The 67,251-nt window shown below is 54.4% G+C and overlaps 1 pseudogene; it reads left to right on the top strand.

Moving 5' to 3' along the window:
- Window positions 1-35,299: 35,299 nt before the first annotated feature.
- Window positions 35,300-35,400, top strand: LOC121498327 (annotated as a pseudogene).
- Window positions 35,401-67,251: the final 31,851 nt, after the last annotated feature.

Below are 67,251 nucleotides of genomic sequence, written 5' to 3'. Positions count from 1 at the left end.
TCGTGGTCCTGGGGTCCTGGGATTGAGTCCTGTGTCGGGCTCCCTGGTCAGTGGGGAGTCTCCTTCCCCACCCCTCCATCTGCCCCACTCCCCTGCTCATTCTCTCTCTCTCTCTCTGTCTCAAATAAATAAATAAAATCTTTAAAAATAAATAAAACACCATTTTTAAAACTCGAAATGTGATATGAGAATTTTATAGGCACCTGACATCCTATGGGAGTACGTTGCATAGGACGGGAAGGCCCCCCACCTTCCCCTCCAAAGCCGAGGCCTTGAGATAAAGCAGTAGTTGCATGACCAACCGTGGCAGCCCGGGGGCCTGGTGACAGCGGGCCAGGGAAGGTGGCACCGGCCTCCCCCCCGGGTGCTGGCCCATGACATGGCTCCTGAAACCCAGGGGTTCGTGAATTCGAACCCTTGCTCTTCTCAGCTCCTGCCACCTTCCCAAAATAAAGGCTTAACCCCCAGCTGACCTCACAGGCCTGGGCACAAAGCCTTACAAGATTCAGACACCTCCCAACCCAATGATGACAGAGGTCCCCTTGGCGGGCCAGACAGTCAGGGGCGGGTCGTGGTCATCGGGGCTTCTGAACCACGGAGGCTCTGATTTCTCTTCAAGGAGCTTTCGGTCTAGCAGGACTGGCAAGAAGCAGCAAGTCTGGCATCACAGGCTTGTACGGACTGCTTGAATGCCTCTGGTGATGGGGAGCTCTCTCCCTAGATTTGGGAGTAGGTTCTGATCATTAGGAAGTCCTCCCTCAGGGGGAGCCCGGCACCCCCCTCCACTGCCCCACACACACCCCTTGGGGCCCCAGCTGGGCTCCCCAGGTATGGAAGCATCAGTGGATGCGGGGATTCCCTGCTCCCCACGCCGAACCCAGATGATTCACCACATGAAACGTTCATGTCTGGCCTCAGAGAGGCCTGCCAGCACTGCGAGAGCTCCCTGCCTTCAGGTTGGACGTTGGCTCCTCTACTGGCTAGACCTTCCCTCAGGCACAGCTCGGCCAAGTGTTTCATCTCCTCCCATGTCCTGTTTGCCGACCAGGGGAAGCCGCGGGCTCTGCCGCCAGACAATACATCAAAGGCAGCTTCGTTTCAAAGTGGGGGCTGCCTTGTGACTCTTCCAGAACAAATTCGACCTGGCATCCCAGAAGGAAACCCCAGCCCACGGGCCCCCTCTCGCTCCCTGAGACCTTGTCACTGAACTCGGGGCTGCTCTGCGCACCCGGCCTCTGTCAGATGCTCTTTCGGGACAATCTGGGTACATAGGGCGTCTCTCCCCCTTCCCAGACCTGCAGCTGAACGCAAGCATCCCCTGAGCTGCTCGGCTGAGGGGCCCCCGCAGCCTGGCCCAGCGCCGCCCCTGCAGTGCAGCGTGGGGAGTGGAAGGCTGAGGCGTCTCCTGGCAGGACGGCCAGGGGGTGGGGGGACGAGGACCAGCTAGCATCCGTCCAGCAGCACCTCTGCCTTTGTCGTTCTTGACACGAGCCAAGTGGTTGCTGCAGAAGCGCAGGCTCATCCGGAAAGGGGGAGGTCCTGGGGGCAGGGTGTGCAACCAGAGCAGAGCCCAGGAAGGAGACAAGAAGCTGGCTGGGGCGGGGGGTGGGCACCCACATTGGGGATGCTGCTCTGCTGGAACCCAGAAAGCACACACACACACACACACATGCACACACACACACCCCCCAGGAGGCCTGCGATGGTGCCTGGGGCGAGGAGGGCACTCTGGACCCCACTGCACCTTGCCCGCTGCATGCCTCCTCTTCGTGGGACCCCAGAGAAGCCTGGAGCCGCTAGCGCCAGGGCAGGGGGGTGGCCCGGGAGCCGGGAGGGCAGCTGCAGAGCTGAGCCCCACTCCTACGTGTCTGGTCTGGAAACCTCTGCTCTCCGCACGGTACCTCCCCATGGCCGACGCCCAAGCCTCCTGCGGCGTGGGGAGGGACGCTGCGCGCTCTGGCACCTCCGTGGGAGGGGGCTCTTGGCCAGAAATGAGGGAAGGTGACCGTCTCCATCAGGACGCGGACGGGAGAGCGGCCACCTCCAGCGCTGCCTGTCTGTGCAGGACACTCTCCTTAGGGCTCCTGAGGGCCACGGCCTCCCCGGGGCTGCCCCTCATCTCTGAAGGCCCAGCAGCCGGAGGGGCAGAGTGTGGGCACGAAGCACATGCTCCAAAATCCTTCCTGCACTGGCTCCAAATCGAGGAGCCCCCTGCGCGGGCACAGCTCCAGCACTTTCCGTACCGTGGCATCGTCCTTTAGCAGCGACAAGGGCATCCCGCCTGAAATCCCCATCTTGGAGGCCGGAGAGACACCGGAGAACGTAGACGTTGTTTTGGCCCAAGATGATCGCACGCTTCGGTGTCCCCGGGCCGGAGAAAGAACAGACGAGACGGTCGCCAGTCCCGTCCGGGCGCTCCTTGCAAGGGGGGCGCGTCTTATAGCCGTGACTCGGCCTCATGTGGGTGCCCCCCGTGTTTCTCCAGGCGTCCCGGCATCTCGGGGGGTCTTCCTTCCACAGGCAAATGCCCCAGCGCCTCCTTAACAAATTGAGAATAACGGGTGGGCAACTATTGCCGCTCGTGGACCCTCCACGCAGTGAGGACCGCTGCGGCCTGTGAGCCGCGCCCCGCAGGGGAGGGAGGGTCTGGGCACAGCCCGCCTCTTGCCCCCCTCGGCCAACCTGGACTGTATAAACATCCAACCGAATCGTTCGCGTGGGAATTTCAAGTATGAAAGATGCCATCCCCCTCGGAAGAAAAACCGTATTAGCCTTGATCTCGCACTCACGCCTCTGCCCTGCAGACCCCAGCACGCGGCCTTCCTACACACGCACATACACCCCGTCTGGAGACAGCGCCCCGAGTCCTCCCAGGGCGGAAACCGCGAAGGAATGTGACGTCTAAATAGTGTCAAGTGAACCACAAAAAAATAATAATAAATAAATAGATAGATAGATAGATAGAGTCAAGTGTTGTCTGAGCACCTCTCTAAAGCACACCTTTCCCAGTGGCTGGAGACGGTCCAGGCGGCTCAGCCCAGGCAGGCACACGCGTCCATGGCTATCTTGTCCTTGCACCAGCTTCTGAATTAACTGCAGTCTTGGAGGGGGGAAAAATGCGAGGAATTGCTAACTATAAACAATGACACGTACCCAGAGGTAACGGGCAGGGCTTCACGGCGTTGGCCATGCTTCCTTCTAAAATTGCATCTGGTGTTCTGTGCAGCACTCTGGCTCAGCCACCCCAGGCTCCCGCCTGAAATAGATGTGAGGCTTTGCCTCTTTCTCTTTGTTTTCGGTTTTTTTTTTTTTTAAAGATTTTATTTATTTTTTCATGAGAGAGAGAGAGAGAGAAAGGCAGAGACACAGGCAGAGGGAGAAGCGGGCTCCATGCAGGGAGCCCGATGCGGGACTCGATCTCAGGACCCCGGGGTCACGACCTGGGCCGAAGGCAGGCACTAAACCACTGAGCCCCCCAGGGATCCCCTGCCTCTTTCTCTTGATGCCCCTGGCTCTGTCTCCCGACGGTGCGTGCCACACAGGAAGAGGTCCACGCAGGGGTCGGGGCGTGACCACGGCGTCAGGGAGCTATGGATTGTTCTCGTCCAGAGAATCTTTGAAAGCAAGTCCAAAATGATCCCTCAGGGATTTAGATGCCTTAACACAAAGGTCGTGTATTTGTTTAATTTAAAACGGCCTTGCGGGTCAAGGGATCAGTTGAGGAGGACAATGAAGAGCCGGCTCCTCGTCCCAGGTGGCTCAGGCGGCGGGTCCTACAGGGGAAGGGCCAGTCACCCTGACCTGGGCTCCGCTGGGGGCGAGTTACTGAACACCGAGAGCTCTGGTTCTCTCACCTGTAGAACGGGGAGAGGAGCTCCTGGTCCAGATGGGGAGGTACACCAGGGGCCTGGCCAGGCAAGCTCTGTGAAGGTGTGTGACCACTGTCTTCTGGGGCATCATGCCCCAGGCCACCATGCAGCACAGCAACGCAGGTGGCGCGGTCCTTGAATCCAGGGGAGCGCAGGGCCAGAGACTCTCCTCTGGGCGGGGATCAGGGCAAGATAGACCCAGGAGGAAGGTGCTCACGGAGGAAAACGTGCAGCGGTCACTACTGTTTGAAAGGTCTGCTCAAGAGCCTGGAGATGAACGTCCTAACCCACGACCTCACCCTTCCTGAGGCTCAGTGGATTCCAGTCTGGGCCACATTGGACCGACCACCTTCTTGCCAAGGGCAGGGTTCGGGGCTGTCTGCTTCCATCCTGCCGGCCTGCCAGCCCATCCTGGACACCGCATCCCAGCGGGTGACTCCTGGTGGGAGGGAGGTGCTTGTGGTGCTCCCAGGGTGAGGCCACAGGGTGTCTTCAGGGCCCGAGAGCAAGACGCCTTCCAGCACAGACGACCACCACATTTCCTACCGGGCAAGGGAGACCGGGAAGGGCCGAGCGCGGGCGCGGGGGCCACAGGCCACGTCCTGTGGTCAGAATTCATTGGACACATCCCTCCCTGCCCCCTGGCTGCCCGGCCCGTACCCAGGAGAGAATTCCAGCAGACCCTTCGCAGAGCTCCAACCGCTGTATCAATCCAAAGAAGACTTAGCCGAGGGTCATGGTCCACGGGGGTCTGCAGGGATCAGATGGAGGCTACGTGGGATGACTCCTGAATGTCAGTTGACGCGGACAGTGTGCCCAGGGAAAGGGGTGAGAATCAACGAGGAGCCCAGGCCTCGGGTTCTTGGAGAACATTGCTCACATCTCTTGCAACGAGTCTGATCACCCGGCGGGCGCTGTGGCGGTCGATTCACTGCCTTCTCCGCTGGACATCCAGACCTGGCTGTGTCTCCTTCACTTTGGGTCCCCAGCACCCACCCCGGGCCGGGCACATGGCAGGCCCCTGCTAGCGTTTGTTGAGTTCAAGCATGCCAAGTCCTCGTGTCCGGGGTGCACGGTCCTACACGTGGTCAGCACCGGTCCTCCAAGGCCGTGGGAGCTCAGGACACGGTGAGCTGGCTCCACAGAAAAGCATCCGAAAGAGGATCGGGGCTCCGGTGGGCGGACAGGAGAGTCCCAGGTAAAGGGAAGGGCGTGAGGGGAGCAGGGAGCCTAGTAGACGATGTTTCCTGTCGCCCATCCTCATGCCAACAGTGATGATCACAGTAAAATTAACAGTGACAGCGCCTCCCATCGCCTGCGTGCTGAACAGGTGCAAGGCGCCGTTTGAAGCATTTTGCATGAGGCTTTCAGTCTTCATGCTCCGTGGGGATGTGGACACCGAGGGGTCCATGGGGATGAGGACACTGAGGCGCGGGACAATTAAGGACGTCTCCCAAAAACTCAAAGTGGCAGAGTGAGGATTCAGACCCTGAGAGGTGGCTCCAGAGCCCCCCTCCTGCCTGTCCTGACCTTCCCCTCCCGAGGTCACGGTCACCGGGTGCTCCCCCCACGGCCACGGCTCCAACCTCTGATCTTACCTGCCCCCACCCCCACCCCAAGGTGCATTTCCAGCAGAGCCAGCTCGCAGGGTTGGAAAGCGGCCTGACTGCCGTGACCGCATCTGGAATCTCTCAGCCTAGTGCATCGGTGCCTTTGCAGTCGTGTCCCCAAAGCCCCGGGCTGTCTCTGCTCCCACAGCCTCTCGAGCATCTTCCCACACCGTAGACCGCTGCCGCCCGGCGCTCCCAGAGCCCGAAGCCTGGGGCCCCCACCCTCACTGCGGCCCAGCCCCACACACGCCACTTACACCTCTACCTAAAACACCCGTGGGTCGGGGAGGCAATTTATGGGACCACTTGGAGGGCCGGTTCCCTGTGACCCTCCTTCGCCGCCCTAGGAACCTCATTACTCGTCCACCTGGGGCGAATCCTGCTGTGCGCAGCCTGAGGTCCCTGTGGAGCCTCCCAGAGACCCCTTAGTTACAGGCACGTCTTCAACATGAACTGTGACTATTTCTCCTTTTTTTCTTAATTTTAAAAATTTTTTATTTATTTATTCATGAGAGACACAGAGAGAGAGAGAGGCAGAGACACAGGCAGAAGGAGAAGCAGCCTCCCTGCAAGGAAACCCGAGGTAGGACTTGATCCCAGGACCCCAGGGTCACACCCTGGGCCAGAAGCAGCCGCTCAACCACTGAGCCCCCCAGGGGCCCCTATTTCTCCCCCTTTTTTCTTCTTTTTAAACTCGGCTAGACATAGTAAAAGCAACGTGAACGGCTTCATTTCCTCCCTACCTAGAAATTCTAATAAAGAGATTTGGTTCAGAGTTCCCTACTGAAATTTTTTTAAGAATGGAATAATGGGTTTTTGTCCAGATCTGTTCAAAACTAGCGTGGGGGGCAGGGGGCTATTGGTGACACGCGGCTGGTTTCGAGCTGCTCGTTGAGGAGGAGGATGGTATGTGCAGGCTAGTTACACAATCGTTACTTGCATGTGCATAAAAATCCTGTTCCTGTAACATTCTCCCACAAAAGAGTGGAAGACATATAAAATTCCTCCAAAGTTGGCGGGACAAGCGAGTCCGACTCATGGCACTGACACCGTTTCGAAGTTTCCCTTGTAATTTCATTTGTCCACATAAAATCCGGGTCCCCGTGAGCCAGGGATACGTGGACTTGGCCGGCTGTGTGTTCCTGGCTCAACAAAGCAGACGGAGCTGGACCTGGTGCTGGGGAGGGGGGCGCCCCCCGGGCCCGCGGCCAGGAAGGCCCCGTCTGGGCCCCACAGGCCTGGCGGTAGCGGCTCCCTCATCAAAGCTGCGGCCCTGGTCTAGACACATATCTGCAGTGTCACCGCTCCGGATTCTTCGGAGTCTGCTAAATGCTGACGTCCACAGTGAGCCCTGCAGCCCGTCTCGGAGCAGCGACATCCCGGAGGTGGCCTGCCACGCGCGGACGCTGAAACAGCAGGCCGCCCAGGAGCGCAGGGATGGGACGCTGGGCAAATGGTGTCACCGGGAGTCCCCCGTGGGGCTTAGAAGTGCCCACCTTCGGCCAGAGGAGCCAACGGGCTGTCTAGAGGCTCCATTTAAAGGGATTTCAGGCCTCCGGGGAGGCCATGGCACCTGAACTCCAGGCCTGGCTTCTCATCCCTGAGTCTGGCGGGATGACCCTCCAGAGAGATACCTCGGGGCAACCTTGGGGTGGCCCGGGCGTGTCAGAGGCTGTGGTGGCCCAGCCAGTGTCGCCCGGGCAGCCCACCTGCTGGGAGGCCTCCCCCGCCGTGCCCTGGCCCCAGCCCTGCGCCGTCCAGCAGTTGGGGGCCGGGGGTCTGTGACATCCTGGGGTGCTGTCTGGGACCCTGTCAAGCCCCGCAGCTGTCTCCCCTCTGGCGCTGGGGGAGTTTCAGGGACGTGACCTCCCTTGTGCACCGGCTGCCTCTGGGAGAGCAGGGCCCACGCTGTCCCCTTCCATTTCACGGACGCTGGAAGCGACTTGGAGCACAGACAGGAGCCCAACGGGACCCAAGCCCAGGCTGCACGCAGTGGCGCTTCCCAGCAAGGGCGGTGGCTGCAGCGACTCCAGTGCCCTCCCTCTGGCTCCTGAGTCCAGCCCAAGGGCGGCTGCCGCCGTAAGCAGTCCATGGCATGGGGCAGCCCCATCTGCGCGCAGAGCAGCCTATACCATGCATCTCACTACTGCCCCTCAGTCATTTCCCCCCTTGGGGCCCCGAGCACCCGGATGCCACCCGGCACCTGGCATGCTGGCCCGGGCCCAGGTCCCGCCTGCACCTGCTCTGCCCTCTATGCCCCCCACCCCGACCCCCCATCGGCTCTCCGGGCCTCCCCAAGGCTCAGGGCTCTCACCGCCCCTCCTCAGCGGCACAGCATCCACCACACCAGGTTCTGGCTGCTGGTTTACCTCCTGCCGCTATGGATGCATGTGTGCCCCCCAAACCCTTACGTGGAAACCTCGCCCCTAAGGTGATGGTAAGTGGCGGCATGTCTGGGAAGTGATTAGCTTGCGAGGTGGAACCCTCATGAATGGAGTCGTGTCCTTATAAAAGTGCCTCCAGAGAGCCCCCCGGCCCCTTCGTCCACGTGAGGACACAGCAAGCAGACCCCGTCTGCGAACCAGGAAGCAGGATCTCACTGGACACCGAATCTTCTGGAGCCTTGATCATGGACCTCCAGCCTCTGGAATGTTCCAGAAATAAATGTCTGGGGTTGATAAGCGCCCCAGTCTGTGGTGTTCTGCTACGACAGCCCGCATGGTCCCCCAAACTAAACTTGGGAGGCCAGAACTGTTTAATCCGCCACTGTGTTCAGGAGCACAATGCCTGGCGCCCAGCGAGTACACGGACGCAGAGGGCGGATGATTGCACTGTATAGACCACATGCCCAGTTCCGAGTGCCAGCCCCAAAAAGTCTTCTCAATGATCCTTACTGTCGTTTCTTTACAACCTTGATGCCCTCTGCTCTCCCCATGTCTCTCTTCCTCAGAGATGCATATCCTCCAAACCACCCTCCAGCTTCCACCCCATCTGGAATATTTTGTGAAGGAATGAGGTTGCGTTGAAGAGTTAACGCCCCCAACTCAGCAGCAGAGAGTGGCTGTTATTGCCACCTTGCAGCCCCGACTTCCAAGGCTGAGCCCGCAGACGAAGGCTGGACCCCACGGAGGGTGGGACCACAGACGCTCACTGCGTACGGGCATCTACCCCCCTCCCCCCCGTAAGATGCTGAAATCTCGGGGAAGTGAGCGCGGAAGGCAGTAGCCCAGAGTTCCCGAGGGGTGGGCTTTGAAGGTGGGCGACTTGAGTCTGAGTTGAAGCGCTGTCTCCCACCATTTGCATCCGATGTAAAGTGTGTGCAACACCCACTGCGTTAAGAGTGAGTCCAGCTGCTACAACAAACAGGCCCAAGCCGCAGTCACTACGGCACTTCTCACGCAAAGCCGGGTGCGACTGCGGCTCTCCCACCTGGCACTGCTCCCAAGCTCGGGGTCCATAGGCCTCCCACGCGGGGCTCTGCCCAGTGCTGCAGCCTCGCCGCCCTTGCCCGGACCTGCACTCGGTCACCCAACAGGTGAGGGGAGGGAGCACGGAGGGTTGCTCAGGACGGATAGGCCAGGGTGGAAGTGGCATCCATCCAATGGCCCCGGGGTGTCTAGAAACCGGGGCAGGTGGAGCAGGAAATGTGGAAAATGAAATGTTTTGGAAAACCCTTGGTGTTGCTCCTGCCACGCCTCCCTGACGGAATTGTTGCCTTTAATGGAACAGCACATAAAAGCGCTGAGCAGGGTCGTGGCCCTGTGGTGGAGGCCAAAATGGCAGGTTTCCTTCTTTCTTTGCCTTGGGTGATGGTTCGGACTGGAAGGTTTCTAGAATGATCTCTGGATGTAAATGAGCCTCCGGTCTGTTTGTCTTTTTGAAGCACCTGCTCCAGAGGCTTTTGGAGGCACTAGCCAGGCATCAGAGGCCCAGGGGAGTCTGAGAGGTCACCCCGATTTGTCAGAACATTTGGAAATTTCTGCAGGAAGTACTATGACAGATGTGTGCCCCCACACCCACGTCCACACCCATCATCCACAAATACACTCTCTGTTCTGCTCCAAAAGAAGACCAGTTCAGGATGACTAGGTTCTGAATTTCCTCAACGAATGTTAGAGAGGCTTAAGGAGTCTTTGGGGACAAAGCCACAGAATGGGGTGCCTCTGTCTGAGAAGGTGTGACTCAGGGTGGAGTCAGCTGTTCAGATGGGCTTCTGGAAGCAGGTGGGATGAGACAAATGGGAGGTGAGAGGCAGAGGCTCAGACTCTTCCCATCATCTCCCCATGCTCTCTTCCTGCCCTTCAGAGGCTTGTTGATGTACCAGGGGACGGGAGCGGAAGGAGGGGTGTTGGCCGGTGCCCCTGCATCTCGGGGGCTAGTCAAGCTGCTAGAGAAGATATAAGAATGAGGCTGGCGGGCTTACAGGGATTCAAACCAGCCCCCAGTGATAAAGGAAGCTCGACATCTGCAGACAAATCAGCAGCACAGAAGGAAAGGTGAAGCAGTGCAAGATCACTCTGGGGGGCTCCCACCCCTACCAGTGTGCAAGATCCCTTGGAGGGGCCCCCATCCCTACCACAGTGCAAGATCCCTTGGAGGGGCCCCCACTCCTACCACAGTGTAAGATCCCTTGGAGGGACCCCCACCCCTGCCACAGTGCAAGATCCCTTGGAGGGGCCCCCATCCCTACCCTGGCCAGTGTTTAGTCTTCTCAGAGTTTTCCCTCAAGGACCGATGGACCTTGAGATCATGAGTTGTGAGATCATGAGTTGCTGGTTCTGGTATCCAATAGGAGCCCCAGTACTTTCTCACTTGGTCTGGGAGATCCTGTTGCTAATGTTGCTATTGGTTAAGGCAGCAGCAGATTGTATCTGTTCAGTGGTGATGATCCTTCAGGTTTGAGAAAAATCCCTTCTTCCCCTAGCTTATCAGCGCTCCATTAGGACACACTATCTGCTCATCCCCGGACCTCTGTGCTCAGCAGAACTCCAGATCCCTCAGATACCTTCCCACATCTGCTCCTCTCTTCTCAGGCCCTCCGAGAAGTAGAGGAGCAAGGAAGACAATGCCATGAGAATCTATTCTTCTTTAGAATGATTGCTTTCCCTTTGTCTCTTACGATTTGGAAGGAGAGAAGGTCTGGACAATCTTAAGCCTAAGAAAAGTGGCGGAACAGGATGCCTCTGGTCATGGGAATCCAAGTGTAGGGAGAACTAACTTCCCATGGGCAGTCTTTCCTCTCACATCTCCAGAAAAGCCATAAAATGGAAACACAGACACACACGTTCAAATCCAATCCATACAAAAAGTCAAGGACTCTAATACAGCAGTTGGGGACATGCCAACCCATTTCTCACCTAGCTTCAGGGCACCGTCTTATTTTGACAGTCATAGCAACTGGCTGTGGCTTCTGGCCCATGGCCAGGTATGCTGAAGGCCGAATTTCCAAAACTCTGTGATAAGCACTCATCTCTAGGTTCAAATGCTCCCACTGCATTTCCTTCTCCCTTTCTCCCATATTCACATCTTCTCCTTTTAAGACTCATATTTCATTTGAACCCAAATTTCTCTTTCCTCCTTCATCATGTCATGGCAGCCTCCCTGCCCCAACCTTCTCTGAGGAATTGGCTCACAGGCAGGAGCTTGTACTCGTCATCCTTGATTAGTCAAAGTGGTGATGAGCTCAACTTCCCTCCACAGTCAGCATGAGTACTCCTTCAAGTTGTTTCTTCATAACTAGGACAACTTCATGACTGGTGAGCATTGAGTAGGGCGAGAAAATCATTCCCTGGGGGGCAGGAAATAGCTTATTTGCCTTTAGAGTTAACTCCTCTAGTTATAAAATGGCCAGTTCTCTAGGTCCCTGCACAGCAAAAAAAAAAAAAAAAAAAAACCTATAATGCAAGATAATAAATCATACACTTTTTTAAAAAAAATTACTGTATACTACCTATGACAAAAACTACTCTGAAGCTTTTTCTCACACTCGTGATGACACACTGCTTTGGCGGGTGATGTTGCTCAAAAATAAAGCTAGCCATAAATACGAAACACACAAGCATGAATCAAAGTCCTCTCACAGACCTTGCTATATCTTGTGAGAAACAAACACACAGCACACATTTCACTCCCCCAAAATATCATCACAATATATATAAGCCAAAAATTATTCAGGAGGCACTGTTTTAAACAATTTCGGTTAAAGTAACCATCTAAATATCCACCTGATGATAAGGGAAATACTACCTTGTTCAAAATTTATATCTGTAAGTAATAGTTTTAAAAGAATCAGCTAATTAAAGAACATCAATAGTATTTTTCTCATAAGGTGTGAGGGAAGAACCCTCCTTTTCCAATACATGTGCATGTTTTATTTTGCTTTATGATATGAATCATATCTACATGGGTATAGGAGGTGAAATCTCTCTTGAAAGGTGAGGTCGTTTGTAATGTCATTCACCAGGTATGATGAGGTACGTGGCTCATGATCGGAGAACCATTCTAAACCCGCTGATTTCACAGGTGTACGCCTATGTAAAAACTCAGCAACCTGTATGGCTCTGCATACTTTACCATGTTGTAAAATATATAACATAAAAAATAGGATAAGTGATGGAGCGCCTGGGTGGCTCAGTTGGTTAAGCATCCAACTCTTGATTTGAGCTCAGGTCATGATCTCAGGGTCATGAGATAGAGCCCTGCAATGGGCTCCGGGCTCAGCATGAAGTCGGCTTGAGATTCTCGCTCTACCTCTGCCCGTCTCCCCACTCATGTGTATTCTCTCTCTCTCTCTCTCTCTCTCTCTCTCTCTCTCTCTCTCAAAATAAATAAATAAAATATTTTTTAAAAATAGAATAAGTGATTACAGGGAGTACAAAAGGTGAACTTCAGGTAGCATCTCTGTTTCTCTTGGCTTTGACCATCGAGATGTTAAAATGCCTCCTGGAAGAGTAGGGAGAGCCTGGAAGGGTGAATTTGTGAAATCCGCCAGTGCATAAGGGCTGGGCCATACATAGCTGGGTTAGTAAATCCTCGTTCATCTCAGACTTCACAAACGAATTTGCCTTATGCTTTTTGCATTCCCTTCATTTATTTCCCTTAGTTCTTCCATGGTACTAGACAAGGGACAATCACTGTCATCGACAGTAGCCGTGTTCTTTAAAGTCCCCAGGAACACTAAGTAGCAGGTACTAAACCGCTGTTCCCGGGGACACAGGGTTACTTCCTGCCATCTTCCGGTTGTCACATTCTCATCATCCAGTCAACGCACAACCTTATGTTGTGTGTTTCTGGTTAAAGACCTCTTGCTTGATATATCCTGAGTCATTAACATTGACATCATGGCCATCAACACTCTAACTCCGGCCTGAGTGACGCTTCTCTAACCCACAGATTTGCCCTGGAAGGCACATCACATCTTCCAGGGCTCAGTTACATTACACATGCTTCAGCCCAGCATTTGGGGGCCATTTTAATCAGCGAAATCACCAACAAAAAAATCACAAAAATGAGCAAAATGTGAGCCTATATAGGCTGTGAAAAGGACACTTGGTTACAGTAGAAGAGCTGAACGCAAGAAGGCAGAGCGTCAGCACCTCTGGCCTTAGCTGGGAAGGTGTGCATGGGGCGAGTCAGATGTTTGCAGCTCTGCGCATCTTCATGAATGAGTTTGAAAGAGCTGTCAATGTTGTTTTCAAGGTCACTAATGAATTTCAGCAAATAGGCGAGTTCACAAATATGGAATCTGTGAATCATGAGGATCGACAGTACATTGGGTTAGCCGTGGTAAGTGAGCTAAGGGAAGGAGCTATACCCATGCTTACCAAACTTGACTCCAGGTTAGAACCTTCTGGGGAGATCTTAAAGCCCTCAAGGCCTGGACTGGACTCCCAGACAATAAGAATCTCTGGGGTAGGAAACCAGGCATTTGTTTTGTTTTGTTTTGTTTTGTTTTGTTTTGTTTTTTAACTTCCCCAAGTGGTTGCCAAGGTCAGCCATGTTTGAAAGGCAACAGTCTTTGCTTTGTCCCCGGGCCATGGCCTGTTCATGCAGGCAAATCCATTCATCCCCCACTGAGGGGGATACGACTGTCCTTCTCAGTGTTCTTGGCCAGGACTGCCCACAGGATTGCCCTACAGCAGGGAGATAACCCACTGCTTAACTCTTCTGACATCCATCAAAATTCCTGCCTGTATTCATTTTTTTCATCACCCAGAACTCCTTTAAGCTCCAAAACAAAAAGTCAAGTCCTTGTTACCCAGAGGAGCAGGGTGGTCAGAAAGAAAAGACCCAACACGTAAGCTTTGGAGAGGCCAAGATAATGGCAAAGCCCACCCCAGGCCACCCCCTTGTGTGACCTCTACTGGAGGATTCACCCCTTTGCGTTACAGACACTTCCTGAAGCAACTCTTCAGGCCTCCTGCCCCAGGGCATGTGAGCCTTCCTTCTAGATGACCAACTAACCAGAGACATTATGAAATGGCCAGGGGCTCGGCGACCCAGGCACTACCTGGCCCCACAGCCTCGACCTTCCCTGAGCTCGTTCTTGCTCCATTCCACCCCCAACGGAGAGTGACGCCACTCAGCAAGCTTTCACGCTGCTGACCCCCACCCTGGGAGTATAAACCCTTGGAATCCATGGCCGTAAAATGACAGCCCTGGGAATGTAAGACTATAATTACACTTGGGGAATTCATATGATGCACGTCAAGAGAACCCCCACAGGAGAAAAAGAAGTTGCAAGAAGCAGTTCAATGAGTCTTGCCCTAAAGAATGCCCTGGACAGGTGACCACCAGCATCACAATCTCCCACAAGCGGGGGTAGGTCAGGGGCTGGCAACCAAGGGCTGCTGGAACTGCATTTCTGGTGCATCTGGAAGGGAAAGGCCAGAGCAGGGAGCACCTGAGGGCATCACCAGAGCAGTGAAGGTGTGAGGCCCGCCCCTGGGTGCAGTCTGTGACCAGGACCAGGATTTCACCACCGACAACCATTGCACGAGGGTCTTTGTAGGTGGGGGCCAATCGGTCTGCTTCCATGACGCAAAGGGAGGAACTGGACAAGGCAAAAGTCCCCTCGTCCTGTGGAAAGTCAGGGTGCACAGTTTCTCTCTTTTAATAGTAATTCTAAAATGCCCTTTGCCTTTGATCCCATCATTTCAGGTTTTTTTTTTTTAAGATTTTATTTATTTAGGGGATCCCTGGGTGGCTCAGAGGTTTAGCGCCTGCCTTTGGCAGGGGGCGTGATCCTGGAGTCCCGGGATCAAGTCCCACGTCGGGCTCCCTGCATGGAGCCTGCTTCTCCCCCTCTGCCTGTGTCTCTGCCTCTCTCTCTCTCTCTATGTCTATCATGAATAAATAAAAAATTTAAAAAAAAGATTTTATTTATTTATTCCTGAAAGACACACAGACAGAGGCAGAGACACAGGCAGAGGTAGGAGCAGGCTCCCTGCAGGGATCCCGACACGGAACTCCATCCCAGGACCCCGGGATCACGCCCTGAGCTGAAGGCAGAGGCTCAACCACGGAGCCACCCAGGCGCCCTCCTGCTTCATTTCACTTCTAATAAACTCTTCTTGGGAAATTATCAGAAATAAGGATCAAGTCATGTATCATGATATTCTTCTAGTATTGTTCATCCCAACCACGTGTTGAAAGAATCAAAATTTTCGACAGTGTGCGTAATGGTCAAATAAATTACGACGTACATGGCCAATGAAAACATCTTCAGAAACCATTTTTAATGAACGCTCACAACTCAATGTTTATTTTTTAGGTTTTTTTATTTTTAAAGATTTTATTTATGTGTTTGAGAGACAGAGACACAGAGAGCAAGAGAGAGCACGAGCCAGGGGATGGGGAGGAGCGGCCCAAGATGGAGAAGCAGGGTCCCCGCTGAGCAGCGAGCCCTTCTCGGGACTCGATCCCAGGACCCCGGGATCCTGACCTGGGGGAAGGTAGACACTTAACAGACTGAGCCACTCAGGGGCCCCTAAATGTTTTATTTCTTTTTTAAATGAAGATATCAAACCTTATATACTGCCCATATGTTGTCGAGTATGTTCAGAGTGAAGAGCCTCTGGGAAGTGTATACTGCACCCCTGGGCTGAGATAATGGGTGCCCACTGGGTGCTGATGATTAGTGTTTTCCACATTTTCCACAATGAGCAGCTCTTCTTGTCTTGGCTAAGGTTTGTTCCAGAAAGTAGAGCCTAAGGCAGGGCCTGGGAGCAGGTGGTTTATCTGGGATGAGCTTCTAGGGGGTGGAGGGGGCCCCCCACCAAGCGCCTAGTGTGCAGGGGCTCCCGCTGCAGACGCCCTAGGGGAGAAGGAGACAGGACACAGAAAGGGGGAGGGGAAGACCCAAAGCAAGGAAGAGGGGGTGGGAAGGACAGAGGAAGGTGTTTGCATTTCCCTCCCGCTCACCCCTGCTTTGCTGGCATCACCAAGCCCTGCCCATCGGCTCAGAGCTCTGCTTGCAGAGGGGGCCCACCTTGGGGTGGCTCAGGCCCCCAGCGGCAGAGACCATCCTCCCCCTGGGCTCCCATTTCCCGCTGGCAGGTGGGGCCGGGCTCCTGGGCACCCCTAAAGGTGGGATGATAGGAAGGACTTCCCCAACAGTGACAGACCATCATTTCCATCACCTCGTTTTATTCTTGGGACCCCGTGTCGGGGTTTCTCATCTTTGCCTGGCACCCAAGAAATGAAAGCCCCGAAAGGTGAAGCGATCTGCCGAGGGACACACAGCTCTGAGTGGGCACCCCAGGGCCCGGCCTCAAACCCCAGCTGGTGACCCCGCCATCTGGCTCTCCGGCCTGGCCTTCACAGCGAGGGTGCCCGGGGCCCCCACGTTCTACTGTCATTTGGCAACAAGCTGACGGTAAAAATAGCCTTGTCCCAAAGCCGGCCTCTCCCGGGCATCTGCACTCTCACCCCATTGTCTGGTTCCCCCCGGCCCAGTGCACCCTTGACGGGGAGGAGACGGGGCCCCGGACGGTGAGTGCAGCCCCCCAGCACGCAGGGGGCCCTCCAGACTCCAGCTCCACGCTGGGCTCCAGCCCTCACGTAAGGGGCCCGGGGAGGATGACTTGGGATGGAAGCCAGACGGCTCCAGTCGGGCTGAACCGGCCCCTCCAGGGGGCTGGGCGCCCATCCCCTCGCTCCTGTCCTGAGCTGGGCGGTGGCTCTGCCTCGCTCGTCTCTGCACGCCCGGGGACACTCGCCAACGTCAGGCTGAGGACTGCTGGGTTGCTCGAAGGAATCCCTGCAGTCTGTGCTCTGGAAGGCCCACCTTCCCTGGGTCTCTTCCCTGCCGCTCAAGACCTCACATTTGCCATGTTAAGATCGATCGCCAGCTTAAAAGCTTTTGGGAAAATTGGGCTATTGCAACTGGATCCCGGGAGGATTTGCCAGGGAACCTGCGAACAAGTTGCTGGGCCACCGACGCTCCAGCTCTTCTCCCCTTTGGCCCCAAGGGACACATGCGAGGGACAGGCCTTCGTGGGGATGGAAAAGAGAGAAGTAAGAATAGGTGTGGAGGACGCCTGGGGGGCTCAGGGGTGAGCGGCCACCTTTGGCTCAGGTCATGACCCCAGGGTCCCAGGATCGAGTCCTGAGTTAGGCTCCCTGCAGGGATGGAGCCTGCTTCTCCCTCTGCCTGGGTCTCTGCCTCTCTCTGTGTGTCTCTCATGAATAAATAAATAAAATCTTAAAAAAAAAAAAAAAAAAGATAGGTGTGGAGTAGAACTCCCCACGTGACTTCTAGAAAAACCATTCTGCAAAAACTGCTGTGAATTCCGCTGCTCCTCGATGAGCTCATTTATTCATCTTAAATGAGGGTCATCAACTGCGAAGGCCCCTCGTATCCTTTCAGGTGTTGTTACCTTGATCACAAATCTCCCCCAAAGGAGGGTTTCATAGGAAACATTGCTCAACAGGAGCCCACCCCAGACCCAGGACCGAGCAGAGTGCTCCCTGGAGAAGCTGGCGTGGGGCGTGCATTCTCCAGCGGGTGGCTTCTTCCTGGTCTGTGGCCAGGACAGACTCTTAGAAACACCGTTTCCAGGTCCCACCCTGAACCTCAGGGAACATCCTGGAGGCGGGAGCAGGAAAGGGTGTTTCTTAGATGCCCACCAGGTGATCTGGAGACGACTGTGTGCATCTTGGCCCAGGGCCCGGGAGACGGCATGAAGGCCTAGATGGAAAGAGGCACAGAGGGCGGAGGGGCTCGGCAGGCGGGGCTGGGGCGTCTGGAAGCCCAGAATCAGGGGATACTCACAGGAAGGGCGCTGCCTGTTGGGGTCAGGCTCCACCCGGCTGATAATTTCTCCTGCCCTCTCTGGACCTGGGTGGGGGGTGGTGGCTGTGTGCTGTTAGAAGGGCTAAAGCCGAGGGGGGTGGAGACAGCAGGGTGCACAGCCGTGGCATCCACCCGGCACCCTGCACAGCCAGGCCAGCCTCGGATGGGTGGGGAGCTGGGGGCTGCTGGGGGCACAGCCCGGTGTGGGCTCTGCTGGGCCTCAGGACCCGTCCCGCCTGGGCCGACAGCACCAAGAGGCCCTGTTGAGGGTAAGCCCCAGTGCCCAGGATCTTTGTCAGCCTCTCCACTGCCTCATCGGCCCCCCTGGGGCTGGGCCCTGCCCTGCTTTCTCAGGTGCCCTGAGCCTGGTGTCACCCGGGGCCCACAAACAGCATGAGATCTCCTCTTGGGTTCACAGGGCTGGGGTGTCTGGCTGAGATGGGGGGCATGGTCCAGCCAGCTCCCTGCCCACGGGAGGTGCTCTGTGGGAGCTGGACATATGGAGTTCCGAACCCCTCTCCCCTTTCATGTGGGTCTGCTTTGGTTCCCATGTGTCGGGGTGGGCGTACGTGCCACTGTCGCTATGAGCCAAACCACCTCCCCCCCCACCCCACCCCGCCTCCTCCTGCAAGCTCGGGATTGTCCTTGCCTCCTTTTGACCTGGGGAGCGGGTGCCCATGAGGCGTCCGCCTCTACCAGCTGTGGGATCTTGGACAAACTGTTCAGCCTTTTGGAACTACAGGGCCAGAGGCTCCCGCGGAACCCATGACTCCGGAGATGAAGTTCTGGCCATGCTTCGCACTGTTGCATTTTTGTTCGTGCATTTGCACAAACGCGTGTTTTGTGCCCTGTTTGCTAAGGCGGGCAGTATGTTTGCTGGGTGGGAATGGGCATCCTCCGCATCTGGACGCTCAAACCAATTCCTGCCCGGCCCCAGGTGCTTCTCCGAGGGGACCCTGTGTTCATGAGCCACAGGCTCTGTCCTCACGTGGGTCACGGCAGCTGTCGCTCCTCGGGAGGCAGAGCTGGAGGGAAGGGCTCTTGGGACACATTCGACAGGTGTCGGTGAAGTGCCTACTATGTGTCAGGTGCTGGGTTTAGAGTCTTCTTTAGGTGAACGGGGACAAGGCCAGGGAACCAAAGTCAGTGATACGGCTTTTTAAAAAAATAAATCTGATATTTATTTTCATAATGCAGGGGATGCTTGCTGTGTCTGGGATGTTCCAAGCAGAGGCAGAGGAAATCCAGCTGTGGCCGCGGCTGGGCTCAAGGTCGCGCAAGCCCTGTGGGACGCGGGCCCAAAGGGGGAGAGTGGCTCCTGCCCGCACGCAGGGGTGTGGGCACAGCTGCTCATATCTGGTGCCAGGCTGAGGCCCTGGGTTGCTCTTAACCGTCCAGCGGCTGCATAATTGCAGTCTGAACAGCTGGTCGTGTTCCGGAGCCTGGACGCAGGTCCACTGCACGTCACCCTTCTCCCCTTGGGGCCATGACTTGGTTAAGAAGAGACGCCGGGCTTGTAAGCGGCTTGGAGCACCTGCCCTCCTCATCCGGGTCAGCGGCTCCCCCAGCCCCACCCCGTTCCCTTATCTTTCCAGGAATCGGGTTGGAGCAGGAGAAGAGGTTCCTCAGAGGACAGCCACCCAGCGGGAGCGGGTCAGCTCCTTGCCTGGGGGGAGGCGGGCAGGACAGCAGTGGCCTTGGTGAGAGCAGAGGCCTTCACGGTGGATCCCCTCCCGGGCCGCCGGCCTCCCCGCGGCAGGAGGCACACTCTGAGGGTGTGCGTGGGCCCTTGCGTCCCTGTCATTGTCACCTTCGCATCCCAGGGGGGCTCTGGGCAAGTGCCCAGAGAGTTTGTGGCACTCCTCCCACGGCCCAGGGCCCTGAGGCCACAAGCTCAGCAGCCCTGCCCCAGCCCAGGGGGGACCCGGGAAGGGCCATTCCGGGCCTCCTCGTGGGGAGGATTGCGGGCCTTTACGTGACCCTCGCCCCCGTGGCCCTTCCGCCAGCAAAGTCTGGACCTGATTAGTTTTGCCGGCCCAGCCTGCATGACAGCAGGAAGGATTGAGATTTCAGGACGCTGGACATGCCCCAGAGGACATGCAAATCACAGGCCACTGAGTCATCCGGCTGCCTGGCCTGACCGCCATCACCTGACATCTCCGTTTGAACGAAGAACCCCAGGCCAGGCCGCCGTAGAAATGAGATGCGAGGAAAGAGGAAGCATCCTGCAGACAAGTGAAGCTTCTCGGGAGAATAAATTGAGAGGGGGAGATGTCACCCCAGGCCCCTTCCCGGTGAGGACTAGGAGCCAGGGCGCAGGACTCTCTCCCTGTCACTGCTGCGGCAGTGGGGCGCGTGACAGTGTGCAAGCAGGGGCAGCAGAGGGCTTGCAGGCCAGCGGGATATGGGGTATTTCAGTCCATGCAGTTCCCCGGGGCAGCACGAGGGAATTAGCGGGTCCCACCCAGTGCCCGTGTGTGTCAAGACCTGGGCTCCGGGTTTTCTGGGCTTTATTTCAGCAAGTGTCCACCACGGCCCCGGGAGTTGGGAAGTATCGAGGGGCCGGGCGGTTCCAGCAACCAGCTGTGGGGCCCATGAGTTTGCTCCCGCCAGCAAAGCCAACCTCCGTGGTGCCCCAGAGGCCCCCATCGCCGGCTCGAAATGTGCCCCCCACACCTGGAGCAGCAGCCCACATCCGTGTCCAGGCGCCCCGGCCTTGGTGGCCTTGGTGCCACCCAGGGGCCAGCCTGTGCCCTTCACCACAGAGGAGCCCGCCTGGCCCAGCTCAGAGGGTAAGCCCGAGGAGGCTGGGGACAGCGCGCAGCTGCTCCCTCCGCAGTGGCTGCCACACCGTGTTCCTCGCCCGATGAATATACCAGGAATCTCAGTATCTGAGGCTGCCAATGCCATTGGGGAGTATCGGGGGCTGGACAAGGGAGCCCCCGCAGCTGTCAGGGCAGCGGCAGGCCACTCCGGGCTGTGTGGGCCTCAGTAGCAGGGATCTATTCTGACCTTTGTAACGACAACACCACCCAACGCCGAGAGAGAAGGTTCCAGGGGATCCACAGAGACACTATCCGCTCATCCAATCCCGTTGGCAACCCTGCGAGGCCAGGGAGGCTCCTGGCTCCGGGTCACGCACGTCAAAGTGAGGCCCAGACACCGAGGCCCGGCCACGGTTTCACCAGCTGGTTAGACCTCGCTCCCTCCCCTCGCGCCCCCACGGCTCTTGCCTCAGCCCCTGCAGCCGGGAAGGCCACCGAGTCAATGATTGATGAGTTCTTCAGAACCCAAAGTGCATGGCACGGTGCCTGGCCGCTGGCTCAGCAGCACCTGCTCTTTTATGGGGGGCCATAAACGTCCCATGGCCATAAAAATGCAGGTGAGCAGACTCTCAGAGGCACAGCAAGACACACAGCCAACGTGCATGAATGCCCTGACGCTCCCTCCTCATGTCCAAGCCTCGGCCCCACACGCCTGGGCTGCCGGAAGGGTGGGCACGCTGGCCCCACTGCCCACATGGGCACACCTTCTCCAGAACAGCCCATCCCTGGCCCTCCCTGGGAGCTCCCGTCCGCTCCCTCAGGGCGCTAGTGGGCAGTGGTTAGGAACCGGGCTTGCCTCAAAGCTGATTCACTAGCCACCTGACTTTGGGGTTGAGGGTTCACCTAGGTTCTCTGTGCCTCGGTTTCCCCACTTGTAGAACTTGATGCCATAGGGTCAGATGAGTACATGCATATGAAGCAGGTAGCAAGCCCGGTGTCAGCGTGACCCTCGGTCTCCCTGGGCGCCGGGGCCCCTGGACCTGGCCCCACAGGGCTGGTCTCTGTCCCACCACGGCGGGCCTGGGGCCAGGGAGCCTGGCATCCTCTCCCCAATGCCCCACCACCGAGGACGCGGGACCAGGCTTGACTATCCAGGCTAAGTGAGGGACCAGGCTTGACTATCCCGCTAAGTGAGGGGGGGGAAACGTAAGCCACCCCAAACAGACGGCGGTCCTTCGGCAGGACATGCTCAGGCCACGGCCCGAGAAGCCCTTAGTGCGTTCCCCAGTTAGAGGAGGACTGCCCGGTTTCTCCCGCTCAGCTCGTTTCCACTCCTCTCCCTCGGAAAGGTGGGGGGCACAGGCATCATAGGAGTTGCTCAGGGAAGTTGCTCCTGCTGGGGAAGCCCCTCGGGTCCCAAGCCACTCACCACCTGCAAGCGGCCTCTGCCCAGAGCAGGAGCAGGAGCAGGAGCGCAGGGCCAGGCCCCCGGGGTAGGGCAGGCCAGGCCTGCATATTTGCACCACAGGGCCCTTGGCAGGGAGGCTCCTGGACAGCAAGACAGGACCCCCACCCCCACTCGCCCCCACACAGGCTGCTCTAGCGTTCCCTCTGCTGCCCCACGGGGTGTCCCACACCCGCCGGCTGAGTCCCGCGGCCAGGTGCCTGAGCCAAGTGCACCCATGGGCACCTGCGCCCCTGCCAGCTGCCCACGGCCACCATCACCCAACAGCTGACCCGTTTCCGCCCTGTCAGGTGGGACAGGGTGGTCACTCCCTCAGGGGGCGCAGGAGCAGCTGGGGGCAAAGAGCCAGCCCAGGCCTTGGGGGCTCTGCTGCCCACTGTGACCTCATGCCAGCCCGCCCGCCCCTCTCCTCCCCTGTGATTGCAGCCGCAGGGTGTCTGCCTCCCCTCCCCAACCCCTCCCCCCTCCTCCCCACAGCCCTTCCTCCTCCCCTCCCCCTCCTCCTTCTCTGTCCTCTCCTCCTCCCCCCCCACCTGCTTCTCCTCCCCCCTCCTCCACCTCCTCCTTCCCTGTCCTCTCCTCCCCCTCCCATCCCTCCCCCACCTTCTCCCTCCCCTCTCCCTGTCCCTCTCCCTTTCCCCATCTCCTGCTCCCTCCCCCCACCCCCATCTCTCCCCTTCCTCCTCCCCTCCCACTGTTTTTCTCCTCTGCTGAGGCCACAGCCTCCTCCAGACAGCTTGCTTTGCTCTTGGCCTCTCTCCAGACATTTGTTTCCATTTCCCGTCAGTGGGGACCAGGGGGTGGGCAGGGAGCTGGGAAGGTGGGGAGAGCCGGGCCAGGCCCCCTGGGTTTCTTGGCGTGACTATTTCTGGTGGGGTTTTGCTCCTCCTGGGCCTGCTCCCAGGGCCTGTTTCCTTCTGGCCCAGAGGACGTGGAGCACAGGTGCGGGAGGACAGCCCACCGTGGCTCCTGCAGCTCCACCCCTCCCCGGTGCGAGCATGCTCACGGGCGCACACTCACGCTCACGGGAGCACACTCACGGGCACACACGCTCACCAGTGCACACTCACACTCACAGGCACACACATTCACAAGAGCACACTCACGCTCACGTGAGCACGCTCACGGGCACACATGCTCACAGGCACACATGCTCATGGGCACACACTCACACTCACGGGAGCACACTCACACAGGCACACACTCACGCTCACACACTCAGCTTACAGGCACATGCTCATGTTCACGGGCGCACACTCTCACAGGCACACACACTCACGGGCACACACTCACACTCACAGGAGCACACTCACAGGCACGCACTCACGCTCACACACTCAGCTCACAGGCACACACTCATGCTCACGGGCACACACTCACACTCATAGGCACACACGTTCACGGGAGCACACTCATGCTCACGGGCACACACTCACACATTCATCCATGAATACGCACGATACAGGCACATGCTCCCTGCTTGCACACGCACGCTCCCATATGCACGCATGCTCATACTCACACAAGCACATGCCATTGTGCTCATACACACATGCACATATATACTCGTGGGCTCTGACATGCTTACACACAATCACACACATGCACTCAGAGGAGCACACTGACACTCTCACGCACACACCCTTACACACTCACAAGGCCCTCAGCTGTTCTCTCCTGCACACCCCTCACACATGTGCACACACATGTGTGGAAGGAGAGGCCTCTTCACCCTTGGGGCATAGGCCCCTCTCCCAGTTGGGGTTCACTGAAAACCTGTGTTCCCCCACTTCCAACAAAAACATGAGAGTCTCCTACCCACGTGTGCACACACCCCTCCTGTCTACACGGCCAGCTTCAGCCTCTGCCACCACCTAACCCCCACTGTCCCTCCTCTGATCTCTTCTCCCTCTGCTCTTCTCTGGGTGTCTTTGGTGGTCTGACACACACACACAGCACACACTCATGCATGTGCACACTTGTGCACACTTTGCTCCTCGGCATTTCTATGGAGATAAAGGGTGTGTAGACGAACCAAGCAAGCCAATGAAACAATGCAAAATCTGTACAATAAAACACCCAATTAAACAAAAATGATAGGAAGCCAAAAATTGTCAAGGCCCAAACAACTGCGGGCTCAGGCATCAGGTGCCCAGTGTCACTCCTCTGTGCCTGGGGCCCCTTGTAGCTCACAGCATCCACAATTGTAAAGATTCTGTAACTCGGGTGGGATTTCTGCGTGAACCCACCACGCCCGAGAACCGCTCCACCGCTGCGGCCTCCGGGACGCGCAGAGACCTTCAGAGGGGGTGCTATGCAGACTGAGGAGCCGCCTCAGCAGAGAAGGCATGAGCAGGAAGCAGCAGGGCCATAGACTAAAGCCACCTCCTCTGGGCTAGAAGTCTTGGTCTCAAACCCAAGGACCCCACTGCAGCTGCTGCTACTGCTTCTGCCAAATGACCCGAAAATGAAAATTCAAGAAAAGCAAAATATTCCTTTGGCCCTCCCAGCTAGGGAGGCTTGGTGATGCCCTGGAAACCCACTCAGATGGCATGAGGGAGGAGACACCAGGACCCTTGTTTACTTGGTCTCTGGAATGGAAGCCACCTGTAGGTGAGGGAGGGATGGCCCGAGGTGACCTCCATGTGTCCCTGGAAATTGCTCCAGTATGAGAAACAGAAAACATGGGAGGTTCAGCACGACACGGGGGAGCTGGTGGAGGTCACTCTCTGGCTGGGAGAAGAATCAGAAAGCCCCGAGGACATGACAAAGGGTCTCTATGGGACACCAAGATGGATGGGCTACCCACTGTGGTTCCAGCCCCAAGTAAGGAAGTGAGAATAGGAGATGGGGGCTCCTTCTCAAGGAGTCTGGTACATTAACTTGTCTCTGAACATCTTCAAGGAATTCAAGGTGGCTTTCCAAAAGATGTCTATTTTTTTGCTGCTTCTCATTTTGATATAATTTTGAATTTACAGAGAAGTTGCAAGAAAGTTCAAGAAGCTGGGAGTACACACACGTCACCCTCTATGTCTGTGACTATATCCATATCCTATGTCTACACAAAAACAGAGACAAGGTGTTGAAAGCTGTCGGTTCACGTCGATGTCTCCAATCCAGTTCCACATAACGACATCCTACTTGTCTGTCCTCTTCCCATATTTTTCACTCCCTTCCGCAAGTGAGACACTTGGCTCCCATGATCATTGAAATATTTTCCTTGTTTGCTCAAGCCTATTGTAAACAGAATGTGGTTTCAGAATTATTAACCCATACCATCGAATGAAGCCAACCTACGAGTAGCGTCAATACCTGTTTGTAGTTCTTTAGAGTACGATTTACATACAACTAAATGAACAAATAAAATAAGTGTACAAGTCGATGAGTTTTGACAAATGCGTATCCACACATAAGCCACACCCCTACCAAGATATATAGAAGCTTTCTTTTTTTCTTTTTCTTTTTCTTTTCTTTCTTTCTTTCTTTCTTTTTTTAATAGAAGCTTTCTGTCACTCCAGAGAGTTCCCTGTGGCCCTTCCTGATCAAGCCCTCACCCAGAGGCAATCACAGGTCGGGTGTCATCAGTGTAGATATGTTGTCTGCACTGGAATTTGATGTAAATGGAATCCCACACAAGTGCATGTATTTTTCTACCTGGCTTCTTTTGCTAAGTGTCTCATCTATAAAGGTCATTCGTGTCATTGCATGTATCACGAGTTTAATCCTTTTTTATTGTGTAAATATCAATTATATGGATATTCCAGACTTTGTGTATCCATTCTCCTTCTGAGGGACATTTGTGTTGCTTCCAGTGTTTAGCGATCATGAATAAAGCGGCTGTGAACATTCTTTTACGTGTACATCTACATTTCCCTTTGCTGAAGGTCTAGGAGTGGGATTTCTGGGTCATAGTGTATCTGCTTAATTTTATAAGAAAGTGCCCCACCTTCTTCCCAAGTGGTTATGCCATCTTATACACCCACCAGCAACATATGGGAGTTTCAGGAGCCACATGCCTCTGTTTGCCAACACTTGAACTTGTGTGTCTTCTTAATTTTAGCCATTCTAGTGGGTGAGGTGGTATCTCATTATGATTTTCATTTCATGAAGTTAATCAATTTAATCCATTGAAGTTCAGGAAATTAAAACCATAATGAGTAATCATGTTGAGCACAGAATTTCCACATATTTATTGCCCAATTGAATGTATTACCTAGTGAAGGGTTTGGCAAGACTTTTGCCCATTTTTTAATTGGTATTTTAAATTAAGTTGTGGCGATCCTTTGTATATTCTCACTGCAAGTCCTTTGTTAGATAATCTGTTTCACAAATATTCTCTCCCAGCCTGTGGCTTGTCTATTCTGACACTGGCTTTGATGAATGAACAGAAGTTCCTAGTTTTTGTGAAGTCTAACTTGTCAATTGTTTATTTTATGGTTATGATTTCTGTGTTCTAGCAAAGACATCTTTGCCTGCTCATAGATCAGAGAGTAAATCCCACATTTTCTGTTAAAAATTTTGTGGTTTTTGCTTTCGTATTTTTGTTTATAATCCATCTTGAATTAATTTTTGTGTATGGTGAGGTAAGGATCACGTTCATTCTTCTCCTATGGTTTTCCAGTTGTGCTGGCACCATTTGTTTAAAAAAGCTGTCCTTTCCTTTGATGACTTTGTCAATGACCAGTTGTCTCTATAAGCTTGGGTCTATCTCTGGACTCTGTCCGTTCCTGTTGATCTATTTGTCACTTCCTGTGTAAATACTACACTGCTTTAATAACCAGAGCTTCATAGTAAGCCTCGATGTCGGGTACTATAAGCCCCCCAACTTTTTCTTCTTTCTCTAACCCGTTTTGGGCTTTGGATTTCCAAATAAATTTTAGAATCCAACTGTCAATTTTCACTTTTAAAAAACGAAGACCTAGCAGGATTATGATTAGGATTGTATGGAAGCTATATATCAACTTGGGGAGAATTGCCACCTTCATATTGAATCTCGCAATCCATGAACATAAGAGAGCTTTCTGCCTATTTGTGTCTTCTTTCATATCTCTCAGCAACATTTAGTGTTCTGAGCATTGAGTTTTTTCACATCTTTCGTTAAATTCCTAAGTATTTTATGGGTTTTTTTGTTGTTCTTTTTTGAACAATATTGTAAAGGACATTGGTCTTTGTAAATATCATGTTCCAATTGTTTAATGCTAATATACAGAAATACAATTGATTTTTTTATATTGACCTTTTTCAGAAGTGCTTTGATAGGAGGAGAAGGAAGGAGAGATGAGAGAGGTTTAATCAATCAGGGTATATCTGAACAGAAAGAGAAAACAGAGCACAGAAAATGTATTGAAAATGTATTGAGTGCTCCGTCGGCAAAGCAGTCTGCTGGACTTTCTACATGGGTAATTTTCATAGCAATCCTGTGAAGTTAATTGCTATCCATGTCTTACAGATGAGGAGATTGAGTGATCTGAGATCCCAGCAGTAGCGAGGGGCAGTCAGGATTGCCACCCAGAGCTACTGAGCTCCAACCCCACTGTCTTCACAATACCTGGTGTTGCTACACTGCAACAGCAGGATGGCGCGTTAGAGTGTTCACAGGGTAGACACATACGGTGGTGGCAGCTCATGTCCCCAGTGTATCACCTCCTGTCCAGCTCCTGAAACCAGGAGATGTGAAGTACCTGGTAGTGATCTCAGGGCTCCCATCCATTTCTTCTGGGGCTCAAGTTGCTGCCACCAACAGGCACCACTGCACTACCCACAGCGCAGCAGCCCAATGGCACCCAAATGACCCCAGGAATGACTACAGTGGAGAAGGGAACACACAGAGCCAATGGGACCAGCATGAAGCTGATGGTGGGCTCCAGCCATGCTCACCCACACCACCTCTCACAGTACCTCCCTGGCCAGAGCAGTGTGTGGACAGCCTGACCCAAATCTGCAGATCAGTTCGGCCCTGCAGCTGAGAGGATGACCCTGAGGCCCAGAGATAGAGATAAGGGGCTGGACCTGAGAAGAGAAACACATGACTTGGCCTAGTTCCCCAGCCTTGTCCAAACATGAACATCACTTGGGGCAATTTGTCCAAAGCAGATTCCCAGGCAACCTTCCCAGAGGTTTTTTGTTGTTGTTTTTTTGTTTGGTTGTTTGGTTTTTTTAAGATTTTATTTATTTATTTTAGAGGGAGAGAGAGTGAGAACACAAACACGCACTTGGGTGTATGGGGGGGGAGGTGAGGGGCAGAGGGGGAGAGGCAGAGAGAGAAGGAGAATCTCCAGCAGACTCCATGCTGAGCACGGAGCCCAACACGGGGTTCGATCCCAGAACCTCAGCTGAGATCATGACCTGAGCCGAAATCAAGAGTCAGCTGCTTGACCAACTGAACCACCCAGGTGCCTTTTCTCTTAATGTATTTTGTTTTTAAGATTTTATTTACTTATTTAATCTTCCCAGAGTCTTTGATTCTGCAGGTCCTAGGTGGGGGGTTAGGAATCTGAATTCTAAACACATGCTTCTGAGTGATTCTTCCGATCAGGATATTTTGAGAAAGACAGAGCAAGCTAAAACTACGGTTAGAACATCAGGAGAGGAGATGTGAGCATGTAGGTGGGGTGGGAACGGGGCAGGGATGGTCTGACGAAGCGAAGAATGGCTTCAGCCTGGGCTCAGGCCAGGGAACTCCACGCGTCTAGAACCCGTGGAGTTTCGCTCTTCTGGGAGTGGGAACCCGAGGGGCTGGGCCCAGAGCCAGGGTTGGCTGCTCAGGTGGGGCTCAGTGAGGCCAGGGAGCAGAGACAGGGCTTGACCAGCCCCTGCAGGTCTTCAGAGCAAAAAGGCACCTCTGATGCCCCAGGAAGGCTGTTGCTGACCTGGGTCAGATGTCGCTGGGACGGGCCGGCTGGAGGCCGAGGTGCTGGCTAAGGCCGAAGCATGGATGTGCCCATGCGGCCTCTACGCGTCCCTCCCAGGCCTGTTTTCATCTGATTTTTATTTCATGTTCCAGTCCTGCTGCTGCTGCTCCCGTACCTGGGAAAGGTGGGGCAAGGGAGGGCTCAGAGTCTCCACAGAGGAGGGGAGGATCAGGGACTACAGGGCCCAGCGGGAGGGCCGGGCAACCCCAGGCCAGGCTGACCCTCGAGCACCTGCCAGTGGAGCCACCGGCCAGAGGCAGCGGGGGACCCACAGTGGACATCTGGCACAACTGCTCCCGAGCCCTGGACCTGGGCCCAAGCCTGGCCCTCCCCTCAATTCCTTGACCCTCCCCGGAGGCCAAGGCTGGGGCTCTTTCCTGTTGCTCCCCTGGGCTCCACTGGTTGCCTTGGCAACAGCTGCCCTGCCCGGGCCTCCCCAAGCACCGGGCGTAATGCAAATCCCAGGCAGGTTTGTTCTGCTCCGCTGGCTCCCAGACAATAGAGGGAATGCAGAGCAGCAGCTCGGGTTCCGGGTTTCAGAACCTGTCCCCGAGGACACACCCCACCCCCAAGGACGGGCAGGGCCGGGATCCTGAGGGAAGGAAACGGGGGTGCAGAAGCCGAGGCCGGGGAGCAGCTGCGGGTGGGGGCCCAGGAGCGCTCCTGTTAGCACCCTTGCAGGGGACGGCGCCAGCTGAGAGTCCGCAGGGGTCCCAGCGGTAGCTGATTAAGTAACAGGAGCGAAGGGGGCGTCTGCGCCCGGCTGTGCCCAGCTGTGCCCGGCTATGCCCGTCTGTGCCCTGTCCTGCTCCTTTATTGTTTAATCAGTGCCTGGAATGAAAGCAGGCGATCGGACCCACAGAGGACACAGCTGCGGGCAGGGCTGGCGTGCTTCGGCTGACTGGAGAGGTCGTCAGGACAGAGACATTATTAGATGAGAATAAAGGGCCCAAACCAATAATTTTGAGGAATTCACTACAGGGGAGGCTGCGCGGCGGGGAAATTGTGTCTCCAGGGTTCTAATCACTGACGAACCCCCTGGGGGAGCCAGTAGGAGCCAGGGCCGGTGTCTTAGGTCTTAGAAAGCAGCCGCTGGGGACCCTGGGCTGGAGGGCCAGCTGGTTTATCGCCCGCTCCCCTGCGCTGCCCCAGGGTCACCCGCACAGGTCTTCCAAGGGGCGGCTGATGCAGCTTGAACCCGGGTTGCCGCGCGGTACTTAGGACATAGGTATGTAATGGGATGGCCCTGGGGCTGTTGAATGTCATGGTTAAGAGTAAGAATCCCGGGGGCCCCTGGGTGGCTCAGCAGTTGAGCCTCTGCCTTCAGCTCAAAGCGTGATCCCGGGGTCCCGGGATCGAGTCCCGCATCGGGCTCCCTGCAGGGATGGAGCCTGCTTCTCCCTCTGCCTGTGTCTCTGCCTCTCTCTCTGTGTCTCTCATGAATAAATAAATAAAATATTTTTAAATTTTTTTCAAAAAAATTAAAAAAGAAAGAGTAAGAATCCTGGAGCCGACGTGGCCAGGTTTGAAGGAAGCTCTGGGGTTTCTGAGCTGGGTGTCCTTGAAACAGTCACTTAACCTCTCTGCGCGTCAGTTGTCCCCTCTATACAATGGATGAGGGCTTCAGGGAGGATGGAACCAGTTACTCAAGACAGACATGCACTTAAGAGAGCTCGGGGCACAGGGTGATTTTTGTAAGAGGTTTGCCCTATTATCAGAGACTCGGCTCTGTGCTTTTAAAAGGCTCCTGAGTTATTTTTGCCTGGAGGGCCCCGGACTCTGAATGCCTGGCCAGCCTCAGTTCGCTTGCACAAGTCCTACCTGCAAACCCCTAGCCGCTCCATACGGTCAGGCTGTGCCCTCCCCCAGCGCAGCCTCAGCCCGCGAGCGAGCTCCCTGCCACGTTACTGCCCTGGGTGGGACCCCACAGGACCCCGTAGCCTGAGGACCCATGGGCTCCAGGAAAGCACATCTTCCACCCCCCAAGTCGGCTGGCAGCCCAGGCTGGAGCAGTGGGAGGTCAGTGTGTTTATCTGCGGTTCCTAGGCCTGGAGGACGGCAGGGGGCCGCACCCAGCCAGGGTGAACACGAGATAAAGGTCCGCTCGGCCTATTCTCACCCAGCCGCCTCGGCCAAGGCCTTTCTGGGTACACAGGGTGACGCTGACTCCGGACGCACCACCCACCGGGACAGTGACAACGCTCTGCAAGAGCACAGGCCGCTGTTCCCGGGAGAGCCGCTCCCTCAAACCCCAAACAGAGTCACAGCTGCTGAAACTAGGCTTGAAAACAAAACCCACCCTGGAAAACCGCCAGAGCTCACCTGAAAAACCGCATGTCGTCTCTTCCCACGTGGCCACGTTCTTATTTCCCTTCTACATTACTTATTTCACGGACACCAAGGGTGTGACACCAGACGCTGTCCTAAGGGCTTTGCACACAGTGACTCATTCGGTCCCCCTAGCAGCTTAGTGAAGTACGTGCCTTAACTGTCTTCATGGCCATTTTCAGGGGGGAAACTGAGGCACGGGGCAGTTAAGGAACATGCCCAAGGTATGCAGCCAGTAAGCAGCCAAGTCAGGATCCACACCGGGTGGTCTTGCATTCCAGAGTCCCCGGCCTTAGCCCTCCGTGCTGCCTTTCATTTCGCCATGCTGGTCTGCATTTTCCATAAGTCGCCTGGAATCTTCCAGAAAGTGCAGACAGCATCTGCATAAAAACATCTTACAGTTGGGGCTGCCTGGGTGGCTCAGAGATTGAGCATCTGCCTTTGACCCAGGGCGTGATTCCAGAGTTCTTGGATCGAGTCCCACATCAGGGTCCCTGCAAGGAGCCGCCTGTGTCTCTACCTTCTCTCTATGTCTCTCATGAATAAATAAATAAAACCTAAAAAAAAAACCCAAAAACCATCTTACGGTGGATACTGAAGGCAATGGACAGCTTGTAGGGTGTCTGTCGGTGGCTGGTAACACTAGTGGCGGCAACCGCCCAAGGTCACTTACTGCACTCCTTGGTCCCGGGGAGCAGGAGGTAGCGGCTCCTACAGCTGGCCAGGGGCCCCGGGAAGGGCTGGGCACGGGATGCTCCCCCCCGGGAGGCCTTCCAGGTGCTCTGCACAAACTCTCCAAGACCTGCAAGCACCCCACAGGGGAAGGGGGGACACAGCATCTCCTCTTTCGTTGTCCTGTCCTCTGAGGCCATCTGGCAGTGGCACCACAGGCGTTTCTTTCGGGGCCCCAGGCAAGAGATCTTGGGCTGCACCTGCAGCCCTAGGGACCCTCCGTGCCCCTCCCCGGGGTGACCCTCCTTGCTGGGGGTGCTGAGCTTGGTGGGACAAGAGTGGGCTCCAGGTTCCAGCCCCAGCAGCTTGCACTGCCGCGCCCCGGCGTTGAGTGTGTTTTGAGGGCTACCAGCATCTCGTGGGCTCTGATAACTGCTCCTCACAGGGCAGGTTGGGTGTTCACAGCAGCCCCTGGAGGTAGGGAAGGCAGGGTTTTACCGCAACCATTTTCCAGAAAAGTCAGGTGCAGGGACGTGATCTAGGGAATGGCACCCAGGCTGACACTCATCCTGGCGCTTTGCACCGAGCACAAGGAGCACACTGCCGGGGGCTGGGGGTCCCCCGAAGCGGAGGGGGAGTCCAGGAGGGAATTGCTTGGCCTTGAGAGCTAGCATCGCTTTAACCATGGGGGCCAGGGCCCCCGCTTGCCTCGGCCCAGTGCCCCAGAGCCCTCCCGTCATGGAATTAAAGGCAAGCCTCAGGGCCAGGACCCTGTGGTCACAAACCTAGTTGGGTCCGTTATCCACTCCAAGGACAGCCCCCTAAAACCTAGCCACTGTTTCCTCTCTCCAGCAGCCATCACTTTGTAATCCCATCATGTCCCCTGCTGGTGCCAGGATGGCCCTGGCCAGAGCCGCTTTTCCTAAGAGAAGCCAGGGGTGCTCAGCTAGTGTGGTCTGGAAGGGAGGATCCGGGGACCCTGGGAGGTGCCCCCCTAGGGGGCTGGCATGCACCGGGTCCTGCCTAAAAATAGGCCTGCGCCCCGAGCCCCTGAGTGACAGCCCCACTGTGGGCACAGCTGGGACCCCGTGGCAGGGAATCGGGGCAGCAGGGACCAGGGAGACTGGAGTCCCCAGTGAGCTTAGCAGAGCTATTCTGAAGTCAGTGTATTAGGCTGCCAGGGCGGCTCCCCCACGCTTGCTTGTGACCCAGCAAGGCCTGGGTGCAGGGAGATGAAGGAGGCTGGGCGGGGGTGGCTTCGTCAGCAGAAGGAAGCCGGAGAAAAGGCAGAGTCAGCAGACTCCTAGGGGGGGAGGGGGGCAGGGGAGGGGAGGGGGGAGCAGGACGGGGACTCCAGTTTCCAGACTGGAAAAATTAAAGCGGGGACACTAGCTAATTGCCCTCACACATGACTTAAGCAGCCTAATTAAATGGCATCTTCTTAAGCAGCTCCATGAGGCGTGAGGCTGAGGCCAGGGATTTCAGACCCTGTTGGCGCGGAGATTGGGGGTAAATCGTGCCCTCTCGCTCCTCTCCTTCTGCGCCTGTGACTGGGCCCGGATAGTGCCATCTGGACCAACGGGGCCAAGGAGAAAAGGAGAAAACCCTCGGGGATGGAAGAAGAAAGCCTCCTGGGTCAGCCACTGGTCGGCCCAGCCCCCTGCATCCACCCCACCCCCACCCCCAGGCCCCCCCATTCTCGACATCAGGGAGCAGGGGCTGCACCCTCCTGCCTGGAAGGGCCCTGCTCGCTCTCCTTGCAGCCCACGCCAGGCCTTTCTGCTCCATTTGGTGTGATGCCCGCTTGTCCCTATGACTTCTCACATGCTTCTCCAGATCCGGTGACCCAGCCCCCTGCTGAACTGCCCCCCCCCCCAACTCCACAGTTTATTCCCAGTCTCCCAGGCCCCCCGTGATTCTGTGTCTCTTCATGCTCACTGCCTGCCTGCCTGCCCACCCCCCACCAAAACACCACCAAAAAAGGAGGTGGGAGGAAGCAACAGGCCCCACAGACCAGGGGTGAAGGTCTCAGCCAGGAGAGCAGAGGGAGGAGGGAGATGGCCCTCTGCCCGCCCCCCACCCCAGGAGGAGTGAGACCACACTGCCCGCCCAGGCAGCAGGCCTTCTCGCCCCCACCCCTCCCTACCTCCCTCCCGCCTGCTGCACGGGCCTTTTCCTGCCATATTTGGGAAGCTTCATTCAGGACGCCTTGAAGATCTCATCTCACAGTTTCTGAGGTTTGGGAGGATGCTATCAGTGGGGCCCGAACACAATTGCTTTTTGCATCTCTTCCCCGGTGCTTTACACAGATATATAAAGTACCCAACTAAGCCGTTAGAAATAACTCAAGAGGACGGTGACAGTTACCATCCTCAAGTGGCCCGCCTGAAGTCTCGGGGGGGCGAGCTGCCCCGCGGGGTGATGAGGGGCTGGGCCTGGAATGTACTCTCTGACCCGCAGCCATCAGGGGCTGCTGGCACCTGCGCCTGCATTTCACACACCTCCCAAGGGGCCCCAAGGCCCAGACGTGGGGAACTTGCAAGGGCTGGGTCTGGGCCGAGGCCTTTCCGGGTCACCGTGGCTGGGAGAATGGGCCTCCCGGCATGAAACGCACTAAGCTGGAGGTCTGTGCGGCTGCGGAGGGGGTGGCGGCGGGGTGGCAGGCGTAGCTAAAGGCTTCCTGGGAACAATGAGCTGGCCTGCTTTCACCTGTTGTCCTCTGGCCTGACAGCTGCGGGAGATGAATGAGCGGGGCCAGCGGCGAAGGGGAGGCCGGCTCCAGCCCCTGTGTGGCCTGAGCAGGCCCACGCCATTGCAGACAGATCCTCGGACATGGCCAAGCCTCGGACTGCAGCGTCCTGGTGCAGGACTCACAGCCTCCAAACCCCCGATGCCCCCAAGGCCTGGCAGCATCTGCTGACTCGCCCCCGAGCTCCCTCTGGTCATACCTTGAGGAAGATGCCTCCCATTCTCGTCCTCATGTAAGTGGATCTCTAGGGGCCAGGTCTGCCCCAGGAGCCCCTCCCGGGCACACGGGTGACAACTGCCACTGGGCCACCCAGGAGTTTCCCAGCTGACCTGTGGCAAACAAGCCTCTTTGGCCTTTGCCTGCATATCTTAAGCTGCTCACACTCAAGGGGTCTCACCCCTGATGTTGGGAGCTCTTCTTCTTTGTCATAATTGCCCAACTTCAGCTGGGACATCTTGTCTCAGAACTCAGGTAGGATGATCTTGATGCAGCTCCAAAGTGACAGCACTCTGCCTTTATTACTTGATGCTTGAAGATATATATATATTCTTGTATTATTATTATTATTATTAATTGTATTATTATATTATATTGCCATATATATATATATATATATATATCACCAAGCTAGGCCATTAAAAATTATTTAAGTGCTAAAATCCTAACAGTCCAGACAAGATTAGCTTGGCCCCTACATGAGGATGACACAAAAATTCATGAAGGGTTCCATAGTTTTGGATGTGCTAACTAATCTTATTGTGGTAATCATTTTGCAATAGGCACACATATTTTGCAATATATATATATACATTGCAATATAATATAATAATACAATTATATTGCTATATATACATATATATACACATCTATAAATCTCTACTTTGTGAACCTTAAATTTACACAATATTATTCAACATTTATGTCTCCAGAAAGCTGGGGGTGGAGGGGAAACCAGAGAAAGAGAAAGGACTCAAGAGGTAAATGACAAAATTGCCCCTTTCAGGTGGCTTGCTTGAGGCTTTGGAGAGGCGAGCTGGTGAACGGAGCTGACCTGTGGCAGGGCAGCACCAGGACAAGGTAGCGTGCAGCGGCCACAGAGCTGCAGAAGTGAGGGGCAAGGAGGGAGCCCTGCCTGGGCTCAGGGCAGTCAGAGTGTCACACGGATGCGATCACATCATTCCGGGGGAGGTGCTGATATCAGGGCCAGAAACCAAGAGGTAGGAGTCTTGCTTTGGAAGAGGAGAGAGTTGGCCTGCCCAAATCCCCACAGGAGGGAGGAAGAACCAGCACAGGTCTATCTCTGGGGGCGATGGGAAGCCCCTCTCGAGAAACTCCCGTCTGGCTCTATCTCGCATAAATTATCCATTAAATGGGATTACAATTTTTTTCTCATTCCCAAAATAATTTGTGTGTATCTGTGGTTGAAAATTTAGCATCTACAGGGCAGCCCTGGTGGCTCAGCGGTTTAGCGCCGCCTACAGCCCAGGGCATGATCCTGGAGACCCCGGATTGAGTCCCACGTCGGGCTCCCTGCATGGAGCCTACTTCTCCCCCTGCCTGTGTCTCTGCCGCTCTCTCTCTCTCCTCTCTGTGTATTCTAATGAATAAATAAATAAAATCTTTAAAAAAAAAAAAAAAGAAAAGAAAATTTAACATCTACAAACAAGCAGGCAAAAGAAAATGTAAATCACGTATATTCTCACCCACCGCGACACTTAGCCCTGCCAGTGTTTTTTCTCTGCAAAAGCATAGTCTTGCCAGATTACCATTTGTTAAATAGAGCACTGATTTAGGGTATGCTTATCTTAGATTACACTATCGTTGCATGCGTTCCAAGGCGGCTCAGTGACAGGGGAGACCCCTGGAAAGAGCCACCCTTTGGGAGGGATGATGATCGGTCACTTGTCACACCATCCCTTGGATTTACCATCAACCTGGATGTCTTTGCACAAAGTAAAAGCAAGTCCTGGGGATCCCTGGGTGGCTCAGCGGTTTAGTGCCTGCCTTTGGCCTAGGGCACGATCCTGAAGTCCCGGGATCGAGTCCCACATCAGGCTCCCGGCATGGAGCCTGCTCCTCCCTCTGCCTGTGTCTCTCTCTGCCTCTCTCTCTCTGTCTATGATAAATAAATAAATAAATCTTTAAAAAAAAAAAAAAAAGCAAGTCCCTCCGCCTCCCATTTCCCCGCCCCCATACAGGTCACCCACGTTCCCGTCCCATCTCCCCTTCGCTTTCCCTGGTGCACATCTGTGCGGAGGGTGAGGCATATTCAAACTACACCAAGTTCACCTCCCTGGCTCTCCTCTAACCTCTTTGGCCCAAGAGTAGTGACCCCAGAGGGGCAGGAAGATGTAGAGAAATAGCCATGTGTACCCAGATGTGGCCCTGACCTCAAGGAAACGCCTGCCGTGGGAGGGCCAGGGCGCAGATTAAACACAGACCCAGGACATGTGATTGAGCGTGCTCCTGGCCTTGGGTAATGGAAGCTGGAGAGGGATTGAGAAAGACTCCGGTCGTCGTCCCCCGGCCACTTCCAAGCCACAGATGAGGAACCTGGTTCCAGAAAGGGACTTAGTCAAAGGCCTCTTGCAAAGCCCCGAGATGTCTGTTTCCGAGCCTCATAGGACTTCTTGGTGGCCTTTGTGCCTCTGGTTTGAGTACAGACGCATCAGGCACGTTCTTGGCGAGTTCGAGGTAAATCACAGTGACTCACAGCACCTTCCTCCAAAAGGCGACATCGCCCGGAGCCTGTTAGAGGAGCCAGGACCTTCTCTCACCCCAAAGGGTTAAGTGGGGGCCAGTGATGTAAGTGCCAATCCCACTGGCTTTGGACAGGAAAAGAACGCTGGGGCTGTTTTTCTTCTCTGAAAGCCAATCCCAGTGGAGTCGCTGGGGTTTTTAAAACCAAATGTCTTTACAGCTTGAAATGAATAACCATGACCTCAGCCGTCACACACGCAGTCCCCTGCTGCTATACATTTAGCATCGCCTCGCTCCGGGCGTCCTGCAAATAACCCACGTCTGTGGAGCACATGTGGGCAGGACGAGCCGCCGTCAGGAACAGTTTGGGTTGGGAGACCCGAGACGTAGCCCTGGGAACGTTACCGTCATCTGCTAGCCATTTCCCACTCCCATTAAAGCCAGACGCTGGATCCGCCGGCGCTGTTGCAGACTGTCACGAGGGATTCCTTTTTATTGCTTCGACGCGGGGCTCTGAACCACATCAATTACAACCCTTGTGTTACCCGTGGGGGGGTGTGAAATGAAATGATGACAGTCTCGTTGTGGTGCAACGGTCCCCAGATCGGATGGAGACCGAGTCCCGCGTTCCCTGAGAACAGAGGAGGGAGAGATCTGGATTCTGGGCTCCGGAGACACATCGAGCCCCCCCAGGCACGCAGGACTGAACTACACCAGCAGCTCCCCGCGTCAGGAGGCTGCGGTCACACATGACTCAATGGGGACGGTCTTGGCACTCCGTGTCCCGAACCTAACGCAGCATTCCCACAGTCACAGAAGCAACATGCTGTTGTTTATTATTATTCTTCATGGCGTATGAAAAGCGTAGCTGTATTAACTTAGCCTCGTGGAGACTGGGAGACACCCAGTGGGCCAACCACAGAGGTTCCTCCCTGAATGTGCTCCATGACCTTGGTGGTGGCTCCATGACCTTGGTGTTGCAGGCATTGAATCTCAGTTTCCTCAACTGTCGACTGTCGGATTAAGGGTTTAGATGATCTGAATGTCCTCCCCCCACCCCACACCCATCTCTAACTCTGTAGGACTCTAAGCACCTTTATGAGAGGTGGGAATAAAATTATCAGGCTGTAAAGTCGCTGGTGACTTGAGAGATTGTCGTAGGGTCAGCAGCAGCGAGCAGGATGGACCACACGCCACCCAGAGCGTCTGGGACAGTCCACCCGGACCGTTGCAGCTGCAGGGACAAGAATCCAGACGCAGGGTGGAAATTAGATCCCAAACCACAGATTCTTCCAAACGAAGGCCTCCAAAGAGCTGCCTTAGGGTGCAATATGGTCTCTAGCCTTTGTGGGAACGCCTCCTCCCACCCCCGCCCCCCCAGGACAAGAGGCGAGGTTGGGCCTTGGAAGAGGAACCATGAACAGTGCACGGACATAGGCTTTGTCCGCAGGGAACTTCTCCAGCTCACAGTAGGAGCCTGACTCAGGGAGGTGGGTGGGGGGTTGACACTCTCCACCCCACCCCCGGGAGGTTCACCAGCCCTGACAGTCCCATCAAATCCCAAGGGGAAAAAGGAAGTTTGTAGCCAGGAGCTTGCAAACTGTCTTCTGTCTTGCTCTCTTTTGTTTTCTGAGCACGAGTGATGGATGCCCTGCGAGGAAGGTCACTCCGATAAGTCATTTCCTCCTCTGGAGGCACTTGACTCACCTCTGATTCACCTCGCATGAGTCTGCTCAGAACCAGACACGCGGGCTTTTTCCTGAGCTGTAATCTGGCGAGTGCTTGACTGGAGCCCCCACACATCGCATACCGTGTGCAGGAGGCCTGGGGCTGGGGGCTGGGGGCTGGTGGCTCCGTCCTCATCCTGCTTCTCTGCTCCCACTTTGGGGCAGTGGACAGGGGGCAGGGGCTGAGAGGGTACACCTGGAATGAATCCCCCTCATCTCCAGTTTCCACTCCAAGGGACAGGAGGGTGAGGCAGCCCAGCTGCCCAGGAGTGTGGTGTCAGCCACAGGGTCCAGTGGAAACCAGACCCCACAGCCTGGCACTATAAGTTCAACAGCGGCTCTCACCGGGGCTTGCCACTCACCCAGCCATGAACAGCACAGCCTGAGAAAAATGCAAAGGGGGGCACCTGGGTGGCTCAGCAGTTGAGCATCTGCGATGGCTCAGGTCTTGACCCCGGGGTCCTGAGATCGAGTCCCGCATCGGGTTCCCTGCATGGAGCCTGCTTCTCCCTCTGCCTCTGTGTGTGTGTGTGTGTGTGTGTGTGTGTCTAATGAATAAATAAATAAAAATAAAAGAAAAAAAGAAAGAAAAAAGAAAGAAAGAAAGGAAGAAAGAAAGAAGAAAAAAGAAAAGAAAGAAAGACAGAAAGAAAGAAAGAAGAAAGAAAGAAGAAAGAAAGAAAGAAAGAAAGAAAGAAAGAAAGAAAGAAAGAAAGAAAGATGGATGCAAAGAGCATCCCACTTAAAAATATCTGAATTGTCCACCAACCACATTTCTTCCAGACTTAACCTCCGAGGCTTGGTGGAGGGAATTGCAGCTGTGGCCTAGAAGAGACAAAGAAGACTCTCCATCCCGTGCCTTTTTCCTCTGCTGTCCAGTTGTGGACACGTGTGTCTCTCTCCCACACGTGCAACGAGCAGTGACCGTGCTGAGCAACCCATCAGGCTGGGCCACCAGCGTGAGGACTCAGCTAGGGGAGCAGGTGGTGACTCCACCAGCATCCCACAGGGGACGCTGTCCCTCCGCACGGATGCTGACGACAGCTCTATCCGTTCCCACCTGTGGGGGGGGGCGGGCTGAGTGAATAATGACTGAGGGTCTACAGAATGGACCCGTGGCGGCGGGGGCGGGGGGGGGGGGAGGGCTGCCCACAGCATGGCCTGAACGGGCCCACAGCTCCATCCCACTGCCAGGGGGCTGCTTTCCTGGACACGCTGAGCTCACTGCTAATGCCACGAGGAAGTCCTGGCAGATGGGGGTACCTGGAGGACTGAAGTGCCAGAGAGGAACCAGCATGGGGGGGGTCTCTGCAGATTTGCCCATCTCTGATGGGCCCTGGCAGGGCTGTGTTGGGGGGACCCAGGGACCGCGCAGAAGCACCTGGGCACTGAGGACAACCCAGGAGCAGACTTCTCTGTACGTATATCTGTGGCGTGATCCAAGGGGAAGGAGTGGCTGGGGGTGCGGCGGGAAGGGAACCTGGGGGCGCCTCTAAGCCTTCCACTTTGCATCGAGAGACCCCTGAGGCAGCTGGGGAAGAGGGGCCGTGTGCATGTGTAAACTCTGGAGGGCTTCCCTTCCTGAATTTTACCCTTCCCCCATTCGAACTTTGTGCCTCAGTATCCCTGGGGGAGAGTAGCGCGACTATGACTAGCTCCTTAAGTCTATCACATCAGGACGTCGCACACCGTAAGCGTACACAATGTTACGTAGCAATTAGACCTCAATAAAGCCAGAAAAAAATTTTCAAAGAATATTAATAGCAACGTTTATTGGGCACTTAGGGTGTGCAGGCACATTTATCGTTAACCTACTTAATCCCAAGGGAGAGGCACAAATCAGAAATACCCTGCACGATGCTCTGGCTTTTGTTGGGAGATTCGGAGAACGTCTTGAGAAACGTGCAGGAAGGATTTGCCCTTGACAGAGGGCTCATCTGGCCTGGAAGGAAGGAAGCAAGGGCGAGAGAGTGGGAATGAGGAAGAGGAGCTGTGCTTTTGGGGCGGGAGAGGGGGGTACTACGCCCAAGGTCTTGGCTCTTCTGAGGGAGAGAGGTAGATGGAAACAGGCAAGAATCCTCCTGCCCCTGGGGGCGCCTGGGGGGCTTCGTGGTTGAGCGTCTGCCTTCGGCTCAGGCCGTGATCCTGGGGTCCTGGGATCGAGTCCCGCATTGGGCTCTGCAGGGAGCCTGCTTCTCCCTCTGCCTGTGTCTCTGCCTCTCTCTGTGTGTCTCTCATTAATAAGTAAATAAAATCATTAAAAAAAAAAAAAAGAAAAAAGAAAAAGAATCCCCCTGCCTCCAGCCTGCCATGGAAGCCCAGAGCTAGAGCAGTTATTGGGTTGGACAGTGCATGTCTAAGCTGCATCCATGTAGACTGAGCCTCAAGGGCCCCCACACGGCCCCCCAAAGCTTTGTGCGCTGCACGAGACCCCAAGAACATGCCACAGTCTTTGGATGGGGGAGGCCCAGGAAGGGCTGAGGTTGTTTCCCAGCATTCTGGCAGAGGGTGGGACTGAAATCAGATAATAGGCTGGTAAGAAAAATAAAAATTGATTCTGTTTGGTTAGTAACCGAGTGTTTGGACGGAGATCACAGGTGATGCATTTGTCTTTAAATTCCCAGCTGCACACCTGCTAGCTCTTCAGGGGATGTTCTTGGAATGAGTGAATGAGCCACGGTAAAACCAAGTGTTATAGATGCGGCAAATACACTATGGCATAGATTGCTGGTTCTCGGGCGTGTACACGGACCCCTGTGGGTGTCCCGGATATTTTCATAATAATCCAAAGACATGAATGAAGTTGCCCTTTTCAGTCTCGTCCTCTCATAGGGGGGGATTCTGGATGCAGCGCAATAAGTGATACAGCAACTGATCAAATGTAGAAGCAGATCCAACAATCTCACTGTCCTGCTAAGCCAGACATTAAAAACCATTTGCACAAAAGGGCATAATGCCAGCCTTTTTTTAAAAAAAGATTTTTATTTATTTATTCATGAGAGATACAGAGAGAGAGGCAGAGACACAGGCAGAGGGAGAAGCAGGCTCCATGCAGGGAGCCCGACGTGGGACTCGATCCTGGGACTCCAAGATCAGGCCCTGAGCCAAAGGCAGGCGCTAAACTGCTGAGCCACCCAGGAATCCCGTAATGCCAGCCTTTTTGTTTAATTTTCTAGTTTTGGAAAATATAGCCAGTCATCATTATTTTATGTTAACACACAACGGGTTCATTAACGTATTTTTAATGAATAAATCCTATTTTTACGATTACTCAGCTTTCATTTTTACCACGGGATATGTATCAGACACGACACATCTAAACAAAAGCTCCCGGGGATCCCCAATAATTTCTGAGAGCGCAACGGGTCTGGAGAACAAATTGTTTGGGAACCGCCGTAACAGACGAAGAGCAGGAGGCGGGTCGGCGGGGAAGGAGGGCACACGTTCAGCCTCTGCAGGCCCTTTTATCCAATGAAGACGTGGGACTAACGGGCGCCAGGGCTCCGTCCCTAACCATCTGTAACATGGCAAGCAGGGGTAGAGATGGAAACTCGATAAATTCAAGAGGGCCCTCGCTGAAATTCCGGCTCCTTTGAGTGCACCATGAGAATGCCACAGGAAGGGTTTTCTGGCTAAAAATAGTTGCCCTAAGCCCTGGGGGGGTCAGAGGGTTCCTCCCAGAGCCAGGCCGGGGATGATGTCAGGGCTTGGGGTCCGCGGATGACTGTTCAGGAATCCACCATCCTTTTGTTCCTACAGAAATGTCACCTCTAATCTCTGCCGGAGCCCAGAGCTCGGGGGCGTGCATGTGTGCCCAAACTCCATCAAATGTTACAAGTAATCCGATTTAGACTCTGATGTCCTTTCAGGGGAGCCTCCAAGGAGATACAAAGTCCAGGCAGCACCCCCCCTCCCCGCCCGCGTCCCCCACTCCAGGCTGTGGCCTCAGCAAGCAGGAGGCGGGCGGTGGTTCTGCATCCCTCCCTCTCCCCCACCCCCCACCCCCGCACCCCACACCCAGCCAGGGCTGGAGTCCACGCTTCTTTGTGGGGTTATTGGAAACCTGTTCTGAAGCTCTGTTATAAATACCCAATAATAAATAAACATGAGTTATTTCTGAAACGTACCCAGGAATAGCCAACCACCCAAATAGCCAAGGGTGTCCTTCGGATCCTGGGAAAAACAGAAACGTGGGTATGGTTTATTTTTCCATTGCCCAAAGCAGAACCGTTGGTCGCATATGCCTAATTTTAGTTTTCTCCTTCCATTTTTTCAAAGTCTTATCTTGTAGCCCGAGGGAAGAGGGAAGGTAGGGAGGGGGTAGGACAGTGCAAGTGCAGGGCCCCTGCGGAGTGGGGGGTGGGGGGGGACCTGTTCTTCCTCTCCAGCAATCTGCATGGCACGCAGACAGGCCACCCGGTCTAGGCTTTCCTGGCCCCTTGGCGCTGGTAGAGCCAAATGAGAAATAGCCAAGATACTGGGTGAGCCACAGAGTAACGTTGTGAACTCCCAAATCCCAAAAGAACCAGGGAAACAAAACAAAAACCAAGAGAAAGCTGGAAAGAAAGAAAGGAACCACTGAAGTCTGGAGAAACACGAGACACCAGGGAAGAAGTTTTGGGTGAGCAAGGGGCCTGGGGTTACAAGAGCCCAGGACCCCTGGAAATGGTTCTCGGCTGCACGGGTGAGCTGAACCCCACAAATATTGCTTGCATGCCCCTGTGTTCTCCCCACAAGGAACAGCCAGCCAGCACCTTCTCTCCCTTGGCTGCAAGACTCAGTAACTCAGCTGGCTCACAAGTCATCTCTGGGATGCCAGGCCGCATCTGCGCGGGGTGAGCGAGCTCTCCATCGCCTCCAGAAAAGTCTAGCAGAACAGGACGACGCCCCACGCAGCTGCAGCTCCTCCTGGGCCGCGGCCTGGGCTGCCGGTACAAGGACCCCGAGTCCGGCCCAGCCACCTGCTCAGGAAGAGGAGCCTCAGAGCTGCCACGGGGCCATCCGAAGGCCGCCTCTCTCCTCATCTGTGCTCGCTCCAGACCCCGTCCGACCTCGCCCAACGTGGAGCACCTGGGCCTGTCTTCCTAACTTCAGCTGGGCTTTGGCTTCCTGGTGTCAGTGTTCCCCCAAGGACCTCACTGGGCTGGATCTTCATTTCTCTGCACACTGCGGATCCCACCTGAAGTGAAGCAGCTCTCAAACCACCCCCGCCTCTGAAGGAAAGGAGTTCCTACGTCAGTTCTGTGCTCTAAGCTCCCACCGTGCTACCACTGCCTCACCCACTGCACAGGTCAAGCATCTAGGGGTTGACACGTGAGTCACTCACAGGAAGTCCCCTCCCCGCCCAGCTGCTCCTAGCACTGGGGCTTAGACATAGAGGCTTTGAGTCTTCCGGAAAAGAAATGAGACTCAAAGAGAGAAAGCATTCTATGTCTCGCCGAACACCTTTCTCCAGAGCTGCTGTCACGAATGACTCAATCCTGCACGGCAGCTAACCCGAAAGCCGCAGCTAACCCAAAGGCGGCAGCAACAGCGTCCTCCCCACCGTCTTAGAGTGTGGGGTCAGGCAGGCTAAGCCTTGCAGTAGATTATAATGATGATGAGCTTGGATTCCCAAAAAAGGCACTGAAGCTGGGTGGAAAAGACAGAGGCTCCAGCTCAGGGTGTGACCCCAGGGTCCTGGGATCGAGTCCCACATCGGGCTCCCTGCATGGAGCCTGCTTCTCCCTCTGCCTGTGTCTCTGCCTCTCTCTGTGTGTCTCTCATGAATAAATCAATAAAAATCTTTAAAAAAAAAAAAAAAAAAGATTCTTTGGGGATCCCTGGGTGGCTCAGCAGTTTAGGGCCTGCCTTTGGCCCAGGGCGTGATCCTGGAGTTCCAGGATCGAATTCCGCGTCGGGCCCCCAGGATAGAGCCTGCTTCTCTCTCCTCTCTCCTCTCTTCTCTCTCTTCTCTCTCTCTCTCTCTCTCTCTCTCTATGTCTATAATAAATAAATAAATAAATAAATAAATAAATAAATCTTTAAAAAATAAAAAAATAAAAATAAAAGATTCTTTGATGTGTCCAAGCTACAGGAATGGCCCTGGCTGACATTAGCATGGACATCAAGATGCTTTTCTAATCACAGCGACAGGTCTGTTTTAAGGGTATCACACTCCCGTCTCATTATTCTTAGACCAAGGACACATTTGCTAGGACTGCATGCTCGTGCCCCCCCAGAATTCACATGTTGGAACCCTGCTCCCGATGTAAGGGTATTTGAAGGTGAGCCCTCCTCTGGGAGGTGATTGATTAGTAATAGGTGAGGTCATGAGGGCAAAGCCTCGCGAGTGGGACCAGTGCCCCTATGAGCCTCACAAGAGGGCGGGCCTCCTCTCTCTGCTCTCAGGCATGAGAAGGTGGCAGCCTGCAGCCCCGGGGGCACCCTGCCGCGCCAGCACCCTGATGCAGGACTTCCAGCACCCGGAACTGTGAGAGGTTCAGGTCTGCCGTTAGTAAGTCTACGGTACTTTGTGAAAGCAGGCCGAACGGATGGATGGAAATCAAATGTGCAAAAAGTCTGAGAGTTTTGGGCACAGTCAGTGGTTAATGAGCACAATTAAACCAGCAGACCAGAAAGAGTATCCAAGCCAAAGAGTAGATCTTTGCTTACGAGCCCTCGGGCACCATATTCCTGCCCCCCTGGTCCCTCAGCGAGCCACACAGAGGAGCTGGGTGTGTGCTATGTGCACCTTCTCCTGCTTCTAAGCTCCAATGAGTTTGATGAGAAGAAACATCCCACCACTTGTTAACACGGCTTCTGCCTGTTTGATTTAAAAACATTATCTACAAGTTATAGCTCAGGCTTCTCTGCCAGTCATTGTAGGGCAGCTATCCGAGGGAGGTGAGACAGAACAATTTTAACACAGATACAACCTCAAGACCTTAGAGGGAGATATTTTGGAGGAGCTCAGAGAAAAGGCTCCAACACTGACATTTGAAAACCCTTCCCACAATGACATGAGGCGGTTTTCTCCCTTCATTGGGCTGGGGTTTTTTTTGGTTTTTTTTATTTTTACATTTTTTAAAATTTAAATTCAATTTGCCAACATATAGTATAACCCCCAGTGCTCATCCCCTCAAGTGCCCTCCTCAGGGCCCGTCACCCAGTCACCCCATCCTCCCACCCACCTCCCCTTACACAGCCCTTTGTGTTTCCCAGAGTTAGGAGTGTCTCATGGTTTGTCTCTCTCTCTCTCTAATTTTTCCCACTCAGTTCCCCTCCTTTCACTATTACTATTCCTTCATTGGGTTTTATTTTGTACAGATCACCTTTCAAGGACCCAAGCTTGCTGGAGAGCTACTTCTATTGCTGATACCTAGAATTTAAAAGCAAAGGCACCGGTGGATGGATGGGGAAAATGCACCCATGGCTGCCCCCTGGCCACCCCCAGACACCCACAACTGCCTTACACTTCTCATGGCCCGAGTGAGTTCTCATCTTCTACCCAACACAAGCCTGGTCCCCAGCACCTGGACTCTGAAAATGGTGGCAATTCTCATGCATTTCCCTAAGTCCCCTCCCCACACCCAGGAGTCATGGTCGACATCTGCTGTTCCCTTGTCCTTGGTTGACTTTAGCTCCTAATTTACTCCAGATCTGGTCTTCCTCCCCATCCACATGGCCACTGCCATGTTTCCACCCTATATCATTGGTGAGGCCAGGCTAGGTTGGTTGCAGTAACAGACAACCCCAAAGTCCCATTGACTTAAACGACAAAGATCTGTTTTTTGCTTGTGATACAAGTGCAGTATGGGCTTGAGGGAGGACTGTGCTCACGGAAGGCCCCAGACGCACTGAGATTCCTCCATATTATGTTGCCGACACCTCAATCAGGATTTAGAGGTTTGTCATGGCCGAGGGTAGGGGTGTTGAGTACTAACAATTCAGTGCTTTAATCTGGAGGTAACACATTGTGACGGTTAGTTGTATGTGCCCAGATACTTGAGCAGGAGGGAATTCTTTTTTTTTTTTTAAGATTTTATTTATTTATTCATGAGAGACAGAGAGAGAGAGAGAGGCAGAGACACAGGCAGAGGGAGAAGCAGGCTCCATGCAGGGAGCCCGATGTGGGACTCGATCCAGGGACTCCAGGATCATGCCCTGGGCCGAAGGCAGGTGGTAAACCGCTGAGCCACCCAGGGATCCCCCCAGGAGGGAATTCTACAGCAGAAGCGCTTTGCACTAGAATAGCAGCATCGTCTTTTCCCTGGGTCTCCAATCTGCTAGCACAGCCTGCAGTCTGGACTTGCTGGACTCCATAATCACGGGAGCCAATTCCTTAAAACACATTTCGCTCCATGTATATACACATCCCACTGGTTCTGGTTCTCTGGAGAACATGACTAAGACCCACATGGAGCTTCCACTCTTGTGTCATGGCCAGAACCGAGTTGCCCAGCCCAGCCTGCCTTCAAGCAGTCAGATCCACCTCTGTGTGCCAGGAAGTGGAAGTTTCTCCATCTGCTCCCCAGTCTGCTTCTTCCAAGCCAAACCTACTGCCCTCAGAAGGATTTCTTTTTAAAATGTGAATTTAGGGGCATTTGGGTGGCTCCGTTGGTTGAGTGTCTGTCTGCCTTTGGCTCAGGTCCTGATCCCAGGGCCCTGGGATCGAGCCCCATGTCGGGCTCCCTGCTCAGCAGGGAATCTGCTTCTCCCCCTGTTCGTGCTTTCTTTCTCACTATCTCTTTCTCTCTCAAATAAATAAATAAAACCTTTTAAAAAATGAAAATGCGAATCTACATCATTTGTCTATGTACACCTATTTCCTATCACCACTGGGGTAAAATTCTAAATCTTTAGACTCCACTGGTTTGGCCCATGGGGACCTTTCCTACTGCCTTTCCTGTACTTGTAGATCTAGCCGTCAGTGGGAGGCTAGCCCCAGAGACGCCAGGCCCCGACTCCCTTGATGCGCCCCTTGCAGGGAAGGCCCCTGGTCTGTTTGTTGTTTGACCAGCTCCTGATCAACAGGGTCTCTCATGAGGACGAGAGGGCACAAGGGGGTGTCCTTCCTCATGCGCCCATTGGGCATTGCACGTTTCCCCATTCTAACACATCACTTTTTAGGTATCAGTCCCAGTCATAATCAGAATTCAAAACAATACAAATAACAGTATCAGATCTCACATTATAATATGTTAGGTAATATATCTATATTTTTACATATTTAATTTAATATAAAATAACCAGTGCTTGTGATCAAACTGGACTCTTACACGCACTGTCTCATTCAATCACCAAAAAACTTTTTTTCATTTTGCAGATGAAAAAACCAAGGCTCGGAGCAGTGAAACCCTGAGCTGATGGTCCCTCTGCATTCACGTAGCCTGGGAGACGTCTCTCTCCACGGCTTGGCCACGTAGCCCACGCCTCAGTCGCCTGCCCTTCCAGTCTGTCACCCCCTCGACAGCAGAGCCTGGAGGGCAGGGGCCAGGTGTCCATCCTCATCCAGGCCCCAGCCTTTCACCCACTGCCGACTCACCAGCCACCAGCACCCGGCACACTCCAGCCAATTAGGCCCCGGGGTGAGCACAAATCACTGTTGCCTAGGAGGAGGTGTAGACGAGAGGAACAGAGGCTTGAACCGGGTTGTGAGTTATCATTGCAAGCTGGGCGGACTACAGCTTCGTGGCCGGGAGTGTTCAGGCAGTGGTGAATCCGTTCCTGCTCTCATTGGGGGACAGGCGGGGGACTGGGGAGTCGGAGGACACTGCCGTCAGACAACACACACACTTGTACACACTCCCACCGGACAAGGCTTCTGATACACGGTTCCAGCTGTCTGGGGAAGCCCGGAGGAGATCCTTGGGGCCTCTGGTGGGTTGAGGTGTTTCCAGCAGGAGGAGGGACCGGCTTGGCCCCAGGAGGAAATAGGCCCCGACATGCTTGGCACCAAGTGACAGCAGGATGGGCTGTCACCTGTCCCCTGTCCGTGGGGCCTGCACTCACGCTTCCAAAGGGAAGCCCAGTGTTCCACCCAACCCGACCTTGTTCTCTGTTCCACGTGTCAAGTAGGGTGAAAGGTACAAATCTCCCTTTTCGGGGCTCCTGGGCGGCTCAGTCAGTGTGGCATCCTGCTCTTGATCTCAGGGTCGTGAGTTCAAGCCCTGCATTGGGGGCACAGACCCGGGTAAGCCCCCCTGGCCAAGACCCTCCCTGCCCGTCTCAGAATGAGGCTCAGATCCTTGTCCTCAAGGATCTCCGTGTGCTTCATCATGAGATTCTTCCGAGGAAGACCTGGATTGTGAGGTGCAAACTGAGGCACGAGGGGGCCTGCTGGAACCCGTGTGGCGTCCCAGCAGCATTCCTCCGGCAGCTTGATGCCCAGAACGCGGGCGACCAGACCACATTAATTCCCGGCACAAGCATCAGCCAAGCTGAGTCCCATTCCTCATAAAACCTATTATGTAATATCCATCTCCGCCTGAAACTGCATAGACTCTGGCTTCAAAGCAAGTGCACGGGGTTACATAGGCAGAGGGAGCAGGGACTGTGGAAGGACGAAGCCCTCGCTCCCAAAAACATGAGTCATGCTGACGAGGCAGAGCGGATCTTGTCCGGGGTTCCCTGTAAAGATCCCCTTGCTCTCCGCCGGGCCCTCGGTGTCCACTGCGTCCCCAGGGTCGGTGCTCAGGACTCTAGGATGCCTCCGGCAATGGCTCATCAAGTCTCACTAAAGCCTTCATCCTGCTTTCTCAAAGCATCTTAGGGCAAGATTCCCCCCGAGACACAGGCTGGGCAGTGGCTCCCAAGCCTGTGAGCTGCCTCCCTGAAGGCCGGCGTGACCCCTGCCTGCCCGTGTGAGCTGAGCATCCGTCTTGCATTGTGAGGGGTGGCCCAGGGACAGCCAAGTGACCAAATTCTCCGGGCTGCCTTTGCCTCTGACTTTAGGTCCTCCAAAGAGTCGAGAGCTCCTGATATCTGAGCCATAAATTCTTTAAAACAGGGGATCTCTGGGTGGCTCAGTGGTGTCACGCCTGCCTTTGGCCCAGGGCGTGATCCTGGAGTCCTGGGATCAAGTCCCACATCAGGCTCCCGGCATGAAGCCTGCTTCTCCCTCTGCCTATGTCTCTGCCCCCCATCTCTCTCTCTATCTATGTCTATCATAAATAAATAAAAATAAATCTTTTTAAAAAATTCTTTAAAACATTACATGTATCCAGGTACATGATGCCTTTGTGATCACAAGCCCGGGGATGGAGATCAGGAGGCAATGGGTCCAGTTTCAAGTTCTAAATCCATCCCTTTCTAGCCTTTAATTTGGGGGTAAATCTTGTCTGCTCCCTAGGCCTCAATATCCTTCTATATTAGCTCAAAGGAGGGAATCCGATGACCTCGAGGGTCCCTCCTAGGTCACCAGGGTCTCATTCAGGTCCTCCTGGATTATCCTGTTTCGGCTTCCAGCCTCCCTTTAGCAAGGTGTCCTCAGGGGTCTGATAGCCAGCCCCAAGCCCGGGATCAGCCGGGTCCCACGAGCAGGTGTAATGGATGGGAGACTTGAGGTCCACCGAACCAGTGCCTTGCAGGGGCCGCTCTGTGAACCCCAGGTCACCCCGTGAAAGCAGCCACCAGCGCGCAGCCCCGGGGCTCGGCGAGAACCGGGGGCACCTTCCCCTCACTGCACGGATTAATGTGTTTTCCAGCAGAGGAAACGGTGTGCGCCTGCACGCGGAGCAAAGCAAAGTGCCGCCTGTGGTTTCCTGCCTCCAGGAAGCAGAGAATGGAGAGGTCACATGTCATCACCAACTGGGTGGGCAGGGGCCTTTCCGGACTTTCTGCCATAAAAGAAACAGAAAGCGTGATACCCAGTTCTGAGGAAATATGTAATCAGCTGGGTCCGCGAGGTGAGGGCTGGTAACCAGCAGCCTCTCTCACGGCTTCCTGCTGACTCACCTCTGCTTCTTGCCTGGGGAAACCGAGGCACACAGGAGGTTTTCACTGCCTCTGTGGCTGCAGAGAACCGGGTCTCCAGTGTTATGCAAAAGGCTAATTTTAAACTGCCATCAAGCCAAGAAGGAGGTAGAGGTGTGTGCAAGGTGGAGGTGAATGATCCCAATCCCGCAGGCCAGACACGCCGGACCTCGCTAGGCAGGCTCTCTCAGGACAGGTGTGCAGAAGGGGACCTGCTTCCTGTATCCCTCTCCTTTTTATCCCTCCACACACAAGACATAATCTCAGGAACTCAAGCCAAACTCCAGGAGGAGATCCTTCTAGAACCACCATTCCCCCTTTGCAAAGAGTAAGTGGTTTTTTTTGTTGTTGTTTGTTTTTTTCAGAGAAGGGCCTCCTGCCTGCTGTTTCTCAAATGCCAGCCCTCTTGCTAGAGCCAGTGCTTTCATGCCCAGAAGCCCAGCATCTGGGGGCCAGCCAGGAGGTAGGGCCTCAGCATCCCCACGCTCACACAGGATCCCCATCCACGCCCCCCACGCAAGCCACTCCTTGGCCTTGTTGATCTTCCACGCAGTTTTCTCAGTCTTACACCATCGTGGACACGGGACCATCCTGCCCGCATCAAGCATGTGCATAGGCCAGACACAGCCCCAAGCTCCAGCCGATCTCTCTGGTCACGATGGCTCGGGGGTGGACACAGAGCTCAGTTTTCTTCTGGGCAGCTGTGCATGCAGCTCTGTGGACGGGTTGAGAAGGGAATGTGGCCAGGCTGGCAGGTCCTGTCTAAGGAGGGCAAAATCCAGGGCCCCGAGCAGAAACCCAGCCCAACTTCTTGCCCAGGCGGCAGGGCCTGGCCGTAGTCCGTCCGTCTGGGTACTGTCTGGATGACCGCGGACCCCGGGTCCAGGCCACTCACCGTTCTGGAGAGCCTCCCGACGGCAGGATGCACCCCTGCTCTGCATTTCGAGCCTGGCTCGGTCTCCTCCTCTGTCCACACAGACCCCCGGGCCTGAAACCCCAGCCAGGGCGGAGTGAGGGCTCTACCAGCAAAGGGGCGCCCCATCCTCTGAGTGGTGACCCAGATTTGCCCCAAAGTGCTTGCACGTGATCGGAAAGGAGGAGGAAAGAACAAGGCTGCTTGAGCCCCTGGGTTCTTGGGCTGTGCTTGGTCTCCACGGGGCACACGCCTGATGCAAAGGTCCGTGGACTCGAGTGTTCTCCATGTGTGCTCCGCAGGGGCACCTGGGGGCTCAGCAGTGGAGCGTGGCCTGTGGTAGCCGCTGTCTTGCTTGCGTGCCCAGTCCACACGCATGTGTGACGTGTACGCACCGTGTGCATGTCTCTGGGTGCGTGTCCGATGCCACTTCCTAGAAGGAGGCAGCGAAGACGTGAGGCACGAGCAACTCCGTGTCCCCAGCCGCCCCTGGAGCGCACAAGCCCGTCGGGACCTGCTCAGCGCTACCTTTTGTGCTTTGGGCCCGAGGACACCAGGACAGATAAGGCCGCATCCTTGCTCCTAAGGGACAAACTGAGGCCAGCCAGCAGTAAGGCCTGTGTCAGGTCGCCTCGAGTGTCCATCAAGGCGAAAAGGAAAAGCCAAATCCTTGACGACTTTGTGCAGGTCAACGGTTCCACGAGGAAAGTCTTCTGTGCTTCAGGTCTTGCCCAGAAACCTGACGGCAAGGCTGCGCATGAGGCGTCGGCAATGCCCAACAACAGATGTGCCCTGTGACCGTCGGGTCTGTGGCTCCTTTCCTTGACCCCACAACACCCGTCCTCGGAGGCCCAAGAGCCTCTGTGTGGTTGGTCCTACACAACCAGACCTCAAGGTGGGGAAACTGAGCCAGGGTTAGCCTGGAAAGATCCGCCGCCTTCGTGCAGAAAATGTAGAAGCAACAAGGTGATGCCTGGAGGAGCTCTGAACCCAGGCCTACTTAGTCCTGGCATTTCTGTCAGCTCCTCATCGAAGCTCACCGGCCCAACCACGCCGTGGGATGACAGGTATAATCGGGAAGCAGAAAGAAGATCCTTGAATCCGGTGGCTTCTCCGTTCCTCCAGACAGACTTTCCCCAAGCAGGAAGGTCTGGGCAGTTGGAAGCGTTTTTTGTTTGCTTTGTTTGATGGGAGGGGACGGTGGGGACATCTTAGAAGTGACCCACTTAGGGTCCTAAGGGCCCACAGCCCAACCTGTGTGACCAGGTGATTAGGAGGCCTGGTCAGCCAAGCACGGGGAAGGTGCTTCTTCAGGACTGGGACGCGGCCACCCCGTCACCAACCTGCAGGCAGAAGGACACAAGAGGTTTCCAAGGACAGGTTGACAGCACCAGCCCAGGAGAGTGCGGCCTTGGGTTCTCTCCGCCCTCAGACCAGCTGAGCTCCAGGCTCCTGGAGGCTTTGCAGCCGGAGCTGATGGCTGCACAGCTCCAGCCGATCAGATTGGAGAGCTCGGCGGGGTCCCCCGGGGGCTGGAGCTGGGGCCACGGGGTGCTTGGGCTCACAAGCCCGGGAGCCCGAGTGGGGCTGGCGAGGCAGATGGAAACCTCCCGTGGCCTTTAGGAAGCCTCGTTGACCAGTTGACCACGTGCCAATCCCCCAGCCTCCAAGCTGCTGCTTGTGCTTATGGGGGGAGGGCGGGGACACCTGATGAGGGCCCTTTAGCTAAAGCTGTGGGATCGTTTTGTGGAATAATTCTCAGGAAATCCTTGTCTGCCAGGAACTAGGAATCTGGGTGTGTTCAGTTCTGCACACGACCCCTGACGGGCCTGGAACGGTCCCGAGTCCACCATGCCCGGCCCACCCCCAGCTCAGTATTCTGGGCAGGCTCATTTTGCAGCCTCTCCTCACTAAGCCTATGGTTTTCAGATGCCTCCCCACCGGCCGCCTCGCTCCATGAGGTTCCTCTCTCCCCAGGAGGGCCTGCTGCCCAGAGCCAAAATAAACCCTGGGCCTTGGAAAAGGGGGCTGAGAGCCCCGGCTCTTCCTCTCCGTGTGGTGCACACCACCTCCACCTGCACTGCAGCCGCAGGCCTTGGGCAGCTGAAGGGTTCCCCGTGGCCCCCGCTGCTCGTAGGGCTCCTTGAGTGCCTTTAGGTCAGCAGTAAAGGGAAACGAGAAGCCGCCACACTGGAAAAGACCAACAGTCCCAAATGTGGGTATCCCTGCCCTCCCGCTCATGGCCTGCCCGGGGAGCAAGGACAGGCCACTACGGACACTCTGCATGGGACGTGGTCCACCCAGCGGGGCTCCAGGACGGCCTCTGGTTGCCTCGGGTCAGCCTTCCGCTTTCCTCACACCCTATAGGATGAACTGCTGGGATCTCACAGCCAGGGCTCAGATTCCATCCGTCCTCTCCTACAATAACCCAACATAAGATGCAGGATCTTTTTTTTTCTTTTTTTTACAGATTTTATTTATTTATTCATGAGAGACACAGAGAGAGAGGCAGAGACACAGGCAGAGGGAGAAACAGGCTCCCTGTAGGAAGCCTGATGCAGGGCCTGATGCGGGATTCGATCCCAAGACCCCAGGGTCAAGCCCTGAGCCAAAGGCAGATGCTCAACCGCTGAGCCCCCCAGGTGCCCCAAGATGCAGAATCTTAATGAAGTTGACAATTTTTTTTAGACTTTAGCCCTAATATCCTTATTATTTTTCCAACTGTTTCGATAAGTTGAGTCCCTAAAAGTCCGTGCTCACTTATCCCAGTGCGGTTCAGGGAGGCACACACAGCGCGGTCTACCCAGGCTCCAGTGTAAACCCCGTCAGCAACCTAAATAGGCCTGACTTCTCTCAAAAACATGAATGTCTGCGCTAAAAAGCCTTAGGTAGGATCCCGTCTGGACCTGAGGAGACTTTGTAACCTGCACTCAGGTTGTAGGAAGAGGAAGCACCAGAAAAAGGGGCGTGAGCAGTATCCCAGGAGATGAAGCAAGAGTCGAAGGCTCTCCCGGACCCAGCATTGAATAATTAATGATTTTGTTTTTTAATTCATATGATTTAATTCGAGTAATTTTCCAGGCCAGTCCTGTGCTAAGCACGTGTGTATATATATATATATATATTACTTCATTTCCTCCTCCCAGAAGCCTCCGTCACATCTATTGTTATCTCAATCCTGGAGTCAGTACCTGCAGAGTCTGAGGCCACACCAAGATGACACGGCCTGTCACAGGCACTGCCGGGTCCAGGCTGGGCCGTGCTTCCAGGCTCCTAACCCCTGGGGCCCTGGGGCCTGGCTCTGATCCCTATGTTCCTATACTCAGCAAACGGCAATAAATTGCTTTTCTTTGATGGCTTCGATCTCAACTGACCTTCTGTGATGAACATCACTGTCAACCATTCAATTCAAGAACCTCGTGGAAAGTGGTCGGTGATGCGGGACTCAAAGGCAAAAGAAAAAAATTAAATGTCCTTACTCCTTACAGCGCACTCACGCATCCTTGCAGGGTGACCTTCCTGTAGGGATTCAGCTGCCTGGATGTCCATCCTTTGCTGAGGACAACAGGCAATCCTCATTTAACATTATCCTGACCTCCGGGACCCTGTGAGTCTTCTTTAACATATGAAAATCCCTTTGGGAACTTCCTGGATCTCTACCCCCCAAGGTATATGTTAGCAATTATCTCCCAAGCACATGGCCCCGCTGATCACATCTGAAGCTCTCATGACTCAGGTCTTACTCGATGGTAATAAATGGCTTTTCCTAACAGCAGCTGGAAACCTTGCTTCCAAATCCCTCAGAGACTTACGCTCTCCTGACCCCCCTCCAACCTCAAAGTCTCTAATGGGCCCCTCCTCATGACCCCAGTGCTGCTCTCTCTGCCCGCGTGGGTCCTGTCCTCATGCTTTAATAAAACCAGCTCTTTAGCACCGCAGACGTCTCTAAGATTCTTTCTGGACTGTTCGCTCTGAACCCCAACATTTCCTCCATCCCCTGGCCCTGTGCTAAGTGCTGGGAATGGGGTGGGCTTCCAAGCTCCCCGGCCCTTCACCCACAGGGGTTACGGCCATTGAACAAGAGGGCGTGCTGAGAGCACTTAGGGAGCTGGTGCTTGGTTGGCGCCCCACAGAGGGCCCCTCGAGGCCTTGCTGGAGCGCCCACCACCAAACATCTCTCCTTGACACACCGTGTGACGCTCTTGTTTAGCACTCCCCACGGTGCGGGTCTGCTCCCCACCACGATGCAGCATCTGCCCACCCCACCCCACTCCCCACCCGGAAGGCCTGGCTCTGGCTCACCCTTGTATCCCCCAGCATCTAGCAAAGCGCTCACGGCCCCGAAACATTCTCTACCCACAGCACAGGACCACGCATCTCCCTCCACGCTGCTGGTGATGGTGGATTTTGGGCCAACTCAACTGGACTGAGGGAGCCGGGGGAAAGGTTCTTTTTTGGTGTGTCTGTGAGGGCAGCTCTGGAAGAGATTAGCTTCTGAGTGGATACCCAGGAGAGGAGCCCTCCCCAGTGTGAGGGGCCGGGTTGGGGGGGAGGGTGGGCATCGTCCAACCTTGAGGGTCTGAATAGGACCCTCAAAAGGTCATCAGGGAGAATGTCTCAGGGAGACATCCTCAGGAATGTCTCTGAGCTGAGACATCCACCTGGTCCTGCCCTCAGATGTTGCTTCCCTACTTCTCCGGCCTTTGGACTTCAACTGGAACGAAACCATCCACTCTCCTGGACCTCTGGCTTGCAGCCAGCAGATACTGGGATTTCTCAGCTTCCATAGTGGCAAGAGCCAGTTCTTCATAATCTCTCTTTTTTTTTTTATTTTAAAGATTTTATTTATTTATTTATTTATTCATGAGAGACAGAGAGAGAGAGAGAGAGAGGCAGAGACACAGACAGAGGGAGAAGCAGGCTCCATGCAAGGAGCCCGATGTGCGACTCGATCCAGGGACTCCAGGATCATGCCCCAGGCCGAAGGCAGGTGCTAAACCTCTGAGCCACCCAGGGATCCCCATAATCTCTTTCTGTAAATCCCTGTACGTCCTAGTGGCTCTGTCTCTGCTGAGAACCCCCATCTAATGTGCTGGGTCCTGTTTTCTCTTCTCCCTCCAAAGCAGGTTGACGGTCTACCTCCCTTGGCACAGAATGAGACAATTCTCTTCTTTAAATAACTGCTTTCCCCCAACCCCAGCCTTTTTTTTTTTTTTTTTTTTTTTTTTTTTTGGTCCTGAAAGATTTCCAGGGTTTTCAAGGACTCATGAAGCTTGAGGAGACTTCTGCTCTATCAGCGGCTGGGGGAATTCTGTGGTCCCTCCGCTGTGGGTGAGCAAATCTCGGATCCAGGCCTCTTTTGGGAAGTGGGTGGTTTGAGTTTTCTTTGGACTTGGAACTGGGCAGAGACCCCCAGGTACCCCCGGAGGCCGTGGCGGGAGGGCGCAATGAGATCATGTCTGCAGAGGCCCGCAGCCCCTTGGAAGGAGATCCCTCTGTAATTTCTTGGAAAAGGCTTCTCCTTCCAACCATGTCTGCTCACACCCTCTCGGCTTTCCTTGTCTGGCTGCCGCCACAAATAGCAGGCTGCGTACTCTTGCCAAGTTTCCATTTGCTTGCCCTCTGCTCTTCTCATGGTTGGGTTTCTCCCCTCGGGACCAGGTGTGTGTCTGAACACATGAGCCAGGGGTTAAAATTGTGTGGTCTCCCCCGGTTACTTAATCCTTCAGATAACTCGAATAAAGGGTGTCTGGGGATTTGGGGGACATGTTTCATTTTGTTTTTTTCATTTTTATGCATTCCCTCACTCGATCTGGATATAGGATCTTGGGGAGGCGGGGAGAAGGTAGGTTTTCTTGGTAGGAGATGCTTGCCCGCTGGGAGTACGGCCATTTGGGATCTGGGTACCCTTGGTCAGCCGTCTGTGGGCTCCTTCCCAGTGCACTGGTGTGGACACAGGGAGAGAGGCCCTCCCACCCCCTAAACAGCTCCACCCAGGACACCATGGGACTGCAGTCTGAATTCTTGGGTCGATTTTCTTAGGGATTGATGGAAAATCCCTTTGCATATTTCATGTTGGATCCTCTCGCCTGCAAGACCATTGGTGCTGTCGGCTTTCCAGTTTCCCACACGCACGTGAAGATGCTCAAGTGCAAGGCGCCACCCGAAGAAGGCTCCTGGGGCAGAGGGAGTGCGAGCTCTCAAGCGGGTGGAGGGCCAGGCCCTGCCACAGAAGAGCTGGGCTGGCTGGGGATGCAGCCAGGGAAGATTCCTAGTGCTGGCTTTGCCGGGCAGGATGGCAGCAGATGGCCGGGAAGGGAAAGCCTGGACAGGTAGGTAAGTCGGGGCAGGTGGCAGGACCTTGAATACCATGCTAAGGAGATTGGGCTTTGCTCTCAGGACCAAGGGTTCTGATTCCTGGCAGAGTGTCAAGGGAGCCTCAGAAGGTACAGCCAACTCATGGGGGCCAGAGTGGCCCTCAGATACATGTCGTAAGAAGACCCAGTGACTCTGAGACCTTAAGGCAAGAAGGAGCTTTGACATCTCAGGACAGGGCTGGAGCCGAAAGGAACACTTCTGAAAGTAGCAAGTGTGCCATTGCCGTGCTCCAGAGCAAGATCCTCATCCCACTGTGGGGCAGTTGCCAGCAGTCCTTCCGCAACTGTAGCAGCACAGTGACCTCACCTCACCACCCAAAGGCTGGGGCAGGACTCAGCATTCTGCTTGGAGGGTGAAGCCAAGGTGCTCTAAAAGCAGGGGGCTCGGAGGCTCTTGCACACTGGAAGCAATGGTCACAGTGTGGGTTCTCGGGTCGTACCGCCATGTACGGTATTATATGTCAAGTACATGTCAGTAAGGCTGGGGGGGATGGAAAGTCTGAGTTCTGCTGTCCAACATCCAGGTTGGAATCCCAAACCTACCTGCAGCAGGTAACGTGAGCTTGCGTGCTCGATCCTTAATTTCTCTGGACCCCTGTTCCCTCATTAGCAAGCGAGGAGTCATAGTAACACCTCCCCCATAAAGATAGTCTAAGGATTTTGCAAGAAAGGACCTGGAACCCATCCCTGGTATATTCTAAGATGACAAGAAAATGAAAATTGAATAATAGTGAGCCTTACAGGAACCATGGAGGTAAGAACAACAATTACGCTCATGTTCCCCATGAGAACGGGGCCTGGGAGGTTCAGGTGCAGCAGGGCAGGGCTGCCCCAGGGGCAACGCTCGGTGAGGCTGGCCCCCCTTCTCATCTCAGAGGCAGGGAGCAGCGAGGTGCTGGCCTGAGCCTCCCCGAGTGTCTAGTGCTCAAAAGGGGGCGGGAGATAAAAACCGTGGGTGGCGGTGTCCTGTAGGCTGAGTTCCCAGGGGGCCGGGGAGCAGAATTAGAGGACTCGGGGCTGGCTCCGACAGACACGCACAGCTGCTCTTCTCCGCAGCTTGCGGGAGGCATTCACACTTCCTCTCAGGAGCAAGGCCACAGCTGACGGGGATGGCCACAGCTGCAGGCTGGCTAAGGCCACAGCTGCGGGCTGGCTCAGAGTCTTGCGGCCCCGGAGGTGGAGCTTGGAGCTGATGCCAGCGCCAGAGCCCCAAGCCCGTGTCTTTCCAGCCCCTCGTCTGCACCTGCCAATCTAAGAAAGAGCCTGGAACAGAAGAGGTGCTCCTGAAATGCTCAAAGGCTGGATGCATGAGTGAATGAACCCTTCCCGCTCTTCCGTGCAAAGGTCCTGTGGCGCGCAGCCAGGGCCCCGTCTGCTGGGCTCCAGCTCCGGCAGAGGAAGGGGCCTGTAGCATCGGGGTCCCACCGCCCAGGGCTCCGAGCCTGTGGTCTGCTGGTGGCCCAGCTCCCTTCTCCCGCCGGGACCACCCGGCCCCATGTGTGCGCGAGCTGGCCGCTCTGCCTCCTGGAAAGGTGGGTGACAGCAGGGGTGCTCGGGTCAGAAGGAGGGGAGGCTGAGGGGCTGGGCCGGGCCAGGATGCCACAGCTCCCGCACCTGGGGAGGCAGCCCCGCGGACCCCTGGCTCATCATCCCCCTGGGAACCGTCCTTCCACGGCGTGCATCCCGGTGGGGTCCCCTCTCACCCCGGCCCTGCGGGACCCTGGCCCGTGCAGCACTGCTGAACGTGCTGCAAGAGTGAACCCCATTCTGGGCTTTGAGGCCGAGGTATGTTTTTTTACCTTTCCCCCCTTTGTTCTGTGATGTAGTTAGGGCTGGTTCAGGTCCCGGCATCCGGCGAGCAAGTGCACCTGCAGGGGTGGGGGCGGCGGGCCGGAGGGGTGCAGCATCCCAGTGCCCCGAGAGCAGTGTGGGCTCAGCCAGGTGAGCGGGTCGATGCACAAGCCAGGGTGTCCCTCTCCACGCATACTCAGGCCTGTGTTCTGGAGCATCCCTGGCAGGACGCAGGCCTCCCCATCCGATGGGGTGGCGTGGGGCCACCACCAGCACCCCAGGCCCCAGCCCGGCCCCAGACTAAACAGGAGACGGCAAAGGCTGGCTCTGAAAAAGGCCATTTTTACATCCTCCTTGCCAGGATTCCAAGGCGCTGAGATACGATTGAAAACCAAAAAAAAAAAAAAAAAAAACAACAACAACAACAACAAAAAGAAAGGGTAGAAGAAAAATGCCCCCGCAGATGAAAATTGCTCTTCCTACATTTCTGTGGCATTATCCTCCCCCAGCCAGCGGTGAGGAACTGGGTGGTTTCTGGGTGCCCCCCCCCCCCAGCCCTATGATGTCAGGCTCAGCAGCAGGGCCTGGGACTCGGGATTCTTAACGAGCACCCCGGCCGATTCTTCTGCACCACTCACTGCAGCAGCAGGGAGGGAGGTGCTGGAGACATGGGGATGTTAGGACACAAGAGAGTTGCCAGCGCAGCAGGGGCACTTCAATGAGAAAGCCATGCCCGGTCTTACTCATCTACTCATCGGGATGGGCTTCGAGCAAAGCTAAGAGAGAGCTCTTGCTGGAAGATGGGTGGTCGGATGGGACTGTGGAATTTGTCACCAGGGCTTGGCTCTGGACCCCCAAACCCGGGCAGCAGGAAGGTGGAAGGTTCTAGTTTCCAGCTTCACATGGCCTGCATCCAGCCAGCCCCGTTCCTCTGAGCCGCACCAGCCAGCCCTGTCTCAGCCACCCTCTGGGCGGGAGGCAGGAGAAGGCCAAGGCCGTGTGGGCTCCAGGACACACCACTGAAAGGCCTCTCTCTTACAGAGGAGGCGAGTGAGAAGCACAGAGGAAAAGTGACTTGCCTGAGGTCACCCTTCCAAGATAACGGCCAAGTAGCAACAGGACACCCGCTCGCTGGCTCCCTGTGGTGTGCGAAGCAGCCGCTGCGGCCCTGCTGTGCTGTGCTTCCTGCAGAATCACAATCTGAGAGCAGAAGTGGCCTCGGACCCTTCTAGTCCACTCTGAGGGTTTCAGTAAGGAGCCCAAGGCGCCAGGGAGGTGACATCCCTTCCCCAGACCCCAACAGTGACAGGGGAGGTGGCCATCCACTCTACCTCTCTATCAGTGTTTTCCTGGAACTGAGTCGCCTTCAGTGTCTCCAGAGTCCTGGAGGTTACTGAGGGTGGCAGGGGGAGGGCCCTGCTGTGGGCCAGGCCTCAGGCAGCTGGGCAAACCCCTGCCAGGCCTCTGGGGCCAGACGGACTCCCTGAGACTCGGATTCCCCGGGCACCACTCTGCCTGGGCAAAGGGGGTAGCAGGCCGGCTCATTGGTGCCCCCATGTGGCCAAATGCTAAGACGCCAGGCTGGGGACCCAGGCTGCAAGTGCCACTTGGTTGTCACCATCCAGCAACCCTTCACCCCGTGGGGCACTAGCCAGTGAAGCTAGTGGATGAGGATGAGCCTCAGGAGATAAACATGTGCCCTACCAGTGGCTGACCAGTATTTTGGGGTGAACCCTTGGCTCATTTATGAAAGCTGAGGTCATGTGTAGGACCCCAAGCTTACAGGAGCATATTGGTGATGTTAGATCTCCAGGACCTCCCCTTTGGTTCTGTCCTCAGCACTTACTGAACCCCAGAACAGCCACCTCCCCCAGAGCAGCTCCTCAGCCACCCATCCCAGTGATTAAATTCCTGCTCATTATCAAGGGTGAAGATGTTCATGGCCACCTTGTCTCTAGGCACAGTGGGGACAGTGCCTCGGGGCCCACAATACATTTAATTTAAGATTTAGAAATGAAAAGGAAATATGAATATATAATAATGAATCCTGCTTGGATTAAATTCACCTTTATACCAATACAGTGGTTAAAAAGTGCTTTTTTTAGATTTCTCTTCATGGAGGGGGAGACCATGAGAGCAAAAGTGTGTAGGGCTCACAGCGGTCATGATGTGCATGGGCCTGATGGCCTCATGCCTCCAGAAAGCTCTTATTAAGGTAAAATGCTATTTCCAGAGATGAGGAACATGAGTAGCCCATTCTCATCCATTGGCAACAAATTGACTGGTTCATTTGTTCTCTGAGACAAAGGACACAACCGAGGGAACGTGGTTGGACCAGAAAGGTGAAGTCCTTGGACACAGAGGTGAGGGGCAGGGAGACATTTAGCCTTTAGAGAAGAAAACTCAGAGACAGGCAGATGGACTGTGGGACACCCAAGGTGTCTCCACAAGTGACAAAGCAGTAAGAAGAGACTAGAAGCCAGATACATCTGGGTCTATCTCCACATGCCATCTCTTCCCTAGAACATAATCTTGGGAAAATGGTTTACCCTCTCAGAACCTTGTCTCTGCTGATAGAGCTTTTAGGACACATAGTACGGGCTCAAGAAATGAGAGCTTAAAGAGACAAAAATCAATATACCAAAATGTGTTGCATTTCTGTGCGCTACTAATGAAGCAGCAGAAAGAGAAATTAAGAAAACAATCACATTGACAATTGTACCAAAAATAATAAAATGCCCAGGAGCAAATCAAGAAAGTAAAAGACCTGTACCCTGAAAACTGTAAAACAATGATGAAAGAAGTCAAAAAAGATACAAATGGAAAGATACCCTATGCTCATGGTTTGGGAGAACGAGTATCGTTAAAATGTCCCTACTACCCAAAGCAATCTGCATATTTAATGCCATCCCCGGGGATCCCTGGGTGGCTCAGGGGTTTGGCGCCTGCCTTTGGTCCAGGGCACAATCCTGGAGTCCCGGGATCGAGTCCCACATTGGGCTCCCTGCATGGAGCCTGCTTCTCCCTCCTCCTGTGTCTCTGCCTCTCTCTCTCTCTCTGTCTATCATAAATAAATAAATATTTTTAAAAAATGCCATCCCCATCAAAATACCAGCAGCATTTTTCACAGAACTAGAGCAAATAATGCAAAAATGTGTATGGAACCAGAAAAGGCCCTGAATAGCCAAAGGAGTCCTGAAAAAGAATAAACCTGGAGACATCATAATCCCGGATTTCAAGATACATGACTAAGCTATAGTCATGGAAACAGTATGGTCTGGCACAAAAATAGACATAGACACATCAATAGAATAGAGAGTCCAGAAATAAGTAAATGTCCTCAACAAAGGTGTTGGGAAAACTGGACAGCCACATGCCAAAAAATGAAACTGGACCACTTTCTTACACCGTGCACAAAAATAAAATGGATTAAGGACCTAAATGTGAGGACTGAAACCATAAAATTCAAAAAAGAGAACACAGGCAGTCATTTCTTTGACATTAGCCACAGAAGAGTTTTTCGAGGTATGTCTTCTATGGCAAACAAAATTCACAAAACAAAACAAAACAAAAGCAAAATTAAACTATTAGGATTATACCAGAATAAAAAGCTTCTGCACAGCGAAGAAAACCATCAACAAAACCAAAAGACAACTTACCAAATGGGAGAAGATATTTGCAAATGACACATCTGATAAGGAGTTAATACCCAAAATATATAAAGAACTTACACAACTCAACATCAAAAAAAAAAAAAAAAACAAGAATTTACACAACTCAACATCAAAAAAACCCAAATAATCCAATTTAAAAATGGGCAGAAGACATGAACAAACATTTCTCCAGAGAAGACACACAGATGGCCAACAGACATGTGAAAAGATGCTCCACATCACTCATCATCAGGGAAATGCACATCACAACTACAGTGAAATATCACCTCACACCTACCAGAATGATCAGAATTTAAAAAAAAAAAAAAAAAGGAAAGGAAAGAAAGAAGAAAGAGAAAGAAAGAAAGAAAAGAAAGAAAGAAAGAAAGAAAGAAAGAAAGAAAGAAAGAAAGAAAGAAAGAAAGAAAAGAAAAGAAAAAAGAGGGATCCCTGGGTGGCGCAGCGGTTTGGCGCCTGCCTTTGGCCCAGGGCGCGATCCTGGAGACCCGGGATCGAATCCCACATCGGGCTCCCGGTGCATGGAGCCTGCTTCTTCCTCCGCCTGTGTCTCTGCCTCTCTCTCTCTCTCTCTCTCTCTCTCTCTCTCTGTGACTATCATAAATAAATAAAAAAAAAATTAAAAAAAAAAAGAAAAAAGAAAGAAAAGAAGAAAGAAAGAAAGAAAGAAAGAAAGAAGGAAAGAAAGAAAGAAAGAAAGAAAGAAAGAAAGAAAGAAAGAAAGAAAGAAAGAAAGAAGCAACAACTGTTGGTAAAGATGCAGAGAAAAAGGAACCCTTGGGTTGGTGGGAATGCAAACTGGTGCAGCCACTGTGGAAGACAAAATTAATTCAAAAAGTTAAAAGTAGAACTACTGTATGATCCAGTAATTCCACTACTGAGTATTGACCCAAAGAAAACGAAAATACTAATTTTAAAAGATACATGCACCCCTGTTTACTGGGGCAATATTTAAAATGGCCAAATTAGGGAAGCAGCCCAAATGCCCACTGGTAAATAAATGCATTAAGATGCGGTACCTAAAAAAAAAAAAAAAAAAAAGGTGTGGTACCTATACACCATGGAATATTACTCAGCCATGAAAAAGAACGAGATCTTTCCATTCGCAGCAACATGGATGGATCTAGGCGGTATTACACTAAGTGAAATAAGCCAGTCAAAGACAAAAACTGTATGATTTTACTCCGATATGGAATTTAGGAAAGAAAACAAAGAAAAAAGACAAAAAAAAAATCAGACTCTTAACTACAGAAAACTCACTGCTGGTCACCAGAGGGGAGGCGGGTCGGGGGACGGGGCAAATAGGCCAAGGGCAGTACCAATACATGGACCGTGAAGAGCACTGAGTTACGTGCAGGATTGTTGACTCAATGTATTATACACCCGGAACTAATACAGCACTGCACATTCACTATACTGGAATTTTGAGAATAAATAATTTCTAAGAGGTTAAACGTTCCAGAAAAATCACGAGATGGCCTACTTTGTGGTCCTCTGGGGGCAGCCCATCACTGGCCACCCAGCGTGGCAGGACTGGTCCCTGCTGCCCAAGCCACCCTGCCCTGTCTCTGGTTTCTGCTGACTGTGGCTCATGGACAAGGCTCTGCAGGCGGGTCATAGGCCAGGACATCCTGGACACTAACGGCTCGAAGGTCAGAAAGCCAAAGGTACCTGTGGCAGCCAAGCTGGTGTTGACCAACCTGTGGGCCGGAAGGCTATTTACGTCCAGCAGGTTCCGGAGATCTTCATGGACGGCCTACTCCCTATCCAGTGGACAAGCCCAGGGCGGGGACTCCTCCAGCTGTCCCCCCAGGCTTGCAACTAAAATCCACACCTCAGATTCCCAGCGCTGCTGTGAGGCAGCCCCCTGTGTTGCCCTAGCGGCGCCCCCAGAACCGCCGTATTGGGGCGGCCACCTGCACAGGAGAGCAGGGAGCGGCCCAGATGCCCAGGCTCCTCGCTCGGGGCCAAGCTCACAGCTGGACCGCCTCGCTCCCAGCGCCCTGGCGCCCCGGCGGGGACACACAGCCCTGACGGCACAGCTGGCTCCCTGAGCCTGGCCAGGTACAGGACAACGGGAGGGAGGGTGGGACCTGGTGGCCGTCCTCGGGCTTGGGAGGCATCACAAGCTCATCAGGAAATTCCGAGAGGGGCGCAGAGAGGGGCACAGGGTCTGCAGTGGGTGGGGGGGGGCATTATAGCGAGATGCACCTTCCAGTCCAGGAGTCCCCACTGTGTTAACTGGGGTGTCTGTGGGGGGGGGTGCCCGTTACAGCGAGATGCACCTTCCAGTCCAGCAGTCCCCTCCCGTGTTAACCGGGGTGTCTGTGGGGGAGGGGGTGCCCATTACAGCGAGATGCACAATCGAGGCCCAGACCCACAGATATCCAGCAGGAATCAGCTCCTTCCAGAACCACCTGCTGCAGGGCAGCGTCTCAGCTCGGGTGGCTCTGACAGGAGACCACAGACGGGGGCATCTGCAACACACGCAGCATGTACCCCGGGGTCTCACCTTATGGCTCCGGAAGCTGAAAGTCCGAGGGCCTGGGCTCGAGGCAAGAGCTCTGTTCCTGTGGGCAGACGCTGTGTCCTCCTCACCTGGTCCCTCCCTCCTCTCTCTCTCTTTTAAAGATTTTATTTATTTATTCATGAGAGACAGAGAGAGAAGCAGAGACCCAGGCAGAGGAAGAAGCAGGCTCCCTGCAGGGGGACCGATGCAGGACTCGATCCCAGGACCCCGGGGTCACTGCCTGGGCCGAAGGCAGGTGCTCCACTGCTGAGCCCCCGGGTGCCCCTGCCCCCTGAACCTTACTGCGATGGTAACTCAGCTGTGCTGGGCCAGATTTCCAACATCCTGTTGCTTCTCATCTGACTTTTGCCCAACAGCTCTAGAAACTTTTTAAAATCTCTCTTACTCTCCCCCATTGTCAGCTCAAACTGGCCTTTCTGGTGACGCACAGTAGCTCCAGAGGCGCACCTAGGATGGGGAGAAGGAAAACCGCCCCAGGTTACAAACTTCTAAAACCCTTCCAAGTCCCCAGGGTGCCTTCCTCTCACCTCCTCTGCCTCTTCCTGCTTAGTCTCGTCGGTAGAGATCAGCAGCCTAGCTTGGAAATCATATTTTGTTGTTTAGCCTTGAGTAGATGCAGTCCTGTTTGTGGACCATCCACCCTTTGGACTCCGTTGTACTTCCGAGCGGGACGTGGCCACTCGTCCCCGAGTATTCTTGGCAGCCCCCAGCAGAGCCCTGTGTTTGCAGTCAGCTGGCTGCCTTACTCTGGGTTTTATTCCATGACCTGGACAGAGCCCCGCAGAATGTCCTGACCATCATACGCAATCAAGGAGATCAAGGAAATGTTTCTAGAATGAGAAGGAATACATGGTTGTAGGCTGCTGACCTAGGAACCTGTACTATTTGTTTCTGAATAAATGTGCTCAAAATAAGAACCAGGG

The sequence above is a fragment of the Vulpes lagopus genome, chromosome 8 (genome assembly GCF_018345385.1).
Source record: "Vulpes lagopus strain Blue_001 chromosome 8, ASM1834538v1, whole genome shotgun sequence".
NCBI lineage: Eukaryota > Metazoa > Chordata > Mammalia > Carnivora > Canidae > Vulpes > Vulpes lagopus.
Note: the sequence above shows the minus strand (reverse complement) of the source record. Positions and strands in the feature narration are given on the sequence as shown.